The following is a 72,089-nucleotide window of genomic DNA, read 5'->3' on the forward strand; positions in this document are numbered from 1 at the left end:
AATCGAGTTCGTTTTACTTTGATTTTCTCTTTCTCAAAGGTATGTAGGAAAAATATCGTTTGATATGCCTAAAGTACAGGGTATTAGTAATACAAAATAGCCAGGTTTAGCAGAGTAAAATTCTCAACATTTCCAAATAAGAGCTCGCCATTCAGTGCTTCACGGGGTTTTTCGGAAACGACCATCAGAAAAAAAATCATTACTAATTTAATAAGTCCTTTTTCTAATATTTACAACGATATTTATAAAGATAAGAAGACGCTTTTACTGGAACAAGTACTCATTGTTTCTAATAATGAGCGCAAAGTCCTGAATTTCGTCGACTAGTATCATCAATTTTGCATTATTTCGACTTTTCTTGTAAGAGCGCTCTTAAACATGGCAATCATTTAGTATGGATTTTTTTAGTTCCATTTTGTTTAATTTCTACGATTTTATGTCGCACTATACTTGTCCCAAAATTATATATTATTGTAAATATAGTACTAGAGACCACCACGGCTTCGCACGTTTATACACAATTTATACACCTGAACCTTCCTCAAGAATTAAAAGCGCTGGTGGCCTAGCGGTAAGAGCGTGCGACTTTCAATCCGGAGGTCGCGGGTTCGAACCCCGGCTCGTACCAATGAGTTTTTCGGAACTTATGTACGAAATGTCATTTGATATTTGCCAGTCGCTTTTCGGTGAAGGAAAACATCGTGAGGAAACCGGACTAATCCCAATAAGGCCTAGTTTCCCCTCTGGGTTGGTAGGTCAGATGGCAGTCGCTTTCGTAAAAACTAGTGCCTACGTCAAATCATGGGATTAGTTGTCAAGCGGACCCCAGGCCCCCATGAGCCGTGGCAAAATGCCGGGATAACGCGAGGAAGAAGAAGGAAGAAGAAGAACCTTCCTCAAGAATCACTCTTTGGATAGATGGAAACCACATGAAAATCCGTTCATATGTAGGTATGTTCATATGTCTTCGTAACTTATTGTACTAGCGATCCGCCCCGACTTCGCACGGGTTAACAAATTATACACTTATAAACCTTCCTCAAAAATCACTGTATTGATAGGTGAAAACCGCATGAAAATCCGATCAGTAGTTTTTGAGTTTATCGCAAACATACAAACAAACAGACGCGGCGGGGAACTTTGTTTTATAAGGTGTAGGTAGGTAGTGTTGTTAGCCGTATGCATATTGTTGCAGGTGGGCAAGGGCGACGATAATTGCTTACCATTAGGCGATCCATGTGCTCGTTTGCCTCCTTTATTAGAAAAAACCGGGCAAGTGCGAGTCGGACTCGCGCACGAAGGGTTCCGTACCATAATGCAAAAAAAAACGAACAAAAAAAAAACGGTCACCCATCCAAGTACTGACCACTCCCGACGTTGCTTAACTTTGGTCAAAAATCACGTTTGTTGTATGGGAGCCCCATTTAAATCTTTATTTTATTCTGTTTTTAGTATTTGTTGTTATAGCGGCAACAGAAATACATCATCTGTGAAAATTTCAACTGTCTAGCTATCACGGTTCGTGAGATACAGCCTGGTGACAGACGGACGGACGGACGGACGGACGGACAGCGAAGTCTTAGTAATAGGGTCCCGTTTTACCCTTTGGGTACGGAACCCTAAAAAGTGACCTAGGTATCTTGAGAGTGACATCGTTAGAACGTGGCGGAATAGTTTCCTTGTGTAGGTAAGTAGGTACTCTAAAAATTACAGTACCTTACGTTACGATTATTGCAAGTAGGTACTTTCTGCCATAGTACAGTCAGCAGCAGAAATTGCTAAGCGGGCGAGGTGTTCAAAATTATTTTGACACGCTATTATTCTCTTAACAATAAAGTCGCGTCAAGATCATTTTGAACACCTGGCCCGCTTAGTAACTTCTGCTGCTGACAGTACCTCGTAAAGTACTGCGAATAACAGAACAGACATGTGTCAGTGAAAGCTTTTGAATGTTCCACTAATGTAGTTGTTTGTGTTTCAGCTGTAGATTACCATCCACAAGATGCTGCATTGTGAAGCATGTACCACGAATGATCCTCAACATTCTCAAGAGCGTTTATAAATTAGACCGTTTTTACTAGACAATACCTACTCATATCATTGACGTTGAGATCACAAACAATATTCATTTCATTTTACTGGGTGCCTAGCCATTTTACTGGGTGCCTAGCCAAGTAGTACAAGTAGTACAAGTAGGTATACCTAAATCGAAAAACGCCAAACGAAAAGTACCTAGATGACAGATGCTACGAAAAGTCACGTGAGTGTATTTCCATACATTATTTGAGTTCCGATCTTAGCTATATAGGTCCCCCAACACTATGAAACCAACTTTTGATTTGTTACGTAGGTACATGGTTTATTCGTAGCTACTTTATATTAAGTCAAGCCATGAAATATTATCAGATTGAAGATTTCCTGGCATTTTTTAAATAAATAAAAGTGTTTGTACATTGTAGGCAAAGCTTAGGCTACTTCGCGACTATTATATAGAGCCTAATAGTGGCTAGCGTTCTGTGCGGACGTAAAAGAGCTAGGCGCCAAGCGCGCAGTGCGGCCGGTCGCGAAAATTCTAGAATATTCGTATAAATACCACAGAATAAATAATAGTACTAGGTACAGAAGACTCACTCTCTGACAAAACGCGTCTGTTACGATCAGGACAGATATGGCCGCTAGGTGGCGACAGCGCCACGCGCGGCCTATGGCTAGCCACCAAAATTGGTGTGGAACGGATGTACTTTTAGCTAGCTGTAGCAAAGCGACGAAATCGCGGAGTGACCCACGCGTGCTTTTACTAAAACTACTCGCTAGAGTCGCTAGGCTAGAACCTAAGCAAGCTGCCTGTCTGTGCGGATGTAGCCTTATGGATGGATATTTTGTCGCCTAATACCCATTGTAGCCGACGATTGCAGCCACGGGTGGAGAGGAGCAGAAATAAGAACAACTAGGGATACCTTTTGAGGTAAGTGTTAGAGCGCATGGACATGCGTGTGTCGCTCGGTGGCGTATAGGGAACTGACGTTGATTGGCCGATAGCCGATGCTCGTTGCACACATATGCATGCTCTCGCGCACACTTTATTAACACATAGAAAACAACAGTGGTAAGCAAGGTAAGTACCTACATATGATTTTATAATATTAAACTAAAATGTATATTAATAACTAAGTTTTATGTTTCAGGTTATTTATTTCAGGTCCAGTATATTGCGTCGTCTACATTCTCGGCCCCATTGTCCGTCAAGGACAATCATCATCAGCTGTGGGGAGCAACGCTAAACGCGCCACTGGTCTGGTAAGCATTCCGGATTGTGTTTTTATATCGACGATTCGAATGCGCCCGTCGGCGCCAGCGTGAACTTCATGGACCCGTCCTTTGGGCCAGACATTTCTAGGCATCGCTGGGTCTACGATTACCACGACATCGCCCTTTTTCAGCTGTGTGCCCTCTTGGCACCATTTTTGTCGTGGTAGAAGATTTTGTAGTACCTCGCGCATCCAACGCCGCCAGAATGCATCGGTAAGTCTTTGTGATATTCTCCACATCTTCTTCCGAAACAGGTCAGTATCATCAAATACACTAGGAACTGGGAGGTTCGAAGAGGAGCCTATGAGGAAGTGGTTTGGTGTCAAACTTTCTGGGTCGCCGTGGTCTGTCGATGCGTAGCTAAGCGGACGACTATTTACAATAACCCATAGTAAAATCTTTGCTTAGTTTCGGGCTAGGTTCATCTGTGTAAGATTGTCCCAGCAGTGGAATAAGGTCGTCCTATCTTGCGGGCTGTCATCTGTTGTCGGAGCATACGTAATAAAATGATAACACGGTGACACTTTGGTGCGATCACAACACTGTTGTTTGCTATGAGTGTTGGAGTCGGCTGCTGACATTACCAAGGGGTCATATATATTCAGTAAGCGACCTGCTGATCCCATTCCCAGTGACATTGATACACGGACCTGTGAGAGAAACTACCGTAAAGCGAATTATCCCCTTCTTTATCAGAAAATTGCAGATACGGACTGGACCATAATACAGGACATGAATGATGTAAATGATTGCACCCATCTTTTTTATAGTACTCTTAATAATAATATAACCGAATGCGTCCCTCTTAAGAACCCTGCGAAACATAAGTCCAAACAACAGTACCCCGAATGGTTTACCCCTGAACTCGTGCAATTAAATAAATTAAAAAATTCCTATCACAAGCAATATAAACAAACAGGGCATCAGTTATATTATGCCTTCTTCTCATATTATCGTAGAATGGTTAATGCGAAATCCGAAATTAGTAAGCAATCATACATTCATAGGTTACAAAACAATATCGTGAGCGACCCCTCCTCCTTTTGGGCATACGTTAAAAAACTACGCGGATCTAACCAACCTGCCACATTTGGCAACATGTCACCTCGTGAGGTCGCAGATTCTTTCGCTGATTTCTTTAAGAGTGTATTTTTACAAAATACCCCCTATCTTGATACATTGGCAGCCTCGGAGGCTGCAGCCGCCGAATCACCAATCCCCAACGCTTGGCATATCACGATCGATGATATTAGCGAAGTAGATATTCGAACAGCTATCAACCGCCTACGCCCCAAATATACTCAAGGCCCTGACGGAATACCTCAATTTTTAATCAAGGACTGTCGCGAAGCATTTGTCCAACCGCTACAATATATATTTAACCTCGCATTAAAAAACAAAACCTACCCATCCGTGTGGAAAACCTCCAAAGTTCTGCCAATATATAAATCTGGCCCCAAATCTGACGTCCGTAACTACAGACCGATCGCTATATTATCAATTTTTGGGAAAGTCTTTGAATCTGTAATTTACGCCAAAATATATAAACAGCTCAATGGCTGGTTCTGCGAAGAACAGCACGGATTTTTACCGAGGCGCTCAACAGCATCTAACTTAATAAACATCGTCTCGTTAATATCTAATAATCTGGACCAGCGACGACAAGTAGATATTGCCTATTTTGATTTCCAAAAGGCATTTGATAAAGTCGATAATGATGTGCTGCTCAAGAAGCTGTCAATCGCGGGATTCAGCACCCACTTACTAGAATTCCTGGCCAACTACCTATCGGAAAGAAATCAATTCGTTCAGTACGACGGCGCGCGTTCCTCTCCGTTCTTGGTCACGTCAGGTATTGGGCAAGGAAGTAGCCTCGGACCCCTCCTATTTCTTATCCTCGTAAACGACTTACCATCAGTACTCAGTCATTCAACGTGCCTCCTATTTGCCGATGACCTGAAACTGGCACTACCAATTAACGGTATTGAAGATTCTTCTCTACTGCAACTTGATATCGATAATGTTTCTGCCTGGGCTTGTAATAATAGTCTGACTCTGAACATTGAAAAATGCTCAGTTATTACATATACGCGTAATCGACATCCCGTAAATCACCCCTATACATTAGAAGATAAACCCCTGAAACGCGTCACTGAAATCAAGGACCTTGGTACGTGGTTTGACACACAGCTCACGTTCAACCAGCACATTACTAAGACCTGTAACGATGCCCGAAGATGCTTAGGGTTTGTCATACGCCAAGCCAAGTTGTTCACCAACAGACAGGCACTAACCGTCCTATACAACTCGTTCGTCCGGTCCAAGCTAGAAACTAATGCGATAATTTGGAATCCCCACGAAAAACATTACACGCTTCTAGTGGAAAGAGTCCAAAAATCCTTCGTTAGGTTCCTATATAAGAAATTATACGGGTATTATCCTCTATTGTATCCAACACTATTCGTGTTGGGTATGGTAGACTACACATCCCTCGAAACCCGCAGGAGTATATATCTAGTCAAATATTTCTTCCAACTAATACGTGGGACAATAACTAACTCTCAATTACTGTCGCAAATAACAATTCGTGTTCCCCGACTCACTGCTAAAGTGCTACGCCCTCGACGTCGCGGTCTCTTCGCTGTCCCCACAGCTCGAACTCGCATGCTTGCTAACTCTCCTCTTTACCAAGCACAGTCGCTACTGAACGACATACTAGACAGCGACGACGAACTCGACATCTTCACTACAACCGAGACCAAATTCATAGCCGCATCATGTCGTTATATCGAGAAAATCGTAACCACTAGCTCCATTATTTACCAATGAATGCATTATTAGGAAAAATTAAATCAGTTATGTGCCTATTGATTCTGTATAAGTAAATGAATGTATTATTAATTTTATTAGAGTAAAATGTGACATGTTATTCAAATTGCAAATAGTAATATTTATTTATTTTATTTCATCATTTTATACAAATACTCTTATATTCTAATTTAGTCTGTAGAAATCGATTTCATTTAAATTTTATTAGGATTTTATTTAGAAAATTGTGACATTAACAAATATTGACGTTTCTAATTCCATAATCATTCGGCATTGTACATATAATTTTAGTTTTGATTTAGTCCAATATTATTTTATTGTATTTATTGCAGTTAATGCATGTTAGATATTAAGTAATGTAATGCCAATTAGCACGTAAGGTTTATCTGTAAGTGCTAATTGATTGAAGTGAATAAATGATTGATATAATATGTGGAGGAAATGGGTCAAAAGACGTGATATGCAAACAAATTTGATATTATAAACTGAAATAAATGTCATAAACTAAGAAAAAGTGACTAAGGTCTCCAGTGCCCCAGGCTGGAATCGAACCAGCGTCGTCGTCCTCGACATTTATTTCAGTTTATAATTTATATAGCAGTGTTTCTACTTGAAATATAAACAAATTAAAATATTTTCTGGAAATAATTTAAAATGTTCTAATACTTCTAATAGAAATTTAATATTGATATTATAAATTTTGGTTATACTCGTAGATGTAATATAGAGGTAAAAATCAATCCAAATAGAATAACTGGCAAGATTTTCATGTCTGTACCCTAAAGGATGACTTCACGTTAGACAGGTCCGGGTCCGGGCCGAAGATTTCGAACCTTCGTTTTCTACATAGAAAACGTCTATAGAAAACATCACGTGATGACCATAGAAAACGAAGTGTCGGATGCCTTGGCCCGGACCCGGACCGGTCTAGCGTGAGTTAAGGATGACTCACGTTAGACCGGGCAGTGTCCGGGCCGGAGCTTCCGGCGTATCGTTTTCTATGGAAAATGGAAAGCATCACGTGATCGCCTGTCATAGAAAAGTAAGCGCCGGAAGCTCCGGCCCGGACACGGCCCGGTCGCGAATTTACAAAGCCTATACTGATAAGGTCCAGATGCGAACTGAACTGGATTAGCTTTTGTTTGGACAAAACTTGACCAAACCCTAATCCATTACAGTGCAGAAATTTACTGAAATCGTATAGACTTTATTGGCTAAATTAATATGGATATTGTTGCTACAAATGCTAGTTTGTTGCGATCTAAAACTTGAATAATATTTTAGTAATGACTCCGATTGTATTGTATTAATTACCGTTCGTGCTAATTACTTAAAAATGCCTAAATTTTTTTTTTCATTTAAGAACTATATCAGTTGAGATTTCTTATTAGGACATGTTTAGTGTGAAATCGTAATACAATTATAAGTCGACTGTATTTTATAATACATGGGTACACATAACAAAGTAGATGATTTATTTAAGGACCAAGATTTACTACGGTGTTCTGCCTTTTCTCCGAAGTTTTATTGTCCGAATTTCACTTGCCAGACAACTTTTCGCAAATGATTTACTTTGGCAACCAACATTCGCCAAATTTTCATCATGACGACGTTTGACTTTATAGAATTATTGTTAAATAGATTATTATTAGGTGTACAACGTTTGGAGTACATTTCTTTGGTCAAATCATTCAATTTGCTAGATATTTATTAATACGATATCGTCTAGTCATTTGACAGAGTTCACTGAGTCAAGATAGGCGCGACGACGAGCGAAGCGAGGAGGAGCGTGTTAGGTGAACTGCGACCAAACAGCGAACCGACTTTTTTTTACATAGAACGACTATTCTGGCAACAATTCATTTTCCTGGGGGTTGCAGTTCTAACCTAACCTAAGCCACTTTTCTGGCAACAGTTCATTTTCTCGAGGGTCGCAGTTCTAACTTAACCTAACCCAAATGTTTGGTAACAGTTCGTTTTCTTGGGGGTCGCAGTTCTAACCTAACCTAACCCACTTTTCCAGCAACATTTCGTTTTCTTGGAGGTTGCAGATCAAACTAACCTAAACTACTTTTTTGGCAATTTACATGAATACTAGGTGAAAGGTAATTTAGTAAAAAAATAATTGTTGTAATCAATATTCAGTGAACTTTAGTGTCGTACAAATAATACTCGATGAATAATATTGAATAATGACGGCGAGACTCCGCTCGACTAGGTATTGTGAGAGCATTAATGTTTAAATATATCGCGACAAAATCTAAACCATTTGAGTACATGAGTATTATTAAAATTTAGATATCACATTCAAATGTGACGGAACTTACTAAACTCGACTAGGTTTTGGCGTGAATAATATTTGAAAATATGTATGCAAAAAGCTAATCCATTTCAGTGACTACTTTTTACCGAAACGGTATAGATATTGTCAAGTAATATGCATAAACAAAAGCTCACCTATTAGAATCGGAGTCGTGACTGAAATAGTATAGCTTTTGTAAATTCGCGGCCCGGTCTAACGTGAGTCATCCGTCATCCAAAGGAGATATTTGACACATTGACAGGTATGTACAATATTTTGCTTAGACCCTTTTTGTGCTCGTATCATCCCGTCATCTCCTTTTGCCTTAAATGTTTAAGATAAAAAGATAAGATAAGATATATTTATTTCATTATAAAACACATTATAAATTTGCCTTAAATCAAACCTAAAACGTATTACTATAATGATCGTCAGAGATTACGTTCATGCAAAGGAATACAATTATGTATAATTATTATTCTCATAGCATAGTATATTACAATTATTATTAGGATCAGTTATATACAATGAAGGATTAAGTTTCAACAAACACTACTAATATTATGTATGGGTCATAGCTCAAATATTGTGGTCAAATTATAATTTATTGTTTGAATTAGAGTTGAAACACTTCTGTTGCGAGACAACAGAAGTGTTTTCACTCTTAAACGGAATAAACTTTCGCTTTCTATATTTTTAATATTGTATGGTAACTTATTATAGAGTTCACATCCCATAGGGTCGGGTAAGCGCCTACTCATCTTCAACCTATATTTAGTTGGTATAATATCCAGAGATCGTTTGGTTTGGCGGGGATTACATTGTGATCGTAGCTTAAACTGTTTAATGTTTTTTCTTACATATAAGATTATTTCCATTATGTATACAGAGATTGAACTTAAAATACTTAATTTTTTAAAGTGCTGTCTACATGGATCCCGAAACTTAGCTCCCAGTAGTGTTATTGATATAAAATCTCCAACGGGACATACTCTGTGGCTGGAAGCTGCATTATGCACCAGCATGCGTCCACACTACACCTCGCATTGGTTGCATGCCAACATTGCATTGCAGCTCGAAATTGTGTTATCAACGCCGAATCCAGGCCTTAGTGGCACTTACAATGGAGTCTAAAGTAGAGATGCCACGAATATTCGGCAACTATTCGGTATTCGGCCTATTATGCCACTTTGCCGAATATTCGGTATTCGGCCGAATGTTGCATACCTACTATTCGGCCGAATACCGAATATCTATTGCACCTATACCTAAAAAGAAAAAAATCACAAAAAAATAACCAAATACTAGCTATATTTAATATTTAAAATGTATTCTTGGAAAGGGCTTAATTACGAAGGCACGTTTCTGAGCATTTGTTGATTAGAAAATATTTTATTTTTATCATGGGTCTGATTTGATTGACTCTAACTACATTAATTAATTATGTTCAACATAAAAATATAAATCTTAGCAAACGTTGTGCTTTGTTGGCGAACAGTTTTCGTAATAAATGTTCACATCTCATGCCGAATATTCGGTCGCCGAATATTCGGTATTCGGACGAGAGGGGGGCCGAATATTCGGTATTCGGTATTCGGCCTAATTCACTATTCGGGGTATCTCTAGTCTAAAGCATAAAGGCCACCCCACACTAGCATCTGTAGGGAATATTACGCAAAACTCTGCGTAGAGGGCGTCACTCGCATACTCACAGGCCCTACCGCTAAAACACGAAAATCGATAATTCGGTTTCTGCCTCTCTATCACTCTTGCTTATTCGATTGATAGAGAGGCAGAAAACGAAATTTCGATTTTCGCGTTTCGCGGTAGGCCACCTGTAAACAAACCGCCTTGATGCATCAATGTAGTGAAAACCTGTCAAAAAACTGTTTAAGGCCTAGTATGTATAAGTTACTCTATGCTTTTACTCTATGTTTAGTGCTGCACTCTGGCGGCAGAACATTGCAGTAATACTCCCTATTGAGCGTCGGCGTCTAGTCAGCGCTATGCAAAATGGCGTCACCGCGCAGTTGCGTCAACGTTGCGTCGAACAGCAGCCATAGAGTTGATTAGACGCCGACGCTCGGGAGACGCTAGTAGGGGGCTACTCATAAATTACGTCATTTCAAATTAGGGGGGGGGGGGGTCTGGACATCGGATGATGGTAGCCTTACGTAGGAGGAAACGTGGTCATTCGAAGCATGATTTTTGTATGATTTGGGGGGGGGGGTGTCAAAAATCGATGACGTAATTTATGGACAGCCCCTAGCTCGCTCTTAAGGTGTCATTTTTTTCGCACTTAATGTGACGATCTGCTGGCGTTATTTATTTAAAATTCAAATCAGGCAACAAGGCCCATATTACAAATGCCTTACAGACTAACATACTTATGTATTTTATAAACATAAAACTAAACACTATTTATGCGACAAAACGGCGTGGCTCCGTTGAATCGGCTGCTCTTGTGTCGGATTCGGCAGTTTGCCCGGTAATCGAGCTCACTCTACCTTTCAAAGTGTAATGTTTGAAAACACACCCCGAACTTATCAATAGGTACACTAGATTGTAATAATACCCTTGGTAAAATGTGGCACATTAGTATACCTATAACAAAAATACACGCACTTTGTCCTTGTTTCACGTATGAATTAGTAATGACACGTCACGTCTCTCACCGCCTGACGCCAATGTAATACGTGATTTGTAGGCCGGGGGTTGTCTTTTAGGGGTTAGACTTATTTGGATCAAAAGTAGAGTGACGGCCTGATTCTAATTTTAATAAACGTCAAAAATTAGATCTCGACACAGAATAAGTAGGTAACTAATAGTACTACCGTACAGAAAGTACACTTCCTACAAAACCGAAGTTTGACACCGATTCAGGGTCGAATCATGATATCCCTTTCTAACTTATGGCACTACCCTTTTCGACTATTTAGGTTTGTCAAAATTCAAGGAAAGGAGCCTAGTTTGCCCGAAGTCAGGAGTGTCTCCCCACTGATCTCGATACGATATGGATCGGATCTGTCAGTGTCAAAAGTGACGGTTTTGTTTGAAGAAATGTGTGTTAATTCGTTCGTTCGTGAAGTCTAATTTTTGACGTTTATTAAAATTAGAATCGGCTCGTAAGTGTAGGTACAGTCAGCAGCAGAAGTTACTAAGCGGGCCAGGTGTTCAAAACGATCTTGACGCGACTTTATTGTTAAGAGAATAAGAGTGTGTCAAGGTAATTCTGAACACCTCGCCCGCTTAGCAACTACTACTGCTGACTGTACCTACCGTTCGGATTCGGATAAGTGGAAAAATTACTGCCTTGGGTGAGACTTGAACTCACGGCCTCTGGATAATTTACTACAGCATGCAGCAGTAATGCAGCGTGACATTACTGCTGACTGCATTACTCGATGCAGAAATCGATGTTCTTGCCTAGATTTTTGACATTTGCGGCAGTAATGCAATATCTTGCTGCAATATTGCAGTATTAATGTTCATGTAGTCCATAGTTTACGGTGATCACTTATCACCAGACGGGCTGGGCTGTATGCTTGTTTGCCATGCAATATACAAAGTGCGTCAGTTTTAAAATTCTTATGCCTAAACTATATTCTAAAAACGTCTGTAGCCAGCAGTGTAGTAGGCTGATGATGATGATTAATATTAAACATAAATTAACTAACCAATAAACCACCCCTTTTTAATTGAAACGTCCATGATTGATGGGGTTGTGCGTGATAGATTGTACAGCTTTTACGATATTAGTCTGCCGTTTTTAGGGTTCCGTACCCAAAGGGTAAAAACGGGACCCTATCACTAAGACTAAGACTCCGCTGTCCGTCCGTCCGTCTGTCTGTCTGTCACCAGGCTGTAACTCATGAACCGTGATAGTTAGACTGTTGAAATTTTTACACATGATGTGTTTCTGTTGCCGCTATAACAACAAATACTAAAAACAAAATAAAAATAAAGGGTCGTAATAGATGATTTTACTTTATGCTCTAGAGCATAAAATGCGATTTTATGTCGTCTACGCACGACATAAAGGTGCACTTTTTGAGCATGAGAAGTGAAAAGTAATTTTCATGCAACAACTACTGTCATATTTGCCGTCAAAACAATATGGCGGTAAAAAAAGTTGTATACCTCCAAGTTGGCCACCCTGTATTATAAATATTTAAGTGGAGCTCCCATACAACAAACGTGATTTTTTTATTTAATAGTCACGTATAAACAAGAAACTGTCACCACCATCTAAATTTGGAATTCGTAACCAATTATTTATTATTGCCCAAATTGAAGGGCTTACCTTGTGACAAATTGTACAAGTTGCCTTTAGTCGCACCTGGGCAAGCTCACCGAAAGAGAAAGAGACAAGCTCATGTTTAACAAAGAGTACGATAAATATGAATGGAATGCGAAAATTAATCAAAAATAACAGATTTCTTCGTAGGTATATAAATAAATATGGAAGTTTTTTTTCTTTTGTATAACCTATCTCATCATCATTCTCTTGCCCTTGTCCCATTCACTTGGGGTCGGCGCAACACGTCTTTCTCTTACATACCTCTCTGTCGCCCGTCATCTCATCATTCAATTCATTCACTTGCGTTCGTTTCAAATCATCTCTCACACACACCTTTTTTTTTTAGGGGGGAAAATGCATTTCGCATACCACCCGGGTGCGGGTGACCCGAGTGGTTATATGGGACTCCCGTCTAGGCTAGGCTAGGCTAGGCTAGTAATGAGGCACACGGTAAACCCACTAAAAACCGCCCCATATGCCGCTTCGCCGCCCTATTGGTGGGGTTACAGGAACGCTTGCGTACTCATCCGCGACCCCACCGGCGGCAGCCGCCCACGAGCGGCTCCTTCGCAAGTGCCCGAAGGCCCTTCACGCTAGGCGCGCCAGATGGTTCGACGCGCCTTCCTCCTAGGCCTCCGTTCTGCACTGTAGCGGACACCCCCGAGCCCGCCACAAGGAAGCCACGGGCGCCAGAAAGTTCTCCGGCGCCCGGCGACAGATCAGGTCTATGGTTCTGTCGCAAAACCACAATTCGGCTGCAGAGGACAGGGAGAACGGCACATAGTAACACAGACACTCCTCTTCCTCTGCAGCCCCACCAACGCCATGCACTACTACAGCGGAACGGCCCCGCCAAGTTCGCAGGGGATAGGGCGAGTGGCGATCGTAATACCTTCACGCCTCTTCCCCTGCGATCCCACCTCGGCCGCCGAGGATAGGGAGAACGGCTCACCGCAATACCGACACTCCTCTTCCTCGTCGGTCCACCTCCAACGCGTCACAGGCGGGCTTAACAAGCCCACTTGGAGCGTCCTCCTCGGGCCAGCCCGCCCCTCAAACAGGCCGGCCCTGGTTGCCTCTTCGCTTCACCGTGGGTGACCAAGCCACGGTTACTAAGCCCCTCCACCACAACAAGGTGAGCAACCCGCGCGGGGATCTCTCACACACACTAGTATAACCTCAGTATAACCTGTCTATAGTTATATAATAGCATTGTTCACAATCACAACATTTTGAACTTTGTGTGTATGTACATTCGTTCATCATTAATCAACTTTCCAAATTTCTAGACCTCAAACCGAAACCTTAATGCTGAATTAAGTAACTCCGTGATCCACAACAGATTTTTACAGTCGCCGTCAGATAGATAGATATATCGGAGCGGCTAAGGCGCTCACAAATATCTGAACACGCCTCTATTGTCAGGGCATTAGAGTGCATGTTCAGGTATTGTGATCACCTCGGCTCTCCGATATATCAGATGGCGACTGTACATACAAATTGATTAATGGGACTTCGCATAATAACGGATTTGGCATAATTAATCTTAAGTCGGGACGCACGCAAACTTTGTCTGATATTGATTTGATGTAATATTTTATATTCCTGTCGGCGGCCGATCGTTAAATCAGGCAGATATTCAAATTCCTAGGCATATCGTGAATTGTGAAAATCATTGTCTCGTTCCCTGAGTCAACGGAGGCAGCTATCTGAATATGAATTTTTGTACCACTTTTTTGCAATTTGCGCAAAATTTGCCAAAAGCCGCGGCCGGACAAGAGCAGTAAGCAGTTAAAGCTACTAAAAGTCACAGTTTTGAATAATTCACGGTCACTTTCACTAGACTTATATCGACCGGGATATGAACCGTGATTACCTTTTGTATTGTTGTCGAGCCCCCGATATTTCGACGCAGTTACATGCATCTTGTTCACGGGTAACTGTGATGAATTGATGATAGCGGGTGGGTGTCAAAGTTGTGTAGACCGCACTCGGTCTACTCTCAATCTTGCTCGTCGGCAAAAAAGACCAAAAAGGTCGGTTAAAAGTCAGCTACCCCTACCGAGTAATTTAATTTTTTTTATCAGGTAGGGTTTTAAGCAGTCGGCCATCGGACTAATACTTTTGAACAAATAAAAATCCCAATGGTATACTCATGCCTGACCTGCGGTTTTTGAAGTCGGTTAAAAAGTCGCCAGATTTTATATTATTCATCCAATTACGAGTATGTTGTAGATATCAGTGATATCCCATTCCATTTAACTTTTCAATTATTTCGAGCCGCTAACGAATCGGAATTTATGTTTTCCACTTAAAATTTATGTTTTATAAATGCGAAAGCAACTGTATGTCTGTCTGTCTGTTAATTTTTTACGCTTAACCCTTAATTTGCTACAAAAAAAGTGAAAGTACCTAGTGAGTTCAAGTGTTGTCTCAATAGTCCTAATGGTTATAGTTAGGATAAAAATACAAAAAACCGGCCAAGTGCGAGCCGAAATCGCGCACGAAGGGTTCCGTACCCTTACGCAAAAAACGGCAAAAAAATCAAGTTTGTTGTATGGGAGCCTCACTTAAATATTTATTTTATTTTGTTTTTAGTATTTATTGCTATAGCGGCAACAGAAATATATCATCTGCGAAAATTTCAACTGTCTACCTATCACGGTTCATGAGTTAAAGCCTGGTGGTGACAGACAGACGGACAGCGGAGTCTTGGTAGGTAATAGAATCCCGTGTTTACCCTTTGGGTACAATGGGTACGGAACCCTAAAATTTAAGGGTTAAACCACTGAAATGATTTAGATAAATGACATCAAGATAGTTTGAGGCTCGAGGAAGGGCAAAGGATTATTTTTATCATCATCATCATCTTATGCAGACGAAGCCGCGGGCAAAAGCTAGTCGTACCTATAATAATTAAACATGAAATCTCAAAGTAAAAATAATAATTATTAAGACGTAACGTTGTTTTTTTTTTATTTAACATTTTGTTTTTGCGTGCGCTGCGATGGCTTTGTGGTTATTACTTATTATTGGTTCACAAAGTGAGTTCTAGATATTATGCAATGGGTTATATGACAAATATAATAATAATTCAGCCTAGGTATATACGTCCCACTGCTGGGCACAGGCCTCCTCTCATGCGCGAGGCTTGGGCTATTGTCCCCACGCTGGCCCAATACAGATTGTGGACTTCACTTACACCTTTGAATTTCGTTGCGGATGTAATGTAGATTTCCTCACTATGTTTTCCTTCACCGAAAAGCTATTGGTAAATATCAAATGATATTTCGGACATAAGTTCAGAAAAACTCATTGGTACGAATGAGCCAGCGACCTCCAGAATGAAAGTCGGACGTCGCGCGTCGTAGGTATCCACTCGGCCACCACCGCTTTTATATGAAAAATATTGTACCTATAATATTTGTCCAATAAACATGTTTAGCGGATGGCGCTGGGCATAAAATACGGCGTTGGGTGAACAAGAGATTTCCTTTGGCAGGATTGGTCCTTAGGAACCAAGGATGGATTTAAGAAGTGGAACCACCGAGATTTTTGATGTAAATTTTTAGGGGTGGGGGGGCTCTCAACTTGATCTTGATATCTATATCATTTAAGCTACTAGGCCAAGTTTGGTATCGTTTTCGTATAAATCGGGGATGCCGAATTCATTTCTGATATCATAATGACACCATTCCGAAGTAAAAACACATAAAATATGAAAAAAATACTTTTTTTTTAATTCCTCTTCACGCTTAAACCGCTAAACCAATTTAGTTAAAATTTGGTACCGAGATAGTTTGAGTTCCAGGGAATAACATAGCCTACTTTAAATCTCAAAAATCATCCTTTAAGGATGTGAAAAGCGAGGTGGAAATTTGTATGGGGATTCAATAACCGCTGAACCGATTTAGATAAAATTTGGTATAGAGATATTTTTAGTCCCGTGGAAGAACATAGGATAGTTTTTATTTAAAAAAAATCTCTTAAAGGTGAAAAGGAAGGTGTAAGATTGTATGGGGAATCAATAACGGCTAAACCGATTTAGATGAAATCTATGTCTACATCTTTGATTTACTTGAAAATGATACTAAACTTGACATAGAACCTAAACTTAAACAATTATTAACATCAGACGTCGCCGACGCTTAAAACCCCCCCACCCCCCACCTGCATCAAAAATCTGGGTGGCTCCACTTCTTAAATCCATCCTTGGGTCCTAAGGACCAATCCTGCTAAAGGAAATCTCTTGTTCATGTAACGCCGTGGTTGACCTTTTTATGCTCTGAGCACACTCAACTAGTTTGAAAACACGAAATTCATTCGACCCTGAATCGCTGTCAAACTTCGGTTTTTAGGAAGTGTCCTTTCTGTACGGTAGTACTATTATCTATTTTGTGCCCACGAGGCACCTGTTGTGACGACACAGAGCGCACGCTTGTTTAATAAATAAATAAATTTACTCAGAATGTCAATACTTTTTTTTCGCCAATATGCAGTAGTCAGGCATTGAAATGTTTTTTTCATCACACTTGCTCGAAAAAGATCTTATTTCATGCAGGTGTACTGAAGGACAAAGGCCTATATTATTTTTCCGCGGGAGTTATAGATTCTGAAAAAAAAAGCTATAACTCACGAGTGAGTTATGGCTTTTTTTTAATTATGTCACTAATTTATACGAAAAAAGTAGTTTTTTAAATGAGTTTTACATTGAAAATACTGACGTTTATAAATTATTTTTTATGTGTATGTTTAAAAATATTTAATTTGATTAATTTAATAGCCGTTTAAATTATTTTTGACACAATTTTCGATTATGGCTGAATCCGGGTGGGTCTGTCTGTGCCTTCGAATCCTCAGTTATAGACCTCGTTTACAAAATCTCGCTTACCCCCCACGTTGCACAATGTACTATTTCCGACTTTCAGCATGGTGTCTAACAATGTGCCCGCCAGTTCACAAACACGGGAGAGGTTGCCACTTGGCCAGTGAGCTTTTATACATCAACCAGGTAACATCATAACCCTATAGTAGACCCAAACCAAACGGACGACTGGGATCATATCTCTATCTCTCTCACTCTACCTTCAACCATGCGAGGGTGAATGAGAAGTTTTATGACCCCGGTCGTCCGTTTGGTTTGGGTCTACTATAGTGTACAGGGTGTTAATTTCACAAACACGGGAGAGGTTGCCACTTGGCCAGTGAGCTTTTATACGTCAACCAGGTAACATCATAACCCTAGTATACAGGGATATTTAGTCACCCTGCAATAATTTACGGGGTGAATATATAGGTCATACTGAGCAACTTTTACTGTGGTACCAACCCCGAACTCGCAAAAAAGACCGAATGTTATAATTCGTTGATCATTAATAAAACTATTTCATATTTATACAAAAATATGTTTTATAAATTATCACGAATAATTTTCACTAGGTACCCTACACCAGCTACACCTCGGGCCTTGAAATCCTCGCAACGCTCAAGATTACATTTTCGATCCACTCGCTACGCACGTAGTTAAATTTTGTATAATTCGCTTGCTCGGGTATAAATAATAGCCCGAGAGGTTAAACAACTTTGCCTCCATGTAAAACAAATGACTATTAATGAATTATAACTTGGCAGATAACCGCGAGAAACAGGCGCCTACTGCAAGACCTATCCATATCCACAACAGATAAACCGACCCTCAGACAAGGAGGGTGAGACACATACACATTTACATTATATTAACAAATAAATTTATTAACAACATTTTTAAATGTGGCTGAGTGCTACCTGTTTGATTTATCCCATCCAGATGATAAGGAAATGAAAACAAAAAATAAAAGATGGTAGCGGTATCCGAATATGAACTATCTCTTCATCCTTTCCCATAAGGCATAGGACTAATGGTTGGGTATTTAGGTCACAACGGTAACACTTACGTGAATTAAGTATTTCGTCGGTGCGAATAAAAAAATCGCTACCTATGTGTTTTTCTACGATTTTTTGATTTTGTCATATTTTAATTCCTTTTTTCTACTCGCGTACTTTTATTTGTTATTTAAAGGGTCGTGCACACACCTTTAAAACCTTATAGTTGTCAAGACAAGTCTTTAGTCTATTCCCCAAAAAAGAATTTGTGCATACACGCAGTATCTTTTTGGCGATTTTACGATACTTCGTGTAATGACCACTTAAAAATGTCATTTTTTTTTATTTCTTTCATTCTTTTCCCGACCGTACCCTCTATTTTTGCTACTTCTTGAATTAAAAATATTTGTTGAATTTACAATTTTATTTCAAAGTAAGTGCTTGGTCGTAGAAAAAGTATTGTATGCAACGTTGTTTAACTGAGTCAAAAAATACTCGTCGCGTCTTTATTAACAATTTTCGGCTTCGCCTCAAATTGTTACTCACGCCACTCGCCTTTTTTGACGTCTCTTAAACAACGGTTGCATAAAATACTATTTCAATTTCCCGTCGACCTATATAAATATTTTTTTAATATCTTTATCAGTTTTGAAAATAATTAACAAAATTTGTACAAAAAAATAGCTTTGTGATTTTTTTAGCACATAACGAAATTAAATGTCTTGTTTTCCGTCGAGGCTTATTGGCGATAATGTTGCACATGGCGATTTATAGACCCGAAAATCCGCTATGTATCATTTCTCGTACTTACTACGTTACTTTGGCAACAAACCGCTATGTGTAAACTTTACACATGACGATTTCAAGTGAACCAAATTTAAGTCGCTATGTAGCAAAATTCTGGTTAAAATAATTAATATTGTAAAAATTTATGAAAAAAACTGTTTATTTTCTTCATAAGTATCATGTAAAAACCATTGATCTACCAGAAAAAAAAATACAGGTACAACAAATACATACAATAAATACAACCCTTGATGGACCCGAAACATGTCGCCAACAGCGACATGTTTCGGGTCCATCAGGGGCTCTTCTTCAGGCTCGAGTGCTCGCGACGGTTGCACTCCGTGCATTGCGCGCGCCGCGCCGCTCGCTTCACCGCTCGTTGCGCGCGCGCTGAGATGGCGTGAACGGGGGGCGCGGGGCAGTTTGCAGCCGGAATCGTCAGGTGAAGGTCTAGTAGGGCGGCCGTATCGACCAAAGTCAAGTACACTGTACTCACTGTATCCACGCGACCGTCACAACACAACACACTTCCCGCTTAACACAAGGTACATAAGTGTAACCTTTGTGATCTAAATATTTTAAAATTATGCCTCACGAGAGTTTGATTTCTATTAAAATAACTAGTGGGGTAGTTAAGGATGACTCACGCTACCGGGCCGAGGCGTCCGACATGTCATTTTCTATGACTGCTGATTGGTGATCATGTGGTGTTTTTAAGCTCCGGCCCGGCTCCTTTACTTGGTGATTTGTACCTATTTTAATTGGTGATTTGTATGATTTTGTCAGCAGTGAAAAAGAAAAAACAGGATTGAAGGGTACAACGAAACTATATTGGAACGTTTCTCACGAACGATGCGACTACGAGAGGATCCGCTGTTTGAGGGCATACGCGTAAGTACGGTCTACATATGGGGTAAAGGCTCAGCCATGCACCAGTAGTCAGCCTTTCTTGCCTATTTTTGGCTGTAAATAATATAGTTTTTCTAATTTTCAATATCAAAAATAGATAATATTATAGATTGATAAACTATAAATTGAACAATACCTTAATTTTTAAAAGAATTCTCTACCATGATTGTGGATCAAAGACACTAATTCAAAGAAGTGGTGTCGCCTGACATGAAGGGTTATGAGATAAGTACCTATGCGCCATTTTTTTTGGAGTAAGTATCACATGGTATTTTGATAAGACGATAGCAGCCGAATCATACTTTCTTTACGTCTTAATTTAAATTGTATTATAACCATGATGATTAGCGATGTACGGATACCGATACCGATATATCGGCATCGCCGATTCAAATACACCAGATATCACGGTTCGAAAACGCAACAGACTATCTGCTAATATGTACCTATGTAAATATGAAAAAAATAAGTTTAAAAACTAAAACCCGACTACTGCAAATCGCGCTCTAAAAAGTATGAAACAAGACAGAATTCTTATCTGAAATTATCATACAGGAAAATTATAAGAGTTATCATTTTTTTATATATTTACAGAGATATTCAAAGGATCGCCGTGGACGTATGCCACGATTATAAACTTTAAGGTAAAGTGGCATACGACCACGGCTATCCTCTGAATCTCTGTAAATATATAAAAAATGATAACTCTAAGGCTAAGGCTTTGGGAACGCGTACATCGTGCTTCGTACGTCGTGCTACGCCCGACTCTTTTAGTATGAGGGCGCCGAAGGCGCCCGGCTTTGGAACGCATACAGCGAGCCTCGTAGGTCGGGCTACGCCCGACTAGTTTAGTATCAGGGCGCCGAAGGCGCCCGGCTTTGGAACGCGTACATCAGGCCTCGTACGTTGGGCTACGTCCGGCTCTTTTAGTATGAGGGCGCCGAGGCTTTGGAACGCGTACATTGTGCCTCGTAGGTCGGGCTACGCCCGACTAGTTTAGTATCAGGGCGCCGAAGGCGCCCGGCTTTGGAACGCGTACATCGGCCTCGTACGTTGGGCTACGTCCGGCTCTTTTAGTATGAGGGCGCCGAAGGCGCCCGGCTTTGGAACGCGTACATTGTGCCTCGTACGTCGGGCTACGCCCGACTCTTTTAATATGAGGGCGCCGAAGGCGTCCGGCTTTGGAACGCGTACAGCGAGCCTCGTACGTTGGGCTACGACCGACTCTTTTAGTATGAGGGCGCCCGGCTTTGGAACGCGTACATCGTGCCTCGTACGTCGGGCTACGCCCGACTCTTTTAATATGAGGGCGCCGAAGGCACCCAGCTTTGGAACGCGTACATCGTGCCTCGTACGTCGGGCTACGCCCGACTCTTTTAATATGAGGGCGCCGAAGGCACCCGGCTTTGGAACGCGTACAGCGAGCCTCGTAGGTCGGGCTACGTCCGACTCTTTTAGTAAGAGGGCGCCGAAGGCGCCCGGCTTTGGAACGCGTACATCAGGCCTCGTACGTTCGGCTACGTCCGACTCTTTTAGTATGAGGGCGCCGAAGGCACCCGGCTTTGGAACGCGTACATCGTGCCTTGTACGTCGGGCTACGACCGACTCTTTTAGTATGAGGGCGCCGAAGGCGCCCGGCTTTGGAACGCGTACATCAGGCCTCGTACGTTGGGCTACGACCGACTCTTTTAGTATGAGGGCGCCCGGCTTTGGAACGCGTACATCGTGCCTCGTACGTCTGGCTACGCCCGACTCTTTTAATATGAGGGCGCCGAAGGCACCCGGCTTTGGAACGCGTACAGCGAGCCTCGTAGGTCGGGCTACGTCCGACTCTTTTAGTATGAGGGCGCCGAAGGCGCCCGGCTTTGGAACGCGTACATCAGGCCTCGTACGTTCGGCTACGTCCGACTCTTTTAGTATGAGGGCGCCGAAGGCACCCGGCTTTGGAACGCGTACATCGTGCCTTGTACGTCGGGCTACGCCCGACTCTTTTAGTATGAAGGCGCCGGAGGCGCCTGGCTTTGGAATGCGTACATCGTGCTTCGTACGTCGGGCTACGCCCGATTCTTTTAGTATGAGGGCGCCGAAGGCGCCCGGCTTTGGAACGGGTACATCGTGCTTCGTACGTCGTGCTACGCCCGACTCTTTTAGTATGAGGGCGCCGAAGGCGCCCGGCTTTGGAACGCATACAGCGAGCCTCGTAGGTCGGGCTACGTCCGACTCGTTTAGTATGACGGCGCCGAAGGCGCCCGGCTTTGGAACGCGTACATCAGGCCTCGTACGTTGGGCTACGTCCGGCTCTTTTAGTATAAGGGCGCCGAAGGCGCCCGGCTTTGGAACGCGTACATCGTGCCTCGTACGTCGGGCTACGCCCGACTTTTTTAATATGAGGGCGCCGAAGGCGCCCGGCTTTGGAACGCGTACACCTAACAAACAATTTGGTCGTATATCAAGTTGCTATACGACTTGAAGTATTATAAAAGTAGCATTACAGTCGTCATTTTGACTAATGGTGCATTATGCAACTAAATAGTCGGATAAACTTATTGTCGTGTAGCAAGGTCGAATAAATGGGGACTCCCTCTGGTCGCATAACAACTTTTGTCATATTTTTAATTGTCATAACACTTTATGCATAAAATTGTAAGTCATAAAAATCTTTAGTCAGAATTATTCCTATGCATAATTGGGTTTTTATCATAAATGAGTTATGTCATAATTTTTATAGTCATTAATTTAATTTGCATAAAATTTTAAGTCATCTGCTTGATATCCATAAGTATTTTTCGTTCTAAGTATTGCAGTGCATAGTATTAATATAGACATAAAAAAAAGTTATATATTTAGTTGTCATAATATGTTTTTTTCATAAATGTTACAAAGCATTAATAATAAATATGTATGGTTGTGAGCAACTTACGAAGGAGAGGAGCCCCCTCCAGTAGGAGAAACAGTTTTATAAAATAAACTAATCAAAGTAGGTAGGTTAGGTTCGTTAGGTTTCTTTAGATGCCCGAAGGGCAAACTACGCAGAAATAGGAGCCCCGCGTGAGCGGGGCTCCGTCGAATTGTTTGGACGGAGATTAGGGATTAGGGAAAAGGTTTTTTTCGAGGAGTTGTTGAGAGGCTAAAATTATTTATGTAAACCATTATGGTTGAAAATTATTATGCTACAAAACGTTATACGTAAAAACATTATAAGTATCGATAAATATGCTTTTAGTTGGTATGACATTTGATTCATTATAATCAAAACCTATATGCACAAAAAATATATAACAACTGCTGAGTATGTCATCAAATATTATGGCTAAAAATGTATGACACAATATAATATGACTTTTCATTTGTATGCGCAATGATGATCATGACACAAGTTGTTATGCGCATCAAAGGTATGACTTAAACTTGTATGCAACCCAATATGGACCCGAATAAATGTTTATTCTACCATTTTATACAACTAAATAGTCGGTGAAACTTGTAGTCGTATAGCAAGGTCGAATAAACGTTTATTCTACCATTTTATATGACTAATAGTCGGTAAACTTATTGTCGTATAGCAAGGTCGAATAAACGTTTATTCTACCATTTTATACGACAGTCGTATAGTAGGTATCACGACGAGTCCTATAGAACTTTCTTACACAACAGTTGGTCGCATAGAGGTCCTCATTATTACGATCGTAATAATGTCGTAGTCACGACAATTTTGTGGTATGAATAACCATTATGCGACTTTTAAACTACTAATAGTTGCTTACACGTCGTAAAAGTGTTCTTTATAGAACTGGCGACTAACTGTTACAATGGCGACCCCTATCCGTATTTAAGTAGCAAAAGTGCTATTATACTACCGCTATTCAATTAACAGTCGAATAGATGTAGTAAAATAAACTTTTGAAAAGCTAAGGCGACTATTCAAATCAAACGTATAGATTATACAACCTCAAGTTGTATAACTGTCCTATAAGACATCTGCTTAATAATTTGTTAATGAAAATAATTAAATAAGTAAGAATTTTAAAAGCGCATCAACAATTAGTTATAAACTTATATAGCAAACATCAGTAAATTTAACTGCGCAGTAGTTTACAGATATAATATACACCTTTGTCTCCTATATCATAAACCACCAACTTAAAAAAAATGGCTTCTTATACCTTCTTTCAAAGATACAATTACACACCACTTGCTGTTAATATTGATGTCATTTTTGACACAAGCCGAAGCGGAACTTGCGTTGAAGAAATAAGTTATTTATACGACCTTTAAGCGGCAACAACTCAACTTAAAGTCGTATAAATATTGTATTTCTCACCACTATTCTTCCTTAAGTCGATTAAGCGTAGAAGTAGTTACTATTTATACGACGAAGTGTCGAATCAGCGACGCATATACGACGACTATGCAACTAAATAGGTATTAAAACGACCATTATTCAACTTTTTTACGACTTTAAGTTGAATAAGCTGCGCCCAAATCGCGTCGTATAAACGTATATACGACGTTTATACGACCATAAAATTTGGTCGTATAAACCTAAATTTTGCCTCAAATTGTTAGTTGGGCAGCGAGCCTCGTAGGTCGGGCTACGCTCGACTCTTTTAGTATGAGGGCGCCGAAGGCGCCCGGCTTTGGAACGCGTGCATCAGGCCTCGTATGTTGGGCTACGTCCGATTCTTTTAGTATGAGGGCGCCGAAGGCGCCCGGCTTTGGAACGCGTACATCGTGCCTTATACGTCGGGCTACGCCCGACTCTTTTAGTATGAGGGTGCCGAAGGCGCCCGGCTTTGGACCGCGTACAGCGCGCCACGTACATCGGGCTACGCCTGACCCTTTTAGTGTCGCCTTTTAGACCGAGTCCGGTGCGTCACATAGATACGTTTCAGTATGCTTCGCCTGACCACTGCGAATTTTACGAGGTGATTATACTAAGCAACTTTTACCTTGGGACCAAACCCGATCTCGTAAAAAAATTTGCTGATCTGGACTTCTATACCTATTCACGTTATAAAATATTGCAGGTCATTAAAAATAACCATGTATAGCAGCCAAACAAATGTCTTTTGAAAAATCCTTCTTGTATCGCCGTAGTCGCTTAACACGCGGATAGATAGAATCCAGAGCGATTGTAGATTCATAGTTCGAATTACCTACCAGATAAATTAATGTTTTATCGGCTGCATGCAAGCAAAGCCGGGTGTAAAAGCTAACAATATGTATATATTTGAAATGTGCTAATTGAGTTCTTTCAAATGATATACAACACGTCATCATTACTTATTTTTATTTTTTTGGTTTTTGACTTTATGACCTCTAGAGGGCGCCTTGTTCATTTTTTTGTGACGTCATATTGCCTATAACCAACGGACGATGAAGACGATTCGAATGACATGTCGTTTGTCTAATTTCAATGAGTACTTTAGAAGTTATGAGGGAACAGATGAACATACGTACATACATACATACATACATACATACATACATACATACATACATACATACATACATACATACATACATACATACATACCCACATACATACCGGTCAAAATCATAACCCTCCTTTTGCGTTGCCGTAGTCGGGTAAAAAAAGATTATTTTCTTAACAAAAATCTACCATAAGTGAACTTTAATTACTGATTTTGATTTACTTTGCTTTGATAACTTGATGAATACCTAAATAAATGTTTTCTTTGATTTTGATTTGGCATTTTTCTTTAAATTTATTTTTTCGTTTTTCACATTTACCTAAATCGAGTGTCTATTTAACATAAGTAGGTATTATGCAATTGCATAAGTACCTACATATTTATTTATAACGAAGTACTAAGTGATCGATATCGGTATCGGTATCGCCGATTGTTTACTTCAAATATCGGTACCGGTATCAAGTATCGTTACATCCCTAATGATGATGTTTTGTTTCAGTACCGGAGCAGTTTGCGCTCGGACGCTTTATTACAACTACTACAGCTTCCCTAACTATTGTACGCTGGAGTTTCATAACTGTATCAGCAGTTACGAAGGTATAGACCGACCGATTAAATGAGTCCTCGCCTGCGCGGTACGGGGGCGACGGGGTAGGACGACTAAGGGCGGCGGAGAAGGTGCGGGCGCCGTCCGCCTGCCGCCCGCAGCTTCCCCGTCACCCTTAGTCGTCCTACCCCGTCGCCCCCGCACCGCGCAGGCGAGGACTCATTTAAGCGGTCAGTGTATAAACTGTTCTTTCTACATCAAATTTGACGACCGGTCTGGCCTAGTGGGTAGTGAGTAGTGACCATGCCTGCGAAGCCGATGGTCCTGGGTTCGAATCCCTGTAAGGGAATTTATTTGTTTACAGATATTTCTTCCTGAGTCATGGGTGTTTCTATGTATTTAAGTATTTATAAATATGTATATTATATTATACAGTGTGGAAAGATATGTCGGGCCCTGGAGGAAAACTACCTTAAATCCTTAATCTCCAAGAAACATTAGGTCTTACACTCGTCTGTCGTACAAAATATCCATAAAATCGAATATTTAGTACTCAAGAATTTTTAGACAAGCACAATTGAAGAAAAAAAGAAATATCTTTGAATGCAGTTTTATATCTTTTAAAAAATAAAAGAATGACTTCTTTAAGTAAAATGAGCCAACTTAAGGATTTAAGGTAGTTTCCCTCCAGGGCCCGACTTATTTTTCCACGCTGTATATATCGTTGTCTAAGTATATACCCACAACACAAGCCTTATTGAGCTTACTGTGGGACTTAGTCAATTTGTGTAAAAATGTCCTATAATTAAAAAAAAAAAATTACAGGCCAATTCGAACGTACATTGATAACAATAAGTTCTGAAAAACTCATTGGTACGAGCCGGGGTTCGAACCCGCGACCTCCGGATTGAAAGTCGCACGCTCTTACCGCTAGACTACCAGCGCTTCAATCACCTATCGTATGATTTATATATTTATTGAAACTTTATTGCACATTTTAACAAAAAATATTACAAATGGAGGATTGGCGGTTTATTATATACAGGGTGTATATAGGGTCTATTTTTATGTAATACAATACATATATATGTACGGTACGCTTTTGTACTCACTGCATGATTTAACTCTGAATAAAAAGTCTTATGAAATGATCTAACCATAAAAGTTACTCTGAAATCATAATATTGAAAAAAAATACTGGTCGCCATAAAATTCGTCGGCTGAGAATGCGTTTGTGCCATATCCATTTTTGAGAAAATCGTTTTTTAGTGATTCTTAAAATAACAAAAATTAGCTATAATTGACACTAATCGGTTTATGGAAAAAACTATTTTTGAAAAATGTTGTGCCATATCCGCATTTTACTATAGGATAATTACACTGTTAACAGAAAATTATCACAAAAGTGTGACATATCCACAACTTTTGTGTCATATCATACATTATACGTTTAACATTTACTCATCAAAAACGGATATGGCAATCATAAAAATGCTTTTATTTCATGATTACCATTGTATTCACAATATTTGTTTGATACTATAAATAGTAAACATATGTGCCTAAATGATAAATACGTTCAATATTTCCTAAATGTCAAACTTTCCGAAAAACATTTTTTTTTGCTTGTTTTCGCTCTCCTGCAAACCAAGTGGCGTATGGCACAAACGTATTCTCACCCGACGAATTATGGAATTTAGTAGGTACCCTTTTTTGCGATTTCAGGGTTGCTCCTATAACAGAATTTACTCACAATAAGTACAGTCTCTTATCGAACGAGCGAGTGAAGCGAAGTGAAGTTCTTACATTCAACTTAGCTAGGGGCACGTCCCGGCATTTCGATGTTTTTAAGCTGAACTATCAGAGGATAGTTTGATGGACGATAACTTACGTAAATTTGGTCTAATTTCAATGAAATTGGGTAGACGTGTAGATGAGGGTATTATATTTTAGTCATTAAATTATAAGCAGGCTTGATCTAGGGATTATGGAGCTAGAAGAGCCTAGGAGGCCAAAAAGCTATTTGTGAAGGGCCTTGCTATTCTGGTCATCTTATTTGCAAGAAAGTGTGGTCGAGTTTGGTATCAAATGGGTGCTCGATTTACACATTTACAATACCTATTGTTTTTTAATTTACGACATTAAAATAATTGGCAAGATAAAAATGAAATAAAATAAACATGATATAGGTATATATTTAACACTTGACAAGAAAGATTACGGCTTACCACAGATACGGTTTATTTTAATCTCTATGGTGACTTCAATCTATCCGTTAAGGGCTCCACAGACCTTGCAATAAATCGACCTTCGGATCGATACTTTGCCGATCGCATTCAATTGATCTAACTTTTTATCGAACCGCGAGTTCTTAGTTCGGGGCGAACTACTAGTATAATAATTATGTTATATCACCTAAAAAATACAGCCTGTATAGAAATAAAACCCTTAACTTTAAAATAAATTTCAGGTATTTGGACGATCGCTTATATGGGTATTTGTACAGAATTGGATATAGAAAAATCACGTTATATTGGTGAGTACATAAAAGTATACATATATATACCTACCTATATTATATTTTTATTTTTTATGGCTTTATTTACTTTACGTGCTGAACGTAGTCGCGAGTTCTAGTCTTGCCAGAGACTGACAGGTCTATTCGAACGTACACTTATATCAGAATGATATCATTTAGATGATTTAGACATTGTGCATTTCGCTCGCACTTGTCTCGTTCGAGCGAGACGCACGATAACTAAATTACATAATTCTAATATTGTACTGATGTCCGTGTAGACACGAAATATTTTTACACTTGTCTTTCCCTATAAAGTAATGTTAATTCGTAATGGATGTGTGTGTTAGCTACGTACTCTAAAATGGTGTAAGTACAGTTAAAGAATATAATTTCAGTACTATTTCATACCTTGTCATAGTGACAAGTAAGTAAGTGTAATCATTTATTGTCAGATTGTGCATGCCAGTTTACAGATGTTACAATATTATTGAAGTGAAAACTTCTTTAGCGGCGCTGAGCATTTTTTGAGGTGGGGAAAACATGATAAACTCGATTCAGACGCGTAACGTAACGGTGACGTCATGTGTCACGGACGGGACTCCCTCTGGTCGCATAACAACTTTTGTCATATTTTTCAATTCAATATATTTATTTCAGACTGCATAGGTCCATAAAATTGTTAGTATTACAAGTACTTACATTTAAGAGTTAGTGCCTACATACTAAACATACATTAAAATAATTAATAATTATTATAATATCCACGACACCAAAACTAATTAACATGTAATAATAATATATCAAAATTAAAATTAAAATCAAAATTAAACAATTAAATTCCTAATTATTTTACATTAAAAATGAGAGGTCTGTCGCCTGTATGCAAATAGTTCCAATGCCTCATAACAGGGCACTCACACTTTTCAATAACAGCACTCAGGAGGCTATTGGTACTCTCTCGCACTCTGCGCATCAGGGAGGCAACACGTTTCCGCAGTATCGTATTAAAGCCATCCGTGTTAGCCTCTAGAAACATGCGCGACGCACTGCACCATCGAGGCAGCCCCAACAGCATCCTGAGGGCGTTATTGTACTGGACTCTTAGACTATTGATGGTTTTTCGAGTGTAGTTGGTCCATAGGCTGCAGGTGTAAAAGGTCTGGCAATACGCTTTAAACAATGTGATTTTTACGTCACGTGAGCACCTAGCAAACCTACGAACCAACATATTAGCTCTCATCGCCATAGCCCTTCGTTCACGTTCGATGTCCGCGTCATCGGAGAGGCTCTCGGTAACCCAGTGACCAAGGTACATGAACTCGGTGACCTTTTTCAAGGGGACTCCAAGCAGTTTTACTGGTGGCACTGCTCTCAGTTTTCTAGTTCCAGCCTTGAAAACGAGAAGTTCACTTATTATGGTTGAAAATTATTATTTTAAATTGTCATAACACTTTATGCATAAAATTGTAAGTCATAAAAATCTTCAGTCAGAATTATTCCTGAGCATAACTGGGTTTTTGTCATAAATGAGTTGTCATAATTTTTATAGTCATTAATTTAATTCGCATAAAATATTAAGTCATATGCTTGATATCCATAATTGTTTTTCGTTCGAAGTATTGCAGTGCATAGTATTAGTATAGACATAAAAAGTTAAGTCATATATATTTATAGTGGTCATAATATGTTTTTTTCATAAAGTTTCAAAAGTTTCAAAATTTTTGTAACCAAAGCATGAATAATAAATATGTATGGTTGTGAGCAACCTATGAAGCAAATATTACTATAGACATAAATGTCATAATTGTAACCACACAAAGACCGTATAAAAGAGGAGATCGAAGGAGAGGAGCCCGCTCCAGTAGGAGAAACGGTTTTATAAAAGAAACTAATCATAATAGGTAGGTAAGGTTCGTTAGGTTTCTTTAGATGCCTGAAGGGCAAACTACGCAGATATAGGAGCCCCGCGTGAGCGGGGCTCCGTCGAATTAAGTGTTTGGACGGATATTAGGGAAAAGGTTTTTTTCCAGGAGTTGTTGAGATGTTGAGACGCTAAAATTATGTAAACCATTATGGTTGAAAATTATTATGCTACAAAACGTTATACGTAGAAACATTATAAGTATCGATAACTATGCTTTATGACATTTGATTCATTATAATCAAAACCTATATGCACAAAAAATATATGACAACTGCTGAGTATGTCATCAAATATTATGGCTAAAAATGTATGACACATAATAATATGACTTATAATTTGTATGCGCAATGATGATTACGACACAAGTTGTTATGCGCATCAAATATATGACCTAAACTTGTATGCAACCCAATATGGACCCGTCACGGACAATCTTATTCACAAAAGAACTTTAGTCATAACGTATCAGGTCAATTATTTAAAACTGGACTTTTATATTAAGCAATAAAGCTCAATGTTCTAATCTTGCACGGGCTGAAATACGAGGATCTCACAGTTACATAACTTTATATCACTCCAATATAATTCAATAAAGCTACATCTTGATGAAATCGCTAATAAAAGTGAACTCTAGTACTGGTGAATAAAACTCAAAATATCATGACCAAAAAATATATTTGATAGATAGATGCGAGGTCTGCAAGGTAACTTTACAATTTCTATTCGAATTTTAAACAATTAACGCTACAATTTTAAGCTCACTGGCCAGCAATTTCGGAACCAAGGACCGGAAAACCCCTCTTTACGGTTAATCCTATCAATTCGGTAACCCAATCGATTCGGTTACCGTATCATTCGGTAACCCTATCATACTGTTACCTGATTGTAATGGTAACCTTATTGAAACGGTAACCCTAACCTTTAAGGGGCCGGTATATGACGTTTTCGATTTAGACCTCACTTTGTAACCATAATTTGTTCAATAAATGTTTGATAATTGCATTAAATTACACGTAAATTCATTCACGAAGAAACCGTGTACCGACTCTTTATGCCATTATATTTTTAATTTGCTGTTATTATCTACAAATCGACACTAAAAGTATCAAAAAATCAAAATATGGAGTTCCGTTTGAGACAGAAGCAAAACAATTTTGTCTTTGACAGTAATTGAATTATTGTATGATTTTGGAAGCTAGATAATTCAGCTACCAATTTATTATCGATTTATATTTTTACTCACAAAGACAACACAGAAATTCAATCTCAAATGTAAACTTTCGAATAATTTCCATACATTGACGACATCACTCAAAATTCTTCTTCAAGTCAGATGCCCGTTGGGGCTACACCGGAGCACACGTGTACTTCTTCAAATGAAAATGACAGCTTGATTTTCTTGCTTTTGACAATTATATTGACATTAAATCATATACGCACACGAGAAAGCATACCAGTAGATAAAATGTATTTCAAAAAATAGGGTACATAAATATCAGCTCGCGTCTCATTTAAATTTCATTTGCTGTTATTTACGGGTCATTATTGTTGAAAACCGCAGTAAACTATCTTAAAATAATACGATTACAGTCGAATTTAAGTATTATCTTCCTTCAAAACTCGCTTAAAATGAAAAAAGTTTAAAGACTCAATCTTTAATGATTGGGATCAATTTTTATTATGCTGGTATCATTTTGCGTCATTTTAAAAACGTATTTGACTTCTGTATGTCAATGAATTTTGATGACAACTGTAATCTTGTATTATATTATAGAACTTTTATATTAAAATATTGCCTATTAACAGGAAGAGTTATGTAATTCGTATAAGTAATACCTGAAAGTCTTGTAACTAGATCTGTAATACCATGGATTGCGACGAATAAATTATTATGATTATGCCGTTCGTTCCGTCTATATGTATAATGCGTGTACGTGCTGTTCTCTGAAAATCTTCAAGAAAAAATAAAGGCTAGACCAGCACTAAGTACTAGCAAGTTTTTGCGGCTTTGGAGACCGAGATGAAGCTTACAGGCCAATAGCGTTGTGGCCTGGTTATTGTTATGTATACCTATGTATCGAATGTTTTATAAATTTACTATAAAAAGCAATGTTTTATTTCGATTAGGTCTACATTTTGTGCATATTGCATATCTGAAGTATTTTCGTACTAAACTTGAAACTTTCGTTGAAACTAAATAAAATAATTATTCCAAATGTACAGTCACCTGCAATTTATGTTACACAACGAAGGCCGCAAAAATATCTGACACGATCTTATTTGTAGAACCATAAGAGCATGTCACATATTTTTGCGACCTTCGAAGAGTAGGTACCGTCATTACTCATTATCATCAACTTTGCCCGCTTTTTTTTTAAACACGAATTTCTCAAAAAAAATCACATCATATGACATTTTTTTGCTCAGCACGTCCATTGTGATCAAACGCATCAGTTTATGTGAAGAAAACATTTTTTTATCGTGTTTTTACCCATTTTTTTGCGTTTTAGAGGGCGGGCAAATAAAAAAATATCCGGGGTTTTCGCCAACATTGCCCACGTCAATTTGGTATTCAAATACAGCTCGTATTTGAATACCAAATTGACGTGGGCAATCGGGCAATTTGGGCAATCCTACCATTCCCTGTTAATAACTTAGCGATAAGTGTAAAAACTTTTAAATAAATTTGCTGGGCAATGTTGCCTACCCGTTTTTGCCCATTTCCAAATAAGGCTCGCCTAAGCATTTTACAAAGGCTAGGGTTGTCACTTTTGAGAAAATCTGTTACAATAGTTTAATGACCAAAAATATGATTTTTGTTGTGTTTTCATTCGTTAACGGGATAAAACATCTAAATAAAGGATAATAAGACAAATTAAATACAGTATCTATACATATAATAAAGCTGAAGAGGGTCGAAAGTCTGTACATGGAAGATATTTGAAAAAAAGTTGGCTGGGGATACTTAGAATTGATAACAGAACACGTTCCAACAGTTTTTAGAATTTTTGTCTGTTTGTCTGTTTATCTGTTTGTCTGTTTATTTGAACGCGCATCACGTGAAAACGGCTGGACGGATTTTGATGAAAACTTTACTAATCTGTCGAGAAAATCCCCGGCCAGGTTATAGGCTATAAAAATTCAACGCCTAAAAGGGGGGGTAGCCACAACACTCGATTGACTTAAGTTTGCCCCTGAATCGTATGGCGCTACTTAGGAAGGAGGGGCAAACTTTTTTCAAATATGTGCTAACACTATAGAGTACACTAACAGAAATGGCGCTGAATTTAATACGATGTGACATAAATAAGCCACCGAGGAAGGATTTTGCCAAATTAACTCTAAGTTTAGAAGACCCCTCTTCTAAAATTTCAATCAATCGTACGGATATCAACAAATTTAATTGAATAATTATGTTGTTTAATAATACAAAAAACGACAGTAAATTAATTGCCCCTAATTGCACAGTGCCATCTTTTGGGGAGCTGAGTAAACATTAAGTAACTAAGAAAACTAAAAATGGGTTTACATAGTTACGTAGTGGTAAAATAAACACACATATCAACACGCGTATAATTGCATAAAATTATTTAAAATTATTTATTTTCTCCGTCATGAATTATACCTAATCGTAATTATATCGCATCCATATCAAATCCATATTCATACGTATCGCCTCCTTAAGCACTTAATAATGGCCACGAAAGTGGGTACTTTGAAAAAAAAACATTGACCTCTGTCATTTGCAGTGCCGGATTAACCCTTTTAAGAAAAATAAGCACTTGCTTAGGGCACCATGTCTAGGGGGCACCAAAAATTATCGAAAAATTTTCGCGCTCGCTTCGCTCGCGTTTTCAATGACATTCTAAGATGTTTATGATAAAGGTGACATTCGGGTGGCGCCTGCAGCAGCATTAGGTACTCTGTTGCAACGTTACTGCTGCAGCACTGTCAATTTTCGTGATAAAATGATGTGACTTATTTCCATACTAAAAGTAAAAATGTATAACTGTCTATCAAAATGCGTTTTTTATATCGAAAAATTTTTTGCGCTCGCTTCGCTCGCGTTTTCAATACCTTTCTACCATATGATAAAGGTGACATTCAATTTTCGTGATATAATGATGTGACTGATTTCCATACTAAAAGTACAACTGTCTATCGAATTGCGTTTTTTTATATCGAAAAATTGTCGCGCTCGCTTCGCTCGCGTTTTCAATAACTTTCTAAGATATGAGAAGGTGACATTCGGGTGGCGACTGCAGCAGCATTAGGTACTCTGTTGCAACGTTACTGCTGCGGCACTGTCAATTTTCGTGATAAAATGATGTGACTGATTTCCATACTAAAAGTAAAAATGTACAACTGTCTATCAAATCGCGTTTTAATATCGAAAAATTTTCGCGCTCGCTTCTCTCGCGTTTACAATAACATTCTAAGATGTTTATGATAAAGGTGACATTTGGGTGGCGCCTGCAGCAGCATTAGGTACTCTGTTGCAACGTTACTGCCGCGGCACTGTTAATTTTCGTGATAAAATGATGTGACTGATTTCCAATCTCAGCTGAAATGCAGCAATGAACGTCACTCAATTTACCAAAAAAATTCAATGTAATCTTGATGACCCTAGGGCGAGGGGGCACCATGGTCTAGAAATACTTAGGGCATCAAAATATATTAATCCGGCATTGGTCGTTTGCGGAGTCAAACGATTTGGGACTCGCATTTTATACGCATTACCATGCCTTCCCGAAAAAAATCGAATCATTCGCGAAAGTTTCGCAACGAATTGAGGTTACAAGGGGCACGTGGTCTTCCTCAGGACTCTGAAGAAGACCACGGTAAGTGGCGCTCTAGCCAGGCAGGCCGCTTCGCTTTCGCTCGCGCGCGTATACCTTACTGTATCGTCCGATATTCACCTACTACTCTGTCGTTTAAATCCTTAGAGAATATAACCAACGGAGACGCCATGTCTATAATTTTCGGTACAAAATAGTCTGGCGTTTTTTGCGGGGGAGGGGCACATCAAATGTGTACCTACGTAACGTAAACATAGCCATGTCAGATAAACGTCGGTTGACCATTGGCCGCCTATTTTCGACAGAGGGATAACGCCTGTTAATGACCACTCCGTTTGGTTATATTCTCTAAGTTTAAATCACGTGTAAAATTTGAATAAGGGCGAATAAAACTATTGATTTTGGAGTGTAGTTTTATTTTGTGGTACCTTATTGTAAAATATTTTATCTGGACTTCAGTCCTCTAGCATATCCATATGTCAACTTTACTTCAAGTTCCGCCTCCAGGGGAGAGGGAAAGAAATTAGGATTAGAAATTAGCCGCTTACTGACACAGACCGAATTACACGCGGGCGGAGCCGCGGGCACAGCTAGTATATTTATAAACTTATTTTAGTGTACAAACATAACCTTCTTTTACTTGCGAAGTTGGGTAAATTAGATGAAAGTGACAACCCTAATCCGTTTTTGGTGGTGGGCAATGTTGGTATGGATGCCAAATTACCGGATTACTTTGCCCACCGCTAAAACTTTTGTGTATTTAGGCCTTATTAGTTTAAATCTCAATAGACATAATCTATGCTTCATGTGTTATAACTGAAACCCGGAAATATTTGTCAAAGGGTTCTCAATTTTTTCTACTTGCATTCATTATTTATCAATTTTTTGCCCGCCGAAATATACCCTATATTAGACAACTCGCTCAAACTCAAAATTCCCAAGTCAAGTTATGCACAAGTTTGGCATATACTTTGCCAGAAATATAACCAATTTTCTACTAAAAACAGCAGGGTGGCCATAACTATTATCAATTTTTCTACATTAACGAATTTGTTTAACATTGTCGTTTTGGGCAAAGTTTCCCTGGAGGCAAAGTTGGCACTAATGACGTAACATATTATTGCAGGTGACTGTACATAAATGTTTCGGTGATTTTGAGATTATTTTCCAGGTTAGTTTACTAACAATCAAGTTATGCAGATACCGATTTCGTGAACGTATAAGTAGTAAGGTACCGCTATTGTTTAGCGATACCGATTATTTTTGAAGGTAAAACTGTACCGGTTGAAATATAAAGATATTAAAATTACAGCAGGGACAACCATTTTTTATAGGTGTACCTAAACCATCATTGGCCGAGCGTTAGCAAAGGTCTCCGTTTCAGCTTGGGCAAAAATGCTTTTGTATGTTCTCCTTTGCAGATCACATTTCTCAACTGATTCTCGTGAAAATTTGTAAGCAGGTTCGATAGAACTATTCTGTTTCGCTTTATCCGCCAAAATGGAATTGCCACCCTGCTGAAACTTTATTTATTTAAATTCCTATTGAATGGATTTTGCACCTTATGAAAAACCGTATATAGTAGTAAATAACATTTTACATCTGACTTAATGACATCTTGTTTTATTCGCTTTAATTGTACAAAACGCGTATCTCGACAAAGCAATAGTAGGTAGTAAAACAGTCAACAATCAAATGAATTAAATAGGTACGTCACGTGTGACATGAACAGACAAGGAAAGCAAGATTAAATGCATTGTTTCTCTTTCATCTTTAAATGGAATGCTTTTACCCTCAAAGGAGGCTAGTGGTCAATACTAAACTAAAAGTCCAATCTTAAAAAAACATGATGGGTCACTGACCTGTCCCAGTAAAGTGAGGTAGTGTGCGTGAAGTGCGCTTGTGTGTGAAATGGGGTAAATTGACAGAATCTGATATTTTACCCACCGCTACCGTCGCCTTAACCGAGTTAATCTCAAAACCCCATCGCGATAGGGTTTTTGTTAAGGGTTTTTAACAGGTTTTCATTCAGTTATGGTAACCTTTATTATCGGTTGCTTACTGGTTTGCTACATTAAAGTAGTTTTAGTGATGTGCCGTCAGAACTAAAAAAAATACTAAAAAAAATATTATTTTATTTACTTTATTTATATTTTGTTGATTTTATTGATTTTACTTATTAAATTTATTTAATTTAATTTATTTATTTAATTGCTTTAATTGATTTAATTCATTGAATTTGTTGAATTTATTTATTTTTTTGAATTTATTTAATTTATTTAATGTAATTAATTTATTTAATTTATTTCATTTATTTAATTAGTTTAATTTGTTATATTTTTTTAATAAATTTAATTAATTTATTTTATTTATTTTATTTATTTTATTTATTTTATTTATTTTATTTATTTTATTTATTTTATTTATTTTATTTATTTTATTTATTTTATTTATTTTATTTATTTTATTTATTTTATTTATTTTATTTATTTTATTTATTTTATTTATTTTATTTATTTTATTTATTTTATTTATTTTATTTATTTTATTTATTTTATTTATTTTATTTATTTTATTTATTTTATTTATTTTATTTATTTTATTTATTTTATTTATTTTATTTATTTTATTTATTTTATTTATTTTATTTATTTTATTTATTTTATTTATTTTATTTATTTTATTTATTTTATTTATTTTATTTATTTTATTTATTTTATTTATTTTATTTATTTTATTTATTTTATTTATTTTATTTATTTGATTTATTTGATTTATTTGATTTATTTGATTTATTTGATTTATTTGATTTATTTGATTTATTAAACTTATTTAATTTATTAAACTTATTTAATTTATTAAACTTATTTAATTTATTTATTTTAATTATTTTAGTTATAATATAATAATATTTATAATAAGAACACACCACACAAGTAGGTATAAAGATAAACAAAGGAAAGGCAAAAAAACTTGTTTGTGCTGGAGGCTTCATAGACCGCCCATGCCAACCTCGGTTATTCAATAATAAGTTGAATTTAAGTGTGCGTAAAGATTACAATCGTTTGAACTGGTCAAAAACCTCATAATGAGGTAACTGAATAGACTGGGTTTTTATTTCGGTTTCCGGTAACAGAGGTTAACTCGATCTGATACGGTTACCGAATCAAAGTGTTACCTTATTAAGCGGTTACCGTTATGGTAGGGGTTTTTATAAACACCTCTAAAATAACCCTATGAAAAACCCCGGTTAAGGTAACCGGTTCCTGTCCCTGTTCGGAACTAAAGTTTTTCAATAGAAAGGAGGATGTGTCAATTATACATAGTGCTGCAGTCATTTTGGACTAGTCATTGAGTTTTCACTTCTGTCGGCACTCCCGGAGTGCAACCCGTTGTTTTTTTAATTAGTGAGTGTCACAATCAACCAGTTTACGGTATACAATGTGCTCATTCCTAAAATACATATGGTACAGTTCAATTCAAATAACATGGACAATCAACATGAAAGTTGCTAGGGACCTCATACTATAGGGACCGTGCGCTTTGGAGGGTCTGCCATCGTGTGGCCTGAATCGGAAACATACTACCGTTCTCGTACGTTTCCTTGTGCATAGTAGGTTCTGCCATCTTGTCTCTTCGGAAGCATAAACGACACATTTACGCCTCGCGCCAAAAATCTGACGGCTCTGAGGCGGGTACGGTGGCGCGCGCAGGCGCGCATGTCCGTACCTCGCTCTATGTCATCGTCTCGGCACGCCAATAAGAAATGTCGATCTATTTTGCTTCGCCGTTGAATTTAATATTGTAAATACTGTTGTGCATCATTTGAACGTGTGAGTGTTGTGCTCCGAAACATTTGGTGTTCACATCAAAGACTTTCATTTCGTAAGGGGCCCACTGATTAACAGTAAGCCGGACGGTATCGGCCTGTCAGTTGTTCGGAACTGTCAAATTTTTTCTAACTGACAGGCCGATACCGTCCGGCGGACTGTTAATCAGTGGGCCCCTTTACGAAGATCATAATCGGGCACCGCATCTCTACAGCTCCTATGCTGCCCCCTATATTTCATGCACGGGGCCTATTGTTACTGTGACGAGATACGAAATGGTACTGACCAGGGATGTTGCGGATGCAGATTTTTTGACATCCGCGGACGCGGATGCGGATGCGGATGTCCAGATTAGGTACTTAAAAACCGTCAAATATTACATTTTTAGTAATTTTTATTAAAAAAAAAACGAAACGTTTAGTCATCATCATCATCATCATTTCAGCCTATATACGTCCCACTGCTGGGCACAGGCCTCCTCTCATGCGCGAGAGGGCTTGGGCTATAGTCCCCACGCTAGCCCAATGCTGATTGGGGACTTCACATACACCTTTGAATTTCTTCGCAGATGTATGCAGGTTTCCTCACGATGTTTTCCTTCACCGAAAAGCTAGTGGTAAATATCAAATGATATTTCGTACATAAGTTCCGAAAAACTCATTGGTACGAGCCAGGATTTGAACCCGCGACCTCCGGATTGAAAGTCGGACGTCATATCCACTCGGCCACCACCGCTCTTAAACGTTTAGTATTTGAGCAAAAATATAGGTGCGTTATATTTAATAAACAGTAACTTGGCCTTTTCTGGATCTAGATGATTTCGTTAGAGGTAATGACGAAATTACTTAGCACTTACGCCGCCGCTAAGATGTTCCTGTATCGACTTGTTCGACATTCGCATCCGCATAAGCTCCGTATCGATTTTAAGTGGATGCGGATGTTGAAAATAATGCGGAAGTTCCGCGGATGCGGATGCGGATGCGAATATTCGCAACATCCCTGGTACTGACATTGAATTTCTTGGCCGTACAAGTAGGTAAATACCTCTATTTATGACCAGGGACAGGAACCGGTTACCTTAACCGGGGTTTTTCATAGGGTTATTTTAGAGGTGTTTATAAAAACCCCTACCATAACGGTAACCGCTTAATAAGGTAACACTTTGATTCGGTAACCGTATCAGATCGAGTTAACCTCTGTTACCGGTAACCGAAATAAAAACCCAGTCTATTCAGTTACCTCATTATGAGGTTTTTGACCAGTTCAAACGATTGTAATCTTTACGCACACTTAAATTCAACTTATTATTGAATAACCGAGGTTGGCATGGGCAGTCTATGAAGCCACCAGCTTACAAGTTTTTTTGCCTTTCCTTTGTTTATCTTTATACCTACCTGTGTGGTGTGTTCTTATTATAAATATTATTATATTATAACTAAAATAATTAAAATAAATAAATAAAATAAGTTTAATAAATTAAATAAATGAAATAAATTAAATGAATTAAATAAATTAAATGAATTAAGTAAATTAAATAAATTAATTAAATAAAATAAATTAAATAAATTAAATAAATTAAATAAATTAAATAAATTAAATAAATTAAATAAATTAAATAAATTAAATAAATTAAATAAATTAAATAAATTAAATAAATTAAATAAATTAAATAAATTAAATAAATTAAATAAATTAAATAAATTAAATAAATTAAATAAATTAAATAAATTAAATAAATTAAATAAATTAAATAAATTAAATAAATTAAATAAATTAAATAAACTAAATAAATTAAATAAACTAAATAAATTAAATAAATTAAATAAATTAAATAAATTAAATAAATTAAATAAATTAAACAAATTAAATAAATTAAATAAATTTAACAAATTAAACAAATTAAACAAATTAAACAAATTAAACAAATTAAACAAATTAAACAAATTAAACAAATTAAACAAATTAAACAAATTAAACAAATTAAACAAATTAAACAAATTAAACAAATTAAACAAATTAAACAAATTAAACAAATTAAACAAATTAAACAAATTAAACAAATTAAACAAATTAAACAAATTAAACAAATTAAACAAATTAAACAAATTAAACAAATTAAACAAATTAAACAAATTAAACAAATTAAACAAATTAAACAAATTAAACAAATTAAACAAATTAAACAAATTAAACAAATTAAACAAATTAAACAAATTAAACAAATTAAACAAATTAAACAAATTAAACAAATTAAACAAATTAAACAAATTAAACAAATTAAACAAATTTAACAAATTTAACAAATTAAACAAATTAAACAAATTAAATAAATTAAATAAATTAAATAAATTAAATATATTAAATAAATTAAATAAATTAAATAAATTAAATAAATTAAATAAATTAAATAAATTAAATAAATTAAATAAATTAAATAAATTAAATAAATTAAATAAATTAAATAAATTAAATAAATTAAATAAATTAAATAAATTAAATAAATTAAATAAATTAAATAAATTAAATAAATTAAATAAATTAAATAAATTAAATAAATTAAATAAATTAAATAAATTAAACAAATTAAACAAATTAAACAAATTAACAAATATATTTATTTCATAATTAAAATAATACATAAACTAAACATAAAACTAATTAAAAACTAAACTTAAATATAAACTAAATAAGTATAAAAAATTGCCTACTGAAGCCCGTCCCGGGCTGCCCCCGACGCAAAGGTGCCCATCACGCTCGCTGCGTTGCCGCGTTGGACTGCGATGGACAGCCTTTGCATCAGGAAAAACCCGGAGCGGGGGTCAAGGCCTCTTTCTAGCAGGCGACGACCCAGCTCCCGGAGGAAGGACATACCCTCAGCGCACCAGCAGCCTGAGGTCTCGACAGCGAGGGGGACGAATAAGTACCCGCTTAGCGCCGAGTATTTAGCTTTTTTAAGGGACGCCGCGTGCTCAGCAGCCGCTCCTGCCGACCGTATTGTGCGGCTAAGATGCGAGGCGGCGAAAGTACTGACGCACGTGGCGTCCCATAATAAGCACTTACCTCTTTCCCACGGCACCAGGGTCAAGCCGTCAGGCCTTTTGCCGTCCGATCGGCTGAGACCTGGCGGCTCAAGCATGCATGGGACATTAGCTAACACTAAGGCTCTTCTAATAATGTCATTAAGAGCATGGTGCCGTGGGAACCTCCCAGCGCAACGGCAGCAGCTCAAGGCATGGTGACCGTTGCTCTCCACAGTGGAACCGCAGATGCATTGGTGTGGTTGGCATACGTCACAACCTAAGCGGAGAGCAACGGCCACACGCATCGAGTCGCTGTCTAGTAAGGTGCCTAAGTTTGGGGAGGGAAGAGCGTGTAGCCAGGCTCCAGATTCAGGCCTGGAGGCAGCGATTAGCCTGGCTCTGTCAGAACCAGCAGCGGTATGAATAAGACTGTCGAGTAGTCTCTTTACCACGACGTCATCCCATAAACGCTGGCGGTAAGGTTTGTCTGGTACTGGCGCATCAGAGTTCAGAGTCTTCCAAGCCGACAAAGCCTCGGCGGCATAGGGTATTGTGGCCTTGGCACCATCTAAAGGTAAAATTTTAGTGACAAGGTCCACAACCCCGGCCGCCGACGCAAGGAAGGCCGGAAGGCTTACATCTCGTGAGCGTCGTATACCCAGACCGCCATTGCGAATAGGTAAAGAGGCCTGGTCCCACTGGTCATGGTTGAGGGATACATTTAAAAGACACTCAGCAGATTCTTTTAGTGCCAGGTCGAATGAGTCCATGTGTGTGGGGTGTAGCCAAGTAGGCACTGTGCGTAGGAAGTAGGTGATTCTGGGGACGGCGAAGCAGGATCTTAGCAAAGTCAGAGCTACATGTGCCGAGAGCTTTCTAAGCCTTTCTCTTGCTAATAAGAGAAGTTGTTCTCTTGTCTTAAAAGCTCCAGGAACAGCATCGGGAAATATAGGGGAACCCAAGAGGTGAAAGTTTTGACTGGACAGCTCTTTGAGACCAGGTAGTAGGGTGCTAAACGAAGGTAATGAGGAATGTGAATTGGCGCTGCAGGGGAAGAATTCACATTTGTTGGTGTTGACTTCGAGGCCCAGATTATGGAGGAGTGGGAGGAGTGTGACCAAGTCTTGGTATACTTCTTCAGGCTTACCACCAAGAGTGCCATCATCTAAATACCAAACGTTTAGTGGAGATTGAGGACCGGATATTGCTTTTTGGATGGCGAGGCTAAAGATCAGGGGGCCAAGCGGATCCCCCTGCTGAGCCCCCACCTGAGACTGGATGAGGGACTCATTGAAAAAAAGTTTAGACGGAGATGAGTAAACTTGGTGAAGAAAGGGGTACAGTATTGGTATTTTCTCCCTAACTTCAGATAAGAGTACGTCCCGCTCTACGGAATTAAACGCATTTTTTAAATCTATCTTAATGATAACGGAGTCTGCGTTTTTAGGGTCAAGAACGAAGGCTCGAGTGGCGTGAATAGCAGCTTCACAGCCAAGTTTCGTGCCGAAACCTAATTGGTAAGGCTGCAAGTAAGACGCCATTTCGTCACGCACAGCTCGACAACCTAACTTGGCAGTCAGGCGGCGAAATACGCTGCCAATAGCGATAGGCCTTAAGCCACCATCTTTTTTTGACAGCGCGCACAGCGACGCTCCGTAAATATACGGGGAAACTGCTGGATTTAGCTGGCCACTGAGTAGGAAATTGCAGAGTTTGGTTAAATATTCAAGCAACCGAGGCCCATTCTCGCCAGCAGCACTGGAAGTGAGCTCTTTCAGGTGTGATGGACGGATGCCATCCAGGCCGGCAGCAGAGCTATTGTTGAACGAGCCTAGCGCCTGTGAGACTTCTTCCAGCTTGACAGAGAGAGCGGGACAGGAATTGTCTGGTTCAGGTGGGAAAGTCAACGGTCGAGATGGGGCTGGGTGCTTGGATACTAGGGTGGCAAGGGTTTCAGGATTGGGCGGCGCTATTCCGTCATCCGACATAAGAACCCGTACTGCCCCTCTAAGGTCACCCTCGTAAACTTTGGACTCTATAGTTCTGAGAATCGAGGGCGGTCTCAAAGCGGCCGGCTCAGCTTCCACAAAAAGAGAATCGATTACCCCAGAAGATACAATGTTCCGTTTAACTTTGGTTGTTAAGTTGCCTGCGCTGGTTGAATCTGGCGCCTTTAGAGCAGAGTAGGCAAATGAAAGCAGAGCAAACCAGTCTGGAGTGCCGTTGTTCTTAATACATTGTTCGATAGCCTCGCACAATTTACCTGCCGCCAGGTTGCGAGCCCCCTTAGGTATGTGACGCAACACTCGTACAGATTGCTTTAGGGTAGCAAGGTCATCTAGGTCTATACAACTACTGTTACCTGAGAGGGCTTGTTGCCGCTGTTGTGGCTGAACTGTTAGAGTAGGAGGAAGGGCGGTGGGTCGGGTTCTATGCTTGCGGGTAATATGTACCTTCAGCCCGTGCTCGGTGAAGGTACGCGAAGAGTTAGGGCTGTAGGGGCACTGCGAAAGGGTCGTAGCCTGCATAAGTAACAAACTAACAATTAAAACTAAGTAAAAAGTACAGAGTCTTAAACTAAATACAATAGGATAGTAACTAAATTAACACAGCAACTTACAAAATAAACATTAGAAAAGAATATAAGATTATTTTGTCCGTCATTTTTAAATTACATAAGTATATCAAATAACAAACACAAACCACTAAATAAATTCACAATTAACGTCTGGCACGGTACGGCAGAGTCGATACTCTCTCGATGTGTGGTGCACCGGTGCACAGTCGCCTCTAGCGACGGCAGCGGGGACTTTTCGTCGTAGCCGGAACGCTGGGTAGAGACGGGGCGTCGAAAGAGGCCTTACGGTGGGCGAAAACCGGCACTACGATGGGTAGATCTAGATTTTCACAGGAGCCTTCGGGGACATCGGGAAACAATGAATTTGAAAGGGTTGTAATGCGATTTCAAACCGTAACACATAATTCTTGCAATTCTTGTTTTCACATATATATGTACATACTATTTATCACAGATGATTTTCGTAAAACTGTACCCCGAGAATTGAATTGTTGTATTTATACAATATTACAAATTTAAATGAATTTTTCAATATGTGAAAAAATTTTTCGTGGCAGCTGTCCGTTTTTAATTAGTTTTATGTTTAGTTTATGTATTATTTTAATTAACAAATTAAACAAATTAAAGAAATTAAACAAATTAAACAAATTAAACAAATTAAACAAATTAAACAAATTAAATAAATTAAATAAATTAAATAAATTAAATAAATTAAATAAATTAAATAAATTAAATAAATTAAATAAATTAAATAAATTAAATAAATTAAATAAATTAAATAAATTAAATAAATTAAATAAATTAAATAAATTAAATAAATTAAATAAATTAAATAAATTAAATAAATTAAATAAATTAAATAAATTAAATAAATTAAATAAATTAAATAAATTAAATAAATTAAATAAATTAAATAAATTAAATAAATTAAATAAATTAAATAAATTAAATAAATTAAATAAATTAAATAAATTAAATAAATTAAATAAATTAAATAAATTAAATAAATTAAATAAATTAAATAAATTAAATAAATTAAATAAATTAAATAAATTAAATAAATTAAATAAATTAAATAAATTAAATAAATTAAATAAATTACATAAATTAAATAAATTAAATTAATTAAATAAATTAAATAAATTAAATAAATTAAATAAATTAAATAAATTACATAAATTAAACAAATTAAATAAATTAAATAAATAAAACTAATAAAATAAATAAAATAAATGAAATAAATTAAATTAAATTCAAAAGTATAAACAAAATAAATAAATTCAATAAATTAAATAAATAAATTAAATTAAATAAATTTAATAAATAAAGTCAATAAAATCAACAAAATATAAATAAAGTAAATAAAATAAACAATTTTTTTAGTATTTTTTTTAGTTCTGACTAAAACTCACTAAAACTACTTTAATGTAGCAAACCAGTAAGCAGCCGATAATAAAGGTTACCATAACTGAATGAAAACCTGTTAAAAACCCTTAACAAAAACCCTATCGCGATGGGGTTTTGAGATTAACTCGGTTAAAGGTTAGGGTTACCGTTTCAATAAGGTTACCATTACAATCAGGTAACAGTATGATAGGGTTACCGAATGATAAGGTAACCGAATCGATTGGGTTACCGAATTGATAGGATTAAGCGTAAAGAGGGGTTTTCCGGTCCTTGTTTATGACATTAAATTTAAAATTTCTTTCCAGATTTGTCTTATGATGAAATGATAGACAATTCATTTCTAACAAAAATGTACGTTGTCGACTCTGGCGAGCTAACGGCTGAAGGCTGATCAAGACTACGATTATTTACCACTAAAGTGTCATTCTAAGGAACTTGTTAACTATGTAAACAAACCGCCATATTGAAATCATCATTCAGGGACAATTTCAATATGGCGGTTTATTTATATAGTTAGCAAGTTTCAAAGAATGACACTATAGGTAGACCCTATCTACGATGTTTCCTACGGTATTCCGTGGGCTTTATCAGTATAAGGGCACCCCACACTAGCGTCTCCCATAAGCGTCGGCGTGTAGTCAACTCTACGGCTGCTGCTCGACGCTACGTTGACGCAACTGCACGCCATTTTCCATAGCGCCATAGAATGCGTCCAAGTCGTCCCGCCATCTCCTCTTCGGTCTGCCTAAGCCCCGATCTGCACCAACTATGGTGATCCGTAACCATCTTGTACCACCTTTCCGGGCACATGCGGCATAATTGATTAATTTAAGGTGCAATAAGAAATTAATTTAAGGGCGCCCACGGCATATTCTCAGAGCTGGCGAAGCGCCTAGTGGAGGCGACGGGTGACAAGAGGGCTGGCATTGGCATTGCCGTCCAGCGCGCGGCAATGCCGCCAGCCTTCTTGGACCCTGCCACAAGGCACCGAGCTGGAGCCAGTTTTTTTATTATTTATAATGTTAGTTGTAGTTAGTTGTAGTTTTTAATTTTAGTTTATGTTTTGTTTATATTACTTGTTACTGTTATTGCTTTATGAGCGTTATTAATTAAATTTCGCTTGGTAATACATTTTAATTTGCATGCAGTGTTTACCTCAATTTTATTGTACACTAAGCTCTTAGTTATTAAACATTTAATAAACTTTATGTATGCGTCAGTGTAACAGTTACTGGTAAACCAATAAAATAAAATAAAATAAAATAAAATGAGCTATTGTTAAAAAGTATTCAAATAAATAAAAAAAAATGATTTAATGTTTACTGTCAGCACGTCGCGCAAATGTGACAATATTGTTTTAAACGACTTTATTTTCTACGGTGCACGCCCTTATTCAAATCCTGGTAAGAGCATTCTTTTTCTAACCTATCTGAGTGTCCCACTGCTGGGCAAAGGCCTCTCTCCTTGATTAACATTATAAATAAAAAAACTGACTCCAGCTCGATGCCTTGTGGCAGGGTGCCAAGAAGGCTGGCGGCATTGCCGCGCGCTGGACGGCAATGCCAATACCTTGCGCGAGGTAGGAGCCAGCCCTCTTGTCACCCGTCGGCGTCGCCTCCACTAGGCGCTTCGCCAGCTCTGAGAATATGCCGTGGGCGCCCTTAAATTAATTTCTTATTGCACCTTAAATTAATAAATTATGCCGCATGCGCCCGGAAAGGTGGGCCAAGATGGTTACGGGGAACACCATAGTTGGTGCAGATCGGGGCTTAGGCAGACCGAAGAGGAGATGGCGGGACGACTTGGACGCATTCTATCTGGGCTAAGATCGATATCGTCAATTGCGGGCATTTTTCTCTGTCACTCTAATTACGTCTTATGAGAGTAAAAGAGAAAGATCCCTTCATTTTGCGAATTTTGGTTTTCGCGTAGGCCCCCTGAATTGGGGGGAAAATACCAATGACAGGGTCGAGTGGAGAAAACGAGGGGAGGCCTTTCCCCGAGCACAGCAGTGGGTCACTTAGTTGGGCTAATAAAAAATATTGTAAATATAAAAAAATATTTATGAATGACTACCTTTCTAAATACACTAGACCTAATTATTGTTGTGTTCCTGCCGGTGAGTAAGGTTGCCAGAGCTCAACGAGGGTGAGGAGTATTAAGGTCGGCAACGCGCATGTAACACCTCTGGAGTTGCAGGCGTCCATAGGCTACGGAGATTGCTTACCATCAGGCGGGCCGTATGGTTGTTAGCCGTTAGTGCTTGTAGCAACCCGGTAGGTGTGTCTTCCTATTATCGTGGGTTCAAATTAGGGATGCACTGGATATTCGGTTACTATCCGGTATCCGGCCTATCCGGCCCGTACTTAAATATCCGGCCGAATACCGGATAGTGATCAACTATACCGGATAGTAACTTTGGATTTTGGTTTTGATTTTGGAGTAAACAAATTGGATTTAAGAAACAGTCACGGTCATATCATAATCGTACTCATTTATTATTTTAAAACAATTTGAACATTCTACCTACTTCCACGCGCACTCATTTCGAAGTTTTCGAACCTTGAAATGAGTCCGCGCGAACGTTCACTACGAAACCTGCCCAATGGCCACCCGATAAACCGAAATATAGGTAGAGTTCCGCTGGCCGAATATACGGCGGCCGGATACCGAATATTCGGCCAATGACTCAGGCCGAACATCAGGTATCCGGCCAAACAACTATCCGTTGCATCTTTAGTTCAAACCCTAGATGTCGATTCTAATCAAAGAATATAATACTCACTAGGAGAAGAACGGTAACTCCATACAAAAAAATGTCCCCAACCGTTTATACGTTTATACTAGTGGCGCCGTCTTTGTGTACCAATGGAACTAAAGTTGACAACCGGTTTAGCCTGGCGGGTATTGGTAGGTAGTAATTCTGTTGATAAACATATTTGTTATCTTCATATCACGAAATATATGCAAGATGCAAATATTACCCCTTGTTTGTGGTATTATCAATTGATTTAAATAAAAGGCATGTTTATGTTTATAACGTTATATATATTATTTATTAAGAAATGTTTTACATATAAAAATATACACTGAAAACTGGCAAATGGCAACTTAATAAAAAAATAGACATTAATAAAGCGCATTCACAAAGTTTTCAGTACCTTTTATACAAATAACATTAGGCATGCCTACCTATTACACTTTACACACAGATACACTACACTTTACATACGGCATTTTACACAGATTTCCAACTTGTATTCATACATTTCTTCACGGTTAATTAATACGCTTTCCAGATGCGTTATGACTCGGTTCCTTCTGAACCCACTAAAGTTGTAAATTTCACTCTGGCTGCTTCAACAGCCGTTGCTCCGCATTTAGCACATTTTCTATGTGCATTGCTGTAATCCATGTAGGTACAGACTTACAGTCTTAAGTGGTACGTAGCGGTACACGTTGTATGTATTATTTAAAGAGTTAATAAATAAAATTTTCGTTATGAACTTTAACCACAGCAGTTGGACAGAGTCATTGACAAATATATTTTTTATTATGGTGGGTAGACGTACCTACCCTCCATATATTTTATGAACATTGATAAAGACAGTTGGAAGCAAATATTCATTATAAAACTTAATCGCATGTAATTAAGTTTTAAGCGTTTTAAGTCCCGTTTTATGATTAATATTGTATAAAATTCGTGATAATTTAAATCAGAGTTGGGAGCAATGTTGCTGTAGAAAAATGTTTTTATTTTTATTACTCGCAACTTTTTCCCGGAGGCCAACGCACACATAGAAGATTAAGGCGCACACATGCGCAATTATTTGGGGACATAACTTTCTTAGGAAGTGAACAGGCCTTGATTCTAATTTAACAATGTTGGCGATCGGTCTGGCCTAGTGGGTAGTGACCCTGCCTATGAAGCCGATGGTCCCGGGTTCAAATCCTGGTAAGGGCATTTATTTGTATGATGATACTGTTATTTGTTCCTGAGTCATGGTTGTTTTCTATTATATTATATTATATATCGTTGTCTGAGTACCCACAACACAAGCAGCTTTCTTGAGCTTACCGTGTGGGGCTTAGTCAATTTGCGTAAAAATGTCCTATAATATTAAAAAAAAAATGTGTCATGATTTTGAAACGGACCTTGACGTTCATTTGGATTGGCGCCAGTTGGGGCGTATCACGTACGACTTCCACTTCATTTCACATGCAGAAATCGGCGTGAGCGATTTTCAAGGTCATATGAAACTAATATCAAACCTGTCGTAGTTTAACTTGAGGTCATGGATCAAGAGCTAACTGTATCTCTTCAGATGACTGTAGGTACATAAGGGGCCCACAGATTACCAGCTCGCCGGACGATATCAGACTGTCAGTTAAACGCAAAAGGTGACAGTTCCGAACAACTGACAGGCTGATGAAATTGGACAGGTAATGCTATGCTACCCTAAGACGCATTTTTAGCTTGGTCCCTTCAGAAACTTATTAAGCGGGTTTTACTGTACCTATATCGTCGGCCTAAATCGCATAGGTACCTCGTAACTCCATTTTTTTTGAAAATCATGTTTTGACACTTTTAGATAAGTAGTACTATTCTTAACGCATCTAACGGCAAGACTCTTAAATATCAAAAATAAACCGTTTACGTTTAAAAAGCAAAATAGAAAACCTCGCAACTCCCGACCGCCATTTTGTAAAAGGAATACCTCGTATCTCCCCCCCGCCACTCCCTTCAGTACAGTCTGCAATGGTGTTGTGACTGCACGTCAGTTTTGCGTCAAGAGGCTTTTCTATTTAAAGTTTAATAAAATAATATATTTTTTGATCCACAATTACCTTGTTCAGATCAAAAGATTATCCTCTATTTTCAAGGATTTTTATAGCAAAACTCTTAACTCCCGATTAACTTTCGACAATTTTCAAGAAAAACTCGTAACTCCAAATTTTCCAGGTGCAGGTGATTTAAACAAAAATTGGTTTTACCAATCTGACGGCTAAATTTAACTTAACGTTATGTAAAAAAAAACTAAGCAAGTCTTCATGCAAAATTTTTGGTAAGTAATTAAGTTTTTAGTGCCTCCTGTAAAATTTGGTCAGATTGAGTTACGAGGTTTGAGATTTAGGCCAACGATATGTATGTAAACATCAAAGTGTTATTACGTTTGGGCTCAGTACTAGCACTATTTTTGGGGTCAGCACGGTTCAGATATCGGCATATGGCACTCAGAACCAAAAGGCAGTAACTGTAATATAAAAACAGAAGTCTTATTACATTTTCGGTATGTATGTAACGAGGTAACGACCCCTTCAAGCGGCGCCAGCCGTTCGAAAACACTGTAATTAATTGATTAATCAACATAAGTGGGTCACTCTCACACCGTATGGAATAGTCTCCTAAGGCAAATGATAAATCCAGAAATTGCCACTGAAATTTCAACCTTTAGTGCAGGGAATAGAGTTGATTTTGGTTTTGTATGAAAATTAAATGAAACAAAACAAATGCGACTGTGTTCCAATTAAATAATTATGATATAAATTAAATATTTTTATCGAACTGAATGAGTAAGTACTCGTACTATAGGTAGAACCTTGGGCTAGGAGGATAGGGGTATTACTGCAATGTTCTTCCGCCAGAGTGCAGCACTAGCACCTATCGTAAACCAGAGTAACTTAAACAGTCAGCAGCAGAAGTTGCTAAGCGGGCGAGGTGTTCAAAATTACCTTGACAAGCTCTTATTTTCTTAACAATAAAGTCGCGTCAAGATCATTTGGAACACATCGCCCGCATAGCAACTTCTGCTGCTGACTGTACCTACATCATCATCATCATCATCATCATCTCAGCCATAAGACGTCCACTGCTGAACATAGGCCTCCCTCCTTACATACTGTACCTACATACTGTGCCTTAAACTGTTTTTTGACAAGTTTTCACATATGACATTGATGCATCAAGGCGGTTTGTTTACAAAGGGCCTCCAGGCCTCTACTGGGAAACGCGAAAAATCGAAATTTAGTTATTTGCCTCTTTATCACTCGAATATGCAAGAGTGATAGAGATGTTAGATAACGAAATTTCGATTTTCTTGTTTCGCGGTAGACCGCGGTCTTAGATTGTGATTGATTGTGGTAGTGGCGCCCCCTACGCAGAGATTCGCATATTCCCTATTAATTGAAATCACGGATGGAAAACTTTAAACATTCCCGATTTTTGCTCATTATTATTTAGCAAAACTTAATCGCATATAATTAAGTTTTTAAATTTACCTCCGACGTTTCGAATTGGCCCCCATGTAATGTTGCAATTCGGTGTAAACTAAATTAGAATCCAATTTACCTGATCCCGCTAAGTCCTATTTTCCACGGAGCTCTTAAAGGATTAGCTACTTACATATCATAATTAAATCCATGTGTACGGGTAACGGGTAAGTACTAACGTAGTAATAAGGTACCTTTTGCCGTGGAACGTCACATATCTTTACTATTTCATATCTAGTGAATCTCTAATTCATTTCCCGAATCGCGCCGATTGTAGGTAAATTCTGAATTTAACCTTTTTCCAAAAAAAAGAAGAGCCCGTCTCTTGTATGACGGTGGTTTGGGCGGGGACAGATGGGAATACGAGTACACCTTTTTAAATGTATGTTTACTGTAAAACTGTAATGTTTACTGTTAATAGTTACTGTTTTACCAGTAGGTAAAACTTTAGTTACTTTAAGACTATAGTATAGACCGATTGCAATAGGTCGTCGTCGTCTAGTACCCACAACACAAGCCTTTTATTGACTTACTGTGGGACTAGGTCGATCTGTGTATAGAATTGTCCTATAATATTTATTTATTTAATTATTAATATTTAATCAATTTGGTTTGTAGATTATTAAAATTAAAATATACACCAGTTGTACACTGTAATTATAATATGATTATGAATATTCATAACAACACTGCTGTTATGATCCTATAGACCTCAGAGCATAGAATACTAGAGAGAGGTCAGACGAGATGTATTTTAAAATCATCCGTTTGAATTTTTTGTGTTTTTATTTTCATTATTATAAGAGTTAGGAATATTTAAAAAATTGTATGAATCCTGTTTTTCGCTCCTAACTATTATAATAATTACAAAAACTAAAAATCGGTCGGGCATATGATAGCTATGACTATAAACTTACATAAAAATCTGTAAAAAAAAATTCATAATAGTATAGTATAGTATAGTATCGTTTATTGCAAACCATGGTATAATACAATAGATGTCACAATGGAGATGGGTCGCATGGCACCCTGGTAGGGTATGGCAATTATCATTATAACTAAATACATTAACTAAATATAATATTTAGTACAAAAAAATTGTCTTACTTAACGTTAACTTATGTATATTATTACTACATATTTATTACTGTCTAAGTATAGGAACTTTGTTTTGAATCATAGATATAGTATAATTTTTTTAATATAATGGACTTGAGTTTATTTGTAAATAAATGATTTTTTTCTGTATTTTTTATTTCAGTAGGTAACTTATTATATATTTTTATTGCTCGGTAGTAAGGTCCTTTTTTATAAATATATAAGATTGAAAGGGGATCCTATCTCATCGCATAATAATTAATTGTCATAATGTAATGTTACGCATAAATCTCTTTTCGCATATTTTTTCTCCAGCTGAAACAGAAAGTATTTTCGAAAATATTTTGCATAGGTTGTGTAGAACAGGGTAGGTTAGGTTAGGTTTGTGTTATAATTTTTCAGAGTTGTTAATATTTCCAGCACAATAACAATTATGCGAAATGAGTGTTATGCGTAACATTACATTAGGACAATCAATTATTATGCGACCCAATATGGACCCGAAAGGGATTAAGGGATTTTAGGGACGGAGGGGGGTGGATTGAATGATATCTTTAAGATTGGTTCTGGAAGAACGAGATTATTTTTGCGACGCGCACTCTTATTGAATTCAAATAGGTGAAGCTTATTTTTGACAAATGAAGTTATTTCCAGGATATACAGGAGGTTTGCAACTGTCGGTCTGTGGAATATTTGCCAATATACGGATGCATTTTTTTTGAAGTATAAAGAGGTCGTGGGCGTCACTGCTATGACCCCACAACAGTAAACCATAACTACATAAGCCAAGACTGTGCATATGCGTAGTAAGCTGACAGGGCGCACTGGATATGTGTGTTGGATTTTAAAATGCTGAACGCGTAAAGGAAGGAAGATAGTTTTGATTTTACTTTGGCTATATGTTTTTTCCAGTCTAAGTGGGTATCAATAGTTAGTCCTAGTAGAGTACAATCAGTCTCTTCTTTTATGTTTAAATCTTGCAGTAGTGGTGTCAGTGTCAAGTCAGTCGGTCGTTTCTGGTGTGGTCTAAAATTGTATAGTCTTTGTTTTATCTGTATTTATAATCAAGTTATGGTCTTGTAGCCATTGTGAAATTTCAAAAAAGGTTTCCTTTATGTGTGAAAAGTTATTATTTGGGTCATTGTCATGATTAAATAGGAGGGAGATATCGTCGGCAAATACTACGCATTTATGGTTAGTAATTTTTGGGAGGTCGTTTATGTATATTAAGAAGAGCACACATCCCAGTACGCTGCCTTGTGGAATGGAGCTATTCACAGTTTGCCACTTGGATTGAATTTTTTGCAGCTGTCCGGAATCTTTATGGTAATGGTCGATTTGCACAAATTGTTGTCTGTTTTTAAGGTATGATTTTAACCAGTTGTAAGCATTACCTCGGATACCTATATCGTGTAATGTACTGAGTAGAATTGGATGGGATACTCTGTCATAGGCTTTGGACAAATCTAGCAGAAGGCCAATATCAATATCTAGGGAGGAATATGATATGAGTACTACATTTAAGGCATATAACAAACTTCCAATTCACCTAAAAATGATTACATCACACGCGGAATTTAAAACTAAATTAAGAAGTTTGCTGTTAGAAGGCTGTTTTTATAGTATTAATGAGATATTTCAAGGACATAGTTCATAAACCTGTAATATTATATACTTTTTTATTATTATTTGATTTGCAATTATCCTTGGATTATAATTATGTAATTGACATCGTATATGCCATGATTTTTGATTTTTTTTTTTGTTTTCCTAATTCATATATTTCTTAAGATTCTGAATTGTATAAGTATTTCTATATTTCTTGACATTGTATCTCACTTTTTTGACATTTTTAGTGATGGCTGTAATTTTTTTTTTTGTGTATAGCTTTTTGACATTTTAGTGACGTTTGTATTTTTTTTTTTTTTTAGTGTATGTTCCTAATATAATATATTATACTGTACTGTATGACTACCTAATGTAAGTTAGCATGTAAAAACTTTTCAAACACAATACTGTATTGTTCATGAAATAAAGAATTGAATTGAATTTGTATGGAGAATAGATATCGTCCCCTGTCCTCTTAACCCACCAGCACTAGTGTCTATATAGGTTCTCGAGGATGTGAATACACATCCTCGAGAACCTTTATAGGCCCCGTGCAAGAATTACAGGGGGCAGGCGAAGTGCATAAACAACTATACCACGCGGTTTATTTTATGTTCGGAAAAAACAGGTTTTTGCAAATGTCTAGTGATTTCTTCAATTAATGTAGAGCGTGTACGTGTACTTAAGTAACCACATTTTAGACAAGTCTTAAAGTTATCCACATTTGATAATATCTTCGCTAATAGGTAAGAACTTGTTTTTCTGTGTAATGCACAATGCTTTTATACAGTATTTTTTTTATTCAAAATGACCTGTGGGGGCATGACGGGGTACCATAGGTAGGGGCAAGATGGAGTAGGTACCCACTGAGCATACCGTTTTGAATAACTCATATCAGACGTATAAAAATGCTTTATCTTTTTCTAGCATGGTGAGAAACTATTAAAAAAAAAGTACTAATGTGATTGGTCCGATGAAAGCATGAAAAATGCGGTGGAAGCTGTGGTGAAAGGGATAATGGGCTATAAAATAGCAGCCAAAACTTTTTCAGCCTTACAGATACCATTGGAACGAAAAGTAAAGGTAGTTCGTGAAAGTTCAGATAGATAAAAGAAAATAAAATCAAGCAATAAGTGGTTTTGCTATGTACCCGATCTTGCCCCCAAAACTGTAACCCATCTTGCCTACACGGGTACCCCATCTGGCAATGGGGCAAGATGGGGAGAAAGGACTTTTAGTAGTTTTTAATTTTTTGAAATTTTAATATGATAATTAGATTCTTAAAAAAACTTTGATAATGAAGACTGATTACCAAAGATCATTGTTAAAATAAAACGAATCCTTACAAATAAAAAACATTTATTTACATACAATATATATACAGTGGTACTACTAAACGAAATTAATAACTAGCTTAAATCTAAAATAGGCCCTTGAGGCATTGTACCAAGGATGCTGGCGGCATTTCCTCGCTGTATCGCAATGCTGATACGTTGTGCGAGGTAGCCGCCAGCTCTTCGGTCACCAACCTACCTAGGTTTGATGCCCAATTAAACTGACCGTATTGTAGGTATACGTACTATAGGTAGTGTAGTAATGTATGCTTGTAACGAAACGCAACTACATACTGTTTAGAACGTACGTCGCAAACAACGACGACGACGACGACGCAAACGAGAACACGGGAGCCCGCGCGAATATACCAGCCGCATTACGCTATCTGAGTAAGTATGTAAACAAGTACACTGACCTAATTACAATTGAACCGTTTGATATGCAACTTGTAGAAAAAACGTTACAAAAAATTAAGCGTAAGGACTCTAAAGACATAAATGATATGTCCACGCGCTCATGAACTTGACCTAATACCTAAATTTGTTAATTAGTATACTTTGTAATCTATTTAATAGATGTATCGAAACAGGCACTTATCCTAGCAACTTAAAAAATATTAAAGTACAACCGATCTACAAAGGTAAAGGAGAATTAAATAGATTAAAAAAATATAGGCCTATATCCCTTATACCTTTGTTTTCTAAAGTTTTTGAAAACCTTTTATGTGACAAACTAATGTCTCACTTTAACTTAAATAATTTAATAAATAGGCAACAATATGCCTACCAACCAGGCAGGTCGACGATTGATGCTGCGCGGGACGTGGTAACCAGAGTGACCGGCCATCTCGACGCCGGGCGACAGGTGGCCGCCATATGTGACGTCCCACGGTCAAAGGTACCTTATGGCGGGTATGGAGTTATGCATACCCCAGTAATCTACAATAAATAAGCTATCGATAACACAAAAGATCAACCTTCTAGGTTGCGTAGTTACAGAGATATGATTTTTTGAAAATAATGTTGTGAAATTAGCAACTTTACGATAGAGAAGTTTTAAGTTTAGCCGCCTAAAAAACTATGTTCCTGAAGTAAGTTACATAGTTGACTACAAATAATAATACCTTATATATCTGAGATTAAAAAAATATTGCGACTTGTTCTGTAATGCAAATAGAAACTTTTGATATCGACTGATTTATGTGTATACTAACCAATCTCTTGAAAATAAAGTTTTATTTCATTTTCACGATTGATTGCAATGAGCTCTCAAGATTTAAATTTTATCTATTAGAAAACGACACTGACAGACAGTTTAAGCAAAAAACAATACCGATTTAGAGGTGAAAATGTATTTTCTGACTTTTTCATATAAAATCACAAAATTGAATATTTTTACTTTTAATGTGACACACAATCAATTTTTCTGAGCACATATGAAAGAAATTCTGTCATTCAAATGAAATAAATCCTAAAACCCCAACTAAATACTATATTTAACCCCTTATGCCACTTTAAACTTACATAACAATAACAGTATTTGCTCCATACATTTACGAAAAGGTACCTTATGGAAATAAATCTAATAATACATCACTACAAAATATCAATCATATTACAGTTTATCTTTTATGAATAGAAAATATTAATTTACATTAAACTGCCCCAAATTTAATTAGTTCTTCGTCATAATAATCTTAAAAAAGACCAATAATTTGTATGTAATGAAAAGGTACCTTGTGATTAAGTTACATGATGAGGCATGATGATGATGGAACAGTTAGGATAAACTAATAATATTTTGGGGTTAAGATGGTATAAATCGTCTATTTCTTATCAATAATATATTTCGGTTGCTATTGAAGATAAGCGGCATTGAGGTTCAATGACCTCAGATATTCCATAAGGTAATGCGTCGGGTATTGGCATTTTTCAGCAAACCAATGGCTGATTTACTGCATGCGACCAAACCAAATGAAGATTATTCTAGTTAAGAAAGACTTGACGAGAGTAACTTTGGTATAATAGCAGGCTACTTGGATTTGTGATGTCGGTCGATGTACGGTTATAATATTTGCGAGGCGCCCCAACCAGAACTGAAATTATCAAATTAGTTTTGCAGAATGCTAATACAGTTCTCTACCAAACTTCTTTTCCCGTATTGACTAGTTTTTTTGGGAATTTTCAATCTTTTTTCCATAAGGTACCTTTTCTACTAAACTCTGAGACGACATTACTAGGCTTATAACTAACTTATAACAAAAATAAAAACAGGTAAACAAACGTTACGCATTAAGGTTTCAGATCACACAATAAAAAAAAATTGAGCATTTTTTCACCTCTTTACAAAACATTTCATATCTCCGAAACTAGAAACCCTCATAAGGTACCTTTTCCCGTGGAACGTCACATATTCTGCGACCTGTCGCGCGCTTTCGAGCTGGTCGCCCATCCTCTGATTTTGGCTAAGTTAGATCACTACGGCGTTAAGGGAAATTACCTAAATATAATCGCTTCCTTTTTAGATGGTCGCAGGCAACTAACTTCTGTCCACGGAGCTAGATCTGACCTGTTGGAACTCGGTGACTGTGCCGTACCTCAAGGCTCCGTTTTGGGCAACAACCTGTTCTTAATACTTATGAACGATTTCACAACCGCCACCGATGATGCAGAATTTGTCATGTTCACCGATGACGGTTGTGTGATCGTCACAGCCTTAAATCAGCAGGAACTTAGATCTAAACTTACCAAGGTAATGAACGACGTCACATCTTGGTTCTCAGTGAATGGAATGATACTGAACGTAGAAAAAACAAATATCGTACAGTTTTGCTTACGTGGGAAAAAAGAACACAACCTAAATATCTATTGCAATACCGAAGTCGTTCCCCAGGTGGACGAAGTAAAATACCTAGGACTCATAATAGATTCTGGCTTAACATGGAATGCCCATACTGACTCACTATATGACCGTTTGTCTTCTGCCTGTATCGCGCTCAGCAGACTGCCCCCTAGTCTACATCCTACGAACGTGAGGAAAGCCTATTTTGGCTACTTCCACGCCTTACTAACCTACGGCATAGAACTGTGGGCAACCTCAGCCAACCGCGACAGAATATTCCGACTTCAAAAGCGGGCAGTACGTTGCATGCGTGGCGTCTCCTGGGATCACCCCGCTCGTGAATTGTTCAAGGATGCCAAAATCCTCACCCTCCCAAGCTTGTATATTCTCGACGTAGCCAAGTATGTGAGAAGTAACCTTGAACAATTCCCAACGCGCGGCGACTCGCACAACTATAACACTAGGCGAAGAGGCGAACTGCGTCCACCGTGTACTCGTCTAGCTAAGTCTAAAAAGTGTCTCCACTCAATAGGTCCTAAGATATATAACCACATAACCTTAGACATTAAAAGTGCGACTAGTAATAGAGGTTTCCTGAATAAACTTAAGGCTAAACTTATGTCTGAAGCGTACTACTCTGTTGACGAATTTTTCAACGGCGTGCACTCCTAAACTGGTTCACAACACAATTTAACTTGACATTTATAATTTGAAATGTAACATACCTTACACCTAATATTAAATATATAGTGATGTGTTATGTTATGTAATTTAGATGTAAATAGTTGTAAATATAAAATACTGTAATTGACATGTAAAACTATGTTTTATAAAGGAATCAATGAAATGCATATGGAAGTAGCAGTGACAGCGAGCGGCATTTGTTAAGTACAGACGCTGTTGAAGGAGAATGAACTGGGTAACTTTGTGGTTAGCCATACAGGACTTACTGATAGATGAATGTTGTTGTTTGAAGACTTTGTAAAAGCTATTATAAAATTAATTTAATAAAACTTAGTGTCAGCAGCAAGTGGTTTTTATTACTAAACATTACATGGCGCAGTCGTCAATAGAACATATGAAGATTTATTCTCAATAATAAAATACGGAGGACAAGAAAGGCCCAGAAGCAATAATGTCGGGTATAGAATTTAATTGCAGCGCAATTAGATTCAGTTGGTGATATGTTATTAAAGTGGACGAATTTCAAGCAACAGCTTCAGATTTTTATTACGGCCGCTGGATTAACAAATGTGAGTGAGGCTAGAAAGTCGGCAATTTTATTGAATTGTATCGGACAGAAGGACTGGAACTGTATTATAACTTAATAAAGGGCTCGGAAGACACACAAATTTTTGATGATTTGCTCAAATTGTTCGACGAATATTTTAAACCCAAGCAAAATGAACTCATCAACACTTTTAATTTCGATAACAGAAAACAAGAAGATGGAGAGACTTTTGACAACTTCTACATTGCAATCAGGAAATTAGTAAAAAAATGCAATTTTAAAGACCTGGAAGACAATGTTGAGGGACCGAAATGTCATGGGCATCAGGGACAAAAAGCTGCAACAGAAATTATTAGAAAATAAGGACCTCACTCTAGATCAAGCCGTGGATAAGTGCAGAGTCGCTGAACTGTCGAAGCAACATGCACAGGTGTTCCAGAAGAAAGAACCTGTGTCGGTTGATCTTGTCTCAAGTCAGCCTAAGCATGAAGCTAAGCTAAGCTAAGCTATTTTAATAATACTAAGAAAAACGTGAGGTATAATAGTAAGTTTTATAGGTGTCTGAAATGTAACCTTGAACATGGACCATCTGAATGTCCAGCGTTTGGTCAAAGATGTTATAAATGTAAAAAATTAAACCACTTTGCTAAGGGTTGTAAAAATAAAAATGTAGCATCAATTGAAGTGGAAAATACTGAGGATAATAACCTAGTACATGATTTGTGACTAGTAAAGTTAGTTTACTCTATAGGAAATACTAGTAAGAGTAATAATAATGAATGGTTGTCAGATTTGTTAATTGAAAATAAACAAGTAACCTTTAAATGTGACACAGGGGCTCAGGTAAATGTCATTTCATTAAAAGATTTAAAAATGATTGTCAATGATGAAAATCCTAAGTGGTCTGAGACAAATATAATATTAGAAGTATTTGGGGATAATAGGCTCAAGCCGTTAGGGAAAATAACATTGAATATTGGGGTAAATAAATATGAAAAATTTGACACTGAGTTCATAATAATTAAGAAAAATGTAAAACCAATTTATAACGCACTATGAGCACTGACGAAAAGATCTGCGAGCTGGAAGAGGAACTGAGCAGGTTACACTGGGAGTAGGGTTATGCGAAGTCCGTAGAGAGGGGGAGGACACGACAACCCTGAAGTCTGGTAACTTGCTCTACCACCGGGAGGGCGACCAACAGTCCCAAGGTGGTGTCGGGTTTCTCGTTCACAAGTCCCTCGTAAACAACATAATAACCATCGACAGTGTGTCGAGCAGGATGGTATACCTAATACTCAGAATATCCAAAAGATATTCGCTGAAGGTCATTCAGGTATACGCACCGACCTCGTCACACTCCGATGATGAAGTAGAAGCTATGTATGAGGACGTAAGTAGGGCCATACATACTTCTAAAACCTACTTTACTGTTGTTATGGGGGACTTCAACGCAAAGTTGGGCAAGAGAAGCGGGGATGAGTTGAGAGTGGGGCAATTTGAGTATGGGCAACGGAACCCTAGGGGTCAGAGGCTGGCCGACTTTCTGGAGAGAGAGAGGAACTCTTCATGATGAACTCTTTCTTCCAGAAGCCGCCTCACAGGAAATGGACCTGGATGAGTCCTGACGGTTCCACGAGAAACGAGATAGACTTCATCATGACCGACAAGAAACGGATATTCAGTGATGTCTCTGTGATCAACAGGGTAAAGACCGGTAGTGATCACCGAATCGTAAGAGGCACACTGAATATCAATAATAAACTTGAAAGGTCCAGCCTGATGAAGTCTACGCTCCGACCTACTCGAGCCCATGTTCAAAACCCCGAAAGCTTTCAACTCGAGCTCTCTAACCGCTTTGCTTGCCTAGAGAACTTGGCTTCAGTGGACGAAATCAACGACGGGCTAGTGGAAACTGTCCACACAGTAGGGTCTAAGTTTTTTAGACCCCGCCGTAAAGATAGACATCAGAAGTTGACCGAGCAAACCTTAAACCTCATGGCTGAACGACGCTCGCTACAGTTGCAATCTCCCGATGACGCGGAGTCATATAGGCAGCTCAATAGACGTATATCTAAGTCCTTGCGACATGATCTGCGTCTCTTTAATACTAACCGTATTAAAGAGACTATTGAGCAAAACCAAGGCTCCAAAGTGTTCGCAAAGGACAAGTCTATTGGGCAAAGCCAGCTGACAAAGCTGAAACGGGAAGATGGCAGCATAGCGTCGAGCAAAGCGGAGGTTTTAGGTGAGATCGAGAGGTTCTATGGACAGTTATACACTTCGATCGCAAAGCCCGTTGACAGCTTGGTAGGAGATCCAAGAGCCAAGCTGTCCCGACATTATACCGAAGATATCCCGGACATCAGTCTGTACGAGATTAGGATGGCCCTGAAGCAGCTTAAGAACAACAAGGCGCCGGGCAAAGACGGAATCACTTCAGAGCTTCTGAGAGCGGGTGGAACACCGGTACTTAAAGTCCTCCAGAAGCTCTTTAATTCCGTCTTGTCCGAGGGCATAACGCCTGAAACATGGAATAGAGGCGAGGTGGTACTGTTCTTCAAAAAAGGTGATAACAACCTATTGAAGAACTACAGACCCATCACGCTTCTGAGCCATTTCTATAAGCTGTTTTCAAGGGTCATCACGAACCGTCTCGAACACAGACTTGATGACTTCCAGCCTCCCGAACAAGCCGGTTTCCGAAAAGGCTATAGTACCATAGACCACATCCATACGCTGCGGCAAGTTATACAGAAGACCGAAGAGTATAACTTGCCATTATGCTTAGCGTTTGTGGACTATGAGAAAGCCTTCGATTCGGTGGAAACATGGGCGGTGCTTGAGTCTCTTCAGCGATGCCATATTGACTATCGGTACATCGAAGTGTTGAAGTGTTTGTATAGTAACGCCACCATGTCGGTCCGAGTACAGGAGCAGAGCACGAGGGCGATTCCATTGCGAAGAGACGTAAGGCAGGGAGACGTTATCTCTCCGAAACTATTTACTGCCGTAATGGAAGACGCCTTCAAGCTCCTGGAATGGGAAGGACTTGGCATCAACATCAACGGCGAATACATCACTCACCTTCGGTTTGCCGACGATGAGTAGAGAGATCGTAGTCATGGCAAAGTCGATGGAGGAACTCAGCATGATGCTCGATGACCTCAACCGAGTTTCACAACGGGTGGGCTTGAAAATGAACATGGACAAGACGAAACTTATGTCAAATGCCAATGTTGTGCCCACCCCAGTCTCTGTTGGGAACTCGGTACTCGAAGTTGTTGACTCGTACATCTACCTAGGACAAGTAGTCCAATTAGGTAGGTCCAACTTCGAGAAAGAGGTCAACCGCCGAATCCAACTCGGTTGGGCAGCGTTCGGGAAACTACGTAATGTCTTTTCGTCCGACATACCTCAGTGCCTCAAGACGAAAGTCTTTAATCAATGTGTGTTACCAGTGATGACTTACGGCTCCGAAACGTGGTCTTTCACTATCGGCCTCATTTCAAAACTCAAAGTCGCTCAACGAGCTATGGAGAGGCCTATGCTCGGAGTTTCTCTACGTGATCGAATCAGAAATGAGGAGATCCGTAGACGAACTAAAGTCACCGACATAGCCCACCGGATTAGCAAGCTGAAGTGGCAATGGGCAGGCCACATTGCACGCAGAGAAGATGGCCGATGGGGTCGAAAAGTGCTCGAGTGGAGACCACGGACTAGCAAGCGCAGCGTAGGACGTCCACCCACAAGATGGACAGACGATCTTGTTAAGGTCGCCGGAAGACGCTGGATGCGGGTCGCTTCCAACCGGCACGTATGGAGGTCTAAGGGGGAGGCCTATGTTAAGCAGTGGACGTCTTATGGCTGAGATGAAAACCAATTTTGGGTTTAAACTCATTAATTGAATTAAAATTATTACAAAGTAGTAGCATTAACATCTTTAATATTAATAACAAGGAGGCTATTGTTAACAAAAAATTGTCACATTTCCAGGGAGTCAGGGAATTTCAAGTACCTCTCGAACTACATATTCAACCAGGCGCACAGGCGGTAGGAAAGCCACCTCGGCGAGTTCCTTATGCAATAAGGGAGCGTCTAGCTTGTAAATTGCAGAGTCTTCAAAAGCAGCGAATTATTGAGAAAGTCGAACATCTGAAATCCTGTGTAAGTAATCTTGTAATAATAGAGAAAAGTGATGGTAATTTAAGAATCTGTCTCGACCCACAGGAATTAAATAACGTATTCATAAGGGAATATCATCTCATTCCAAAATTAGAAGAAATGCTCACAAAGTGAAGTAACAAATCTGTATTTTCTCTACTTGAATAATTCAAGTAGCGATACTCAAAACTGTCAGATGGTTTTTATAATATTAGATTAACAGATAACTCAACAGATCTGTGTACTTTTAGTAGTCCTTTTGGTTGCTATAAATTTTTAAGATTACCTTTCGGTTTGTGAGTAGCTCCTGAATTTTTTTCAAATATATAGCGAACAAATTTTTGGTGACATTCCTGGTGGTGTGGTCATATACTGTGATGATCTGTTGATTTGTGCTGATAATGAAGATGAACATGATAAAATATTAGAACAGGTGTTTGAAAGAACCAGATTGAGCAATGTAAAATTCAATAAAAGAAAGTTTCAATATAAATTAAAGGAGGTTAAATATTTTGGTCATGTGTTTTCAAAAGAGGGAATGAAAATTGATCCAGAGCGAGTAAGAGCATTATTAAATATTAAAAGCCCTTCTAATAAATCTGAACTGCAATCTTTTCTGGGGATGGTTAATGATTTAAGAAATTTTATTAGTAATCTGTCAGATTTAGTAGCACCTTTACAAACATTAATGAAGAAACGTGTGGGTTGGCTTTGGACAGAAATACATGAAAATGCCTTTTGTAATATAAAAAAATGCATAAGTGCAACTCCTGTATTAAAAAAATTTAATGTGTCTTTACCTGTGACGATACAATGTGACGCTAGTAAGGACGGTTTGGGTTGCTGCTTGATGCAGCAGGGCAAGCCGGTATGTTATGCATCAAGAAGTCTTACCAGTGCAGAAAAAAAAATCACAGATTGAAAAAGAATTGTTGAGTGTAGTTTGGGCCACTAAAAAGTTTCATTATTACATCTGTGGAAAAAAATATACTGTACTTAATGATAATAAACCGTTGGAAACTCTATGAAAGAAAGGTATCCATGAAATCCCCTCTGCTAGATTACAAAGACTTAAATTGAAGTTATTAAAATATGATATAGATTTTAAATATTTAAAAGGCCGCTTGATGCATATTGCAGATTTGTTGTCACGTAGTTATTTAAATGATGTAGATGAAGATCAATCATTATGTTTGAAGTTATACATTGTTTTGGATTAGGGAATTATTTACAATGTACAGATGAACAAAAACGAGAATTAATTGAAGAAACTTCAAAAGATGAGACTTTATCAACACTGTTATTGTATACACAGGAAGGTTGGCAGGAGATAATGTTAAACATTTTTTTAAATTGAGACATGAAGTTAAGTACTATAGGTCAGAAATTGCTTTTTATGAATGATAGATTGATTGTTCCAAAGTCATTAAGATTAACAATTAAAAAAAAATACATGAAGGTCATTTAGGAATAACAAAGATGAAACAAACTGTAAGGGGTTTATATTATTGGCCACTGTTCAATTATGTTATTCGGGTTCCCCTCATCTGGCATAATATTGTTTGTCAGAAATACACTTCGCATAACGTGAATCGCAGAAACACTTTTAGTCGAATGATACTTTTGCATAACTATTACTTGGCATTACTATTACTACGCAGCATATTATTTAGCAGAAGATTACTTTCGCCGACTTTAGTTTAGCATAATTTTATGTACCATAATCATCCTGCAGCATACTTTTATTATGGCATAGTCATAGATTTATAAGGCATAGATAGAGTGTTCGTACATACCAAGTGAAGCCATTTCAAGTGCGACGTCACGTCGCACCCGTGTCACCGTATTCGAACGGCCCTGGCAGTTCTCAAGGTCAAATCGGTTTGTGTACACCTCCCGTTTAAAAATCAAAAACACAGGAAATATGGTTGTTTGTGCAGTGAATGGGTGTCAGAACGCATCATATCATAAAAACAAACAGACTGACATTACATTTCACGCGTAAGTATCGAGTTTTATGTGATATTTTTACGTAATCGTAAAAACAAAAATCCAAAGTTTCACCAGCCGCCATTTCTTATAAATGTTGCCAGTGTAGTGAATATTTTTTCCCCAAAATGAGACATGACGTTTACATTCTAAAATGAATACGCTTAGTTGAAGTTCCTTGTATAATTGTATAAAAATTATATATTTTTAAATATTTCATTATTTTATTTCAATTTATGTATTATTTTTATTATTTTATGCACATTTTAAATAAAAAATAGTAAAAATGTATCAGTTTTTTTTATTGTAAACTACAGAAATGCAGAAAATCCTTAAAAGGAACATAAAAAGCTTCTGTACAAAATCAAATCTACACACTTACAAATTATTAATAACCAAGTGTTAAGGATGTGGTTAAAATACCCCACTTTGAGGGAAATATCTATATACTGGCCACACGTTTTTGTATATATGTGTGTGTTGCTGAGCGTAAAACACGAGCCTCGCACGCACACATCGATCGTGTTTCGGCTTCACTTTTGACAGGTTAGCCGTATGGGGACTATCTGTCTATGCGTTATTAGTTTAAGGGCATAGTGATATTTCCTGCTATTAGCAGAAAAGTGGGTTAAGTAAGAACCGCGACCCCAACAAAATTGAACCTGTGCCAGAAAAGAAAGTTATATTAGGCTGGAACTGCGGCCTCCTATAAAAACGAACGGCTGCCAGAAAAGTAGGTTAGGTTAGGTTAGAACTGCGACCCTCTACAAAAACGAACAGCTGCCAGAAAAGTAGGTTAGGTTAGGTTAGAACTGCGACCTCATACAAAAACGAACAGCTGCGAGCAAAGTAGGTTAGGTTAGAACTGCGTCCTCAACAAAAACGAACACATGCCAGAAAAATAGATTATGTTAGAGCATAACATTAAGATAGGTACTTACCTATCATTAGATTATGAAATTTATTTCATAATCTTTTTACCCGACGGACTTTATAGTTACTGATTATTTTGCCGTATAAACACACTTTAAAAACTAAAAAACAGCAATTCCATCATAACTCTATCCATCTGTATGTTACCTCTTCACGATTAAACCGCTAAAGTGATTTACGAGTAAGATGGAATTTGGTATGCAGATAGTTTGAGACCCGTGAAAGGACAAAGGGTAGTTTTATTAAATCTTTAACACCATTACTCTTAGCCACTCACTTGCTTGATATTTTTCAGTGACCTCTATTATTATAATAAAATAAGGGTGACAGCTGGTAGCTACAGTTACCAAAAGCAAGTGAGTGGTTAGACGAAGACTCAACTTGATAATTTTATGCCACCTAAATATTATGCAATACATTTATCTGCGAAAACAATATTCGTTTAAAAGACTATTATGAACATCAACAGTATGCCACAACATGGTTCTGGATTTTAAAACTCTGCGAAATGATTGTATGCTAAATGATATATGCGAAAGGTAATTCTGCCAAACGACATTTCTGCCAAGTAACATTATGCAATACAAAAATATGTCAAAAAACTTTTTGTCATGTGGTCATCACCTCGCCTCATTACATGTCCATACCAGCGCAAACGGTTCTCTCTGAGTTTTACTTGCATATTTGCGACCTTAAACTTACCATGAATATAATCATTCCTAATTTTATCCATTCTTGTCACTCCTCCAGACCAATGTAGCATCTTCATCTGTGTTGTGTGCATTTTTTGTTCATCTGTCTTCCTCATCGGCCAACACTCGGAACTATATAAGAGGGCGGGTCTGACTGCCCTTTTGTAGACGTCGCCTTTTATTCTAATTGGCATACGGATGTGACTCCCGTATGCCAATTAGAATAAAAGAATAAAGGGCGCCCGACAATGTCCTCCATTTCAACCAGGCCGTTTGGATTCTATGTTGTATGTCTTTTTCCACACAAGCTTCTGGTGCTACAACAGATCCAAGGTACTTAAATTGTTCTACTCTGTGAAGAGGTGTGTTATCGATCATTGGACATGGGATTGTACCTCTGTTGGTTCCAGAAAAACCACAATACATGTACTCAGCCTTATGTCTGTTAATTCTCAGCCCTCTTTTTTCTAACGACTCCTGCCAAGCAGTAACGTCTTGGGAATAGGGTCTCGCCGCGGCGAAATGGTGAACTCAGTAGAACTTTTAACAACTTATATTTCGACAGGACACACAAGTACACAAATAGAGAACTCAAAAATGACAGATATGTGCGTACGTGCACTCGCGCGGATAGCATGGACCGACTGACTTGTCATACGGCGCGCACATACAAAAACTAGAATAGCGGCTCGCGGCCGACGTTAAAACTACCCTTAAGTTTAGGTTTCTTAATCTACCTAATTAAAAGAAAAACAACATTTAGCAATGAAAATTAACAAAATATGAGCACGTCGCTAACATTTCCCCACCCTGAGTGCTGACTCAGCACTCAATACCTACTGGAATACGAGCGACGCGCGAAGCAGAACGTTTCAAGGTTCCAGACTTCGTTATTACCTCGACCACCCTTATGCGGCCGGCTCTGCCAGGGTAGACTTGCTGGATGACGCCTTTCATCCACACGTTCCTCTGCGCAGCGGGATCTACAATGAGAACAAAATCACCTACCTGTAGTGGCTTTTGCTCTTGGGTCCATTTGGTTCTCGGTATGAGGTCTGGCAAAATCTCCTTGACCCACCGTGTCCAGTACATGTCGGCGAGCCTTTGAGCCTTACGCCACTGCTTTCGAGAAAAGAGATCGGGGTCATCGAAGTTCCCTACGACAGATAAGTTTAACGCTTGCCCCATAATCAGAAAATGATTAGGTGTAAGCGTCTCTTCGCTGCCAGGCTCCACAGACACATGGGTTAGCGGACGCCCATTCACCATGTTCTCCACCTCGGTCATTAATGTGGAAAGTACCTCGTCTCTAGGGGCGCGTTCCTTCAGGATTACCTTTAAAGACGTCTTCACACTCCTGATCAGACGTTCCCACGCCCCACCCCAGTGTGGGCTGGCGGGGGGAATAAAAGTCCATTGTATTCCGTAATTAACACCTTTTTCAGGTCCTCCTCATCCAGTTCCTGCAGTGATCTTTTTAACTCCGTGTCAGCGCCGCGTAAGTTTGTCCCATTGTCAATGAATAGGTACTTAGGCCACCCACGTCTCGCCGCCATACGCCGAAGAGCCATGATCAGCGAGTGCGAGGTAAGTGAATGAACAAGTTCCAGGTGTATCGCCCGCAGCGTAAGACAAGTGAATAGTACGCCGTATCTCAGTTCGTGGCGTCTCCCGACTGTCACCTCCATCAGCCCGAACAGGTCAAGGCCGCAGTAAGTGAAGGGACGCTGGTGATGCGCAAGGCGTGCCTCCGGTAAGTTTCCCATTCTAGGTACCTTCGGTTTTGCCTTCTTAATGCGACAGAACATACAACCGGCTACTACAGATTTCACTGTAGGACGTAGTTTAAATAACCAGTATTTTTGTTTTAGGTCATTCACGACTCCCTCGTGGTTTACATGCGCGGCCTTCTCGTGATAACTTCTGACCAGCAGTCTAGACACCGCATGCTTACCGTCGAGTATAATAGGCCTCTTTGTTTCCAGCGCAACATCTGCTGCGGCATCTATACAGCCACTGCATCGGAGAAGTCCATTTTCAACTAAAACGGCAATAAATGACGGAGTTTACTGCTACGGTCCAAAATGTTGCCATTCCTTATGGCGGCTATGTCGTCACCGAATGACTCCTGCTGCGCTTGTTTTAGCAGCAGTTGCTCGGCTCGCGCCATCAGTGCGCAGTCGATGTCCGCAGAACGATGATTACACCTCTCAATAAATTTTAAAACAGCTGCCGTCGCCCTCTGCAGGCGCAGTCATGAAGAGAATCGCGTGACGTCCGGCACAGGTAAGTCATCCCTTGAACTATGAACTATATTAATATACGCAGCTCGATGAAGTATTCTGGCACCAATTGCGCTCTCACCGCGTGCCAGATAAGCTCTCGTGGTACCCGATCAAACGCTTTCTCGAGATGTCTAAAAACCATATGTGAATATTGTTTCCGAGACTTGTATTTTTCCATAAGTATTTTGACTGAATGGATGGCATCCGTGGTACTCACACCGCTGGTGAATCCGCATTGATTTGGTGTGATGTTTGTTGCTTTTGTTAACCTTTTGACGAGAACACTCTCCCAGATTTTAAGGGTATGAGATGTGAGCTTGATAGCTCTATAATTCCCGCAGTCGGCTACATCCCCTTTATTCTTATAGAAAGGTATGAGTTTGCTGGTCCTCCATATTTCAGGAACTTTCTTAGATATTAGAATCCCGTTAAACAACTTGGTCAGCCACTGTTCTCCAGTGACACCTAGATGTTTCCATATTTCCGCAGGAATTTCGTCAGGTCCTGTAGCTTTTCCATTTTTCCTATTTTGGATAGCAGCTTTGACTTCCTGGGCTACAATGGCTTCAATTGGACCTTGTGCGCATGGTAGTTCTAATAGCGGTTCCCGTGGAAACTCCTCGTTGAGGAGTGCTTTATAGTACTCTCGCCACCTCTGGTTGATCTCTTTGTCTGTGGTTAACAAGTTGCTAGAGGAGTCTTTGATGTATTTGTTACGTTTTAAGTCTTTTGTTTGATTATGTCTAAATTTTGCCAATTTAAAAATTTCAGTATCTGTTTTTGCGTTCTCTAATTGTTTGTAGAAGTGATCATTGGACAATGGCTCTTGATATTGCGACACATTTTTTAGCCCTCTTTTTCCTAGTTATATATTTCAAGAGATCGGCTTCCAATTTTGTTTCCTGCCATTTCTTGAAATGAGCTTTCTTTTCTTTTATTGAGACTTGACATTCTTGTTCCACCAGGAAGGATCCTTATTGATCCGAAGTGTTCCTTTGGTGACGCCTAAGGTGGTTTTGGCGATTTTTAAGCAAATTTCTTGAAATTCGTTCCAAAGGGTGTTGTTGTCTTTCTGATGATGTAGGGTCTCTATTAAGTAGGAATCGATCTGACTAATGAATGAGTTGCCATCTGACTTGTGTAAGTTGTACCATTTTATGCGGGGTTCCCTTTTTATGTACTTTGGTTGTTGGTTCCACTTTGGCATCAATAAACAGCCTACCAGAAGTCTGTGCTGCGTGGTTAGCGGTTCCCCAGGTATGACTTTGCAATCCTTGAAGTTTCG

General features: G+C 38.3%; 1 protein-coding gene across 2 annotated transcripts; it reads left to right on the forward strand.

Annotated features, from left to right (window-relative positions):
* The first annotated feature begins 15,675 nt into the window (after positions 1-15,675).
* Positions 15,676-47,167, forward strand: LOC134801053 (uncharacterized). Of its 2 annotated transcripts, none has more exons than XM_063773580.1 (7): positions 15,676-15,784; positions 17,669-17,751; positions 18,372-18,448; positions 20,175-20,279; positions 26,232-26,329; positions 28,750-28,815; positions 46,664-47,167. In XM_063773580.1, exons 1-7 carry the CDS (start codon positions 15,748-15,750, stop codon positions 46,747-46,749), a joined length of 552 nt encoding a protein of 183 aa, XP_063629650.1. In that variant the 5' UTR covers positions 15,676-15,747; the 3' UTR covers positions 46,750-47,167. The 2 variants fall into 2 exon arrangements, with proteins under 2 accessions (XP_063629650.1, XP_063629651.1); XM_063773581.1 differs by having other exon boundaries at positions 20,178-20,279.
* The last annotated feature ends 24,922 nt before the right edge of the window (positions 47,168-72,089 follow it).

The sequence above is a fragment of the Cydia splendana genome, chromosome 21, assembly GCF_910591565.1.
Source record: "Cydia splendana chromosome 21, ilCydSple1.2, whole genome shotgun sequence".
NCBI classification, from domain to species: Eukaryota; Metazoa; Arthropoda; class Insecta; order Lepidoptera; family Tortricidae; genus Cydia; species Cydia splendana.

Excerpts from the sequence above, each read along its gene's own strand:
- LOC134801053 (XM_063773580.1), top strand. The coding sequence starts at position 15,748 with ATGGCTTTGTGGTTATTACTTATTATTGGTTCACAAA. Across the intron at positions 20,280-26,231 it reads CGCTGTTTGAGGGCATACGC|TACCGGAGCAGTTTGCGCTC; the intron begins GTAAGTACGGTC and ends GTTTTGTTTCAG. Across the intron at positions 28,816-46,663 it reads AGAAAAATCACGTTATATTG|ATTTGTCTTATGATGAAATG; the intron begins GTGAGTACATAA and ends ATTTCTTTCCAG.